Genomic DNA, 72,089 nt, shown 5'->3' on the forward strand with positions numbered 1-72,089 from the left:
GGTGAAACAGATCACCAGCCCAGGTGGGATGCACGAGACAAGTGCTCCGGCCTGGTGCACTGGGAAGACCCAGAGGAATCGGGTGGAGAGGGAGGTGGGAGGGGGGATCAGGATGGGGAATACATGTAAATCCATGGCTGATTCATATCAATGTATGACAAAACCCACTGGAAAAAAATAATAATAATAATAAAAAAAAATACATAAAAAGATATACTGGTATATACATTAACAGTTGTCTCACTAAGTCAATTTAAACTAGATTAAATGAGTTGTTTAAAAAATAACTTGGAAGTACTTTCTCAACTTGAATTATGATGAAGTGATGAAAGCCTTCTAAGTATGAATGGAAAATGAAGTGTTGCTTACTACTTCTTTGCCTATTTATTTGTTACATACTGCTTTTGCTTTATGTTTTGGTTTTTGGCTGTGAGGCATGTGGATCTTAGTTCCATGGCCAGGGATTGAACTGTCACCTCCAGCACTGGTAAGTGAAGTCTTAACCACTGTACTGCCAGAGAGGTTCTCCTATTTCTTAATAGACTTTGAATTCTGAGATTATGTGAGAATACTTGCCTGAGTTTTAATGACTTATCTTTTTTATTAACACTCTCTTATAATTCTACACAAGTGAACGGTGCACAGCATAAGACAAACAAGTGGCCAAGTGACAAGCAGCAAGCCAAGATAGACAATGTAGGAAGTAAAAAGGAAAACACACACACTATAAATAAACTACTACAAAATTGTAGAAAGGGACTCTCCCCCTAAACCTTAGGAAAAAACCAGGGTTTAATTCAAAAAAGGCTACCTTAATAGAAGATCAGGGAAAATCTATGCCCTATGAGAGAGGAACTTTCTGCTATGCTAAAATGAGAAAGAAAATCAGAAAGAAAAATAAAATGGAAAAATTAAAATAAAAAAGAAAGACTAAACAAGTGAATCAGTACCACATAAACCGCACAATCTTTTAGAAAAGTAATTTGGTAATATCTAGAAACACAATAGGTACATACCTTTTACCCAAGGCAGTTGGCTACTAGAAGCTTATCCCATAGCTACATTTGCATAAATATGAGAAAGTGTGTGCAAATGTATGTACACCATGGCATGTTTATAATAACAAAATTTATATACAATCTAACCCTGCATAAGAAAATGAATGGATAACACAGGCATTAAATGGAAAATACATACATTGTACAGAACACTACATAGCACATAGAGAAAAATCAGGAAATCTATATGTGCAGAGATTGAATCTATATATTTATGTGAAAAAGAAGTAAGTTGTTGAACAGAATGCTGTGCAAATAGATAAGGACATATATGTATGCATATGCCTAGATAATTTGTGGAAGACTAGATGGGCAAGTCTGATCTGTTTATTTCTGGGAAGAAAAATGGTGGCAGCAGATGTGGGCAGAAGCTTCAGATGGCTTTTTCTTACTTTATAACATTCTGTATGGATGAATCTTTTAATCAACGAGCATTTATTTTAAACATTGAAAACAGTATAAAAAATATCAGAGTAGGCTGGTGGGCTACAGTCCATAGGGTCACAAAGAGTCGGACACGACTGAAGTGACTTACCACATGAAAAATGCAGTCAAAGTTTTCTTCAAATGATGTTATATCTAAATGTACACTCATAAAAATTTTTCCTAGATTTCCTTTTCCTGTACTGTGCTTAGTCGCTTAGTGGTGTCCGACTCTGCAAGCCCATAGACTGTTGCCCACCAAGGTCCTCTATGCATGGGAATTCTCCAGGCAAGAATATTGGAGTGGGTTGCCAGGCTCTCCTCCAGGGGATCTTCCCAACCCAGGGATCAAACCCAGGGATCAAACCCAAGTCTCCCTCTTTGCAGGTGGATTCTGAACCATCTGAGCCACCAGGGAAGATCAGATTTCTTTCTAAGTCACAGTAAAAAAAAAATACAAAAATGTATGTAGAGTAGAATTACATAAAATACATATGTGCACAAATATATGCAAATACATATACAGAAAACTTTCCAGAACTCTACATTTCAAAATTTATGAAAGGAGTAAGATTGTGCTATAAGGTTGTATAGCATCGGTGGATCAAGGTAACGTAAATGTGACTCTTGTGTTTATTTTGCTATATCTCCTTATTTTGAAAATTTTATTTATACAGGACATGAATTCCCACATTATTTGTGAAATCTTGTAAAATAAATTTAAAGACAGCAGTAATGTGTAGGAATGATTTAAGCTTCTAAAGCAGAGAGCAAATAATGTAAAGAAATAAGAGATTCAACAATGTGAATATACCTAACACTACTGAACTGTATGCTTAAAAATGGTTAAGAGGATAAATATTATATTAAGTATATTTTACCACCATTAAAATTTTTAAAATGAAAGAAAGGAGAAATAAGGCAACAGAAGGGGTGCACAGAAAAACAAACCAACGTTAAGAATTACAGATTTTTATGAATGATGTACCAACACACTACTGAAAATTTCCAGAAAAGAAAAGGATCCAAAGATTCATGTTTAAGGTTTCCCCATTACCCAGATCAGTGGTCTCCCAAGGCGGACAAGTACATTCCTAGAGGTATTACTGATTGATCCCTTGCAGCATGGGAAAATATGTTAGAGGTTCTATTTTCATTCATTTCAGTATCATCTTTGTGAATATCCATTTATTAATTTCTACGCATTTATTATTGATATCATTTATAGATATATGAAAAGAGCAGAACATGGAAATAATTCATAAATCTATACACATCTACTCGGGACATATAATGTAAAGTATTTGAATATGATCTTTTTTAGACAATATTTCCGAGGGGCAACCATGAACTGACAGATTCTTGCCAGATACAGAGGAATCGGGTGGAGAGGGAGGTGGGAAGGGGAATCGGGATGGGGAATGCGTGTAACTCTATGGCTGATTCATATCAATGTATGACAAAACCCACTGAAATGTGAAGTAATTAGACTCCAACTAATAAAAAATAAAATAAAAATAAATAAATAAAAAACAAACAAAAACAAAAGCACATCTAGGCAGGAAAAAAACAAAACAAAACAAAACAAGTTATATGTAACAGAATAAAAATCCAAACTGTCCTCATTTTCATCTGCAACACTGAAAGTCAAATAATGTTGAGCAATGCCTGCAGAATTTTTCAGAGAGAAATGTTGTGATTCAATAACAGAATTTCCAGGCAAGAAATTACGGAAGAGGAATATATGTTCTGACTCACAGCATCTTAGAAAATATATTACCCATGTATTTTTCTTGAACAAAATGCTAGAAAGAGTAATCCAAACAACTGAGGGAGTTATCATAACTATGGATCAAGAAATGCCACATTATGAAAAACTGTTGGCAGCTAATGAAGCCAAGAAACAGTATGTATAAAACTAAAATCAAATGTAGTCTTTGGGAGAAAAAAATATATTAATACCAGGAATCTGGCTCTTGAGTGACAAATTTTGCTACCTAAAATTTTGAAATGAGGCATTGAAGAGAAAGGAAAATTATCTAAAAATGCAAAGGTACTGCCAGGAAGACAAGATAAAAATAAGAAAAACTCGAGATTTTGTGTTAAAGCCAAAAAAACCTTCATCAACACTAAGAACTCTATTTGCAATATGCAAGTGTATTAGACAACAAAACATCACAAAATTATGAAGCAAACTTATTTCAGTGCTTACATTTTCCAATACAGAACTAGGTTATCAACACCAAAACTGATATTTTTCCTATAGAACACAGTCATCACAATAAAATATTTGATGCTCCTAAATTTTACAAAAGAAAAACAATATGTCTTTAGTATGCCATTTCAAAACTCTCTTCTGTAAAGTAATTAGCCTCTAACTAATAAAAATAAATTTAAAAAAAGAAAAAAACTCTCCTCATTTTCCCCAAAGGAAGAGAGGGCTAAATGTTAGCATGTAGATTTGGACAGTTTATGTTTCTGAGGGCTAAAAACTATTGTATTGAGGGCTAAAATGTTAGCATGTAGATTTAGACAATTTATGCTTTCTTAAAATAAGAGTAACACCTTATATTAAAAATATAAGGCAAAAAAAATCAAGTTCACGCTTTGAATGAAACAAATGCCTAAAAGGATAGAAATGTTCCTAACATTTTCTCAGAAAAATTGAAATTATATCTGTCCAGATTAATGGTTCTCAGAAGGTGGTACTTTTACTTCCCAGGGGAAATTTGGCAATATATGGAGACATCTTTGGCTATCACTAAAGGGGAGGAAGATGCTGCTGGCATCTAGTTGGTGGATGCCAGGGAGTTTGATAATCATTCTACAGTGCACAGATTGCTCACCACAAAAAATAACAAGCTCAAAATATACATGGTGCTGAAGTTATATGACCATGATCTAAGATAGATGTATATAATTTCAGTATTTGTCTATATCACGATCACAAACATGTATATGTTTGAGCATACACAGGAATTAATGCAAGGTTAATATAATTTGGGAAGAGAAAACTCACTTTTAATTATTTTAGTTATAGCACCAAAATAAAATAATTATACTTATTAAATAAAATAAAAAACATTATTTAATCTCTATCACCACTATCTTTTAGGCTATTCTCAAATGTATGAAGGGAATAAAAGGTTTGATAACTTTGAGCAGATTTTAAATAGCCTCAAAAGATTTGTTAGAACTAAGGTTGGGCTCAAAGCGGAAGTCAAAACACTACCTTGTTAAACTATTTTTCCTAACTACACCCCTGGTGGCTCAGATGGTAAAGAATCTGCCTGCAGTGCAGGAGACCCAGGTTCAATCCCTGAGTTGGAAAGATTCCCCGGAGAAGGGAATGAAAACTCACTCTAGTATTATTGCCAGGAGAAACCCATGGACGGGGAAGCCAGGAGGGCTACCGTCCATGGGGTCCCAGAGAGTTGGACACAACTGAGCGATTAACACTACTACTACTACAAATTATCTATCTTAATTTCCAGATGTTCAAGCTGAATTTAGAAAAGGCAGAGGAACCAGAGATCAAAGTGCCAACATCCGCTGGATCATCAAAAAAGCAAGAGAGTTCCAGAAAACCATCTACTTCTGCTTTATTGACTACACCAAAGCCATTGACTGTGTGGATCACAACAAAATGTGGAAAATTCTTCAAGAAATGGGAATACTAGACCACCTCCTGAGAAAACTGTATGCAGGTCAAGAAGCACCAGTTAGTACTGGACATGGAACAACAGACTGGTTCCAAATCGGGAAAGGAGTACATCAAGGCTGTATATTGGAATCAAGATTGCTGGGAGAAATATCAATAGGCTCAAATATACACATGACACCACCCTTATGGCGAAAAGTGAAGAACTAAAGAGCCTCTTGATGAAAGTGAAAGAGGAGAGTAAAAAAGTTGGCTTAAAACTCAACATTCAGAAAACTAAGATCATGGCATCTGGTCCCATCATTCATGACAAATAGATGGGGAAACAATGGAAACAGTGACAGACTTTATTTTTGGGGGCTCCAAAATCACTGCAGATGGTGACTGCAGCCATGAAATTAAAAGACACTTGCTCCTCGGATGAAAAGCTACGACCAACCTACATAGCATATTAAAAAGCAGAGACATTACTTTGCCAACAAAGTCCATCTAGTCAAAGCTATGGTTTTTCCAGCAGTCATGTATGGATGTGAGAGTTGGACTATAAAGAAAGCTGAGCACCAAAGATTTGATGCTTTTGTACTGTGGTGTTGGAGAAGACTCTTGAGAGCCCCTTGGACTGCAAGGAGATCCAACCAGTCTATCCTAAAAGAAATCAGTCCTGAATATTCATTGGAAGGACTGATAGTGAAGCTGAAACTCCAATACTTGGCCACTTGATGTGAAGAACTGGTTCACTGGAAAAGACCCTGATGCTGGGAAAGATTGAAGGCAGGAGGACAAGGGGACGACAGAGGATGAGATGGTTGGATGGCATCACTAACTTGATGGACACGAGTTTGAGTATGTTCCGGGAGTTGGTGATGGATAGGGAAGCCTGGCATGCTGCAGTCCATGGGGTCACAAAGAGTCTGACACGACTAAGTGACTGAACTGAATTCCAAATGATTCCATCTAATGTTTTTGAAGTCCTAGCTTATTAGATAAATGTCTAAGATGTGTGAAGTGCTCTAATAAAAATCCAAAATGAATGCAACACAAGTTGACTACTCTCCAAAACATCACAAAAGAAAGAAAAAAAATACACAATTCATCAAAAAAAAAAAAGAACAGCACAAACTTGGAACTTAGGGTTCAGTATCCAGATTTCATTGCTAAAATCTCTCTCATACATGAAGTGATCATTTTAATTACAGGGATCTTCCATGGCCCTCAAGGTAATTCATTCCTCTCACATGTTATATGGAAATTTTTGTCATTGGAAATCTGCACTTTATTATCTTCAATAATAAAAACAATAATGCTCACTCAGACCATTCAAAAACCCCAATCAATTTTTTCAAATGTTTCAAATAGAAATCTTTCTCATTTCCTTTCAAGATGTTTTCTTACCATCCTTGAGGAAAAGGTTATGAGACCTTATATGTTTAAGTAACACAAGCATGATGTACTGGCCTACTGGTGAATGGTGATTTATTTTTTAATATTCTAAAATTTCAAAACTTTGTTGGTAAATTGTTGAAAAAGTATTATAGCAGGTTGGTGATTCAGATTTGGTTTAAATATTTTTGCAAATGACTATAATTCAGAGACTAAGATTTCAGGTAGCAAAGAATATATTTTTTTAGCAAATTAAAACTTTGGGAATTCCCTAGCAGTTCAGTGGTTGGGACTCAATGCTTTCACTGACAAGGGCATGGGTTCAATCCTTGGTCAGGGAACTAAAATCCTATGAGCGTGCTGTGAAAGAAAAAAAAAAAAAACACAAAAAACCCCTTCTGTTCTAAAAAATTAAAATTTAATTATATTTTTAAAATCTATAATTTTTGAATTCTGTAAATGTGTGAATATGTAAAATCTATAAATATGTTCACAGAAACATAAAATTTTATATTCTTTTTGAGAAATAAATAATACTTGAGAAAATAAAGTGTGAGTAATTCGGTCATACACATTACCTCAAAATCTCAGATGTAGAAGAAATTTAGAAATTATATATATCTCTTTCCCTCTCTTTTATTCTGAACAGGTAAAATGATACTTAAAATTACAACAAAGATAAAGCTGAGTTAGAATTCAAACATCTGGTTTTCTGATGCTGTATCACTACTCACAAATCTAGTAGTGAGAAAGCGGAATGAAACTGTTGGCCTATCTAAATTTCTAAATGTTGACATTTTCAAACATTTTAAAATAAGTAACCCTGCTTGGATTGAAAGAATATTGTTAAAATGGCAATACTACCCAAAGGAATCTACAGATTTAACGTGATCCCTATAAAATTACCCATGACATTTTTCACAGAACTAAAAAAAAAAAAAATAGTCTTAAACTTTACATGGAACCATAAAACACCCAGAACTGCCAAAGCTATCCCAAGGAAAAAGAACAAAATAGGAGGCATAACCTTCCTAGACTTCAGACAATGCTACAAAGCTATAGTAATTAAAACAATGTGGTATATGTATAAAAACAGACATATGGATCAATGGAACAGAATAGAGAGCCCAGAAAACAAACAAACAAGCAAAGAAAATAACCCACACATCTACAGTCAATTATTCTTTGACAAAGAAGGCAAGAATATAAAATGGGTAAAAGAGAGTCTCTTCAGCAAGTGATTCTGGGAAAGTTGGACAGCTGCATGTATATCAACAAATTTAGAACACACACTCTCACCATATGTAAAAATAAATTAAAAATGGCTTAAAGACAAATATTGGTATGACACCATAAACCTCTAGAAGAGATTATAGGCAAAACATTCTTTGACATAAATTGTACTAATGTTTTCTTAGGTTTCCTTAGGGCTTAATTTCCAAATATATACAAAGAGCTCACACAATTCAGTAACATAAAACCAAACAACTCAATCAAAAAATGAACAGAAGACCTAAATAGACAATTCTCTAAAGAAGACATTCAAATGGCCAATAGGCACAAGAAAAGATGCTCAACATCTCTAATTATTTAAGAAATGCAAGTCAAAACTACAATGAGGTACCACCTCACACCAGTCAAAGGTATACAAATAACAAATGCTGGGGAGGGTGCAGAGAAAAAGGAACCCTCTTATACTGTTTGTGAGAAAGCAAATTGGTGCAGCCACTATGAAACACAATATGGAGGGTCCTCAAAAAACTAAAAATAGAGTTTCCATAGTATCCAGCAATCCCAGTCCTGTGTATACATCCAGATAAAACTATAATTTGAAAAGATACATGCACCCCATGTTCATAGAGGCAGTATTTACAATAGCTAAGACATGAAGCAACCTAACTGTCCATAGACAGAATAATGGATAAAGAAGATGTGGTGTGTGTGTGTATGTGTGTACACACGGCAATACTACTCAGCCATCAAAAAAGAATGAAATAATTTCACTTGCAGCAACATGGATGGACCTAGAGATTATCATACTAAGCAAAGTAGTCCAAAAGAGAAAGACAAATATCATATGATATCACTTATATGTGGCCTCTAAAATATATAAAAAAATATCCATGAAACAAAAACAAACTCTCAGATACAGAGATTAAGATTGCTAGGGGGTAGGTAGGGGAGGGAAGGAATGGGAATTTGTAATTATTAAAGGAAAACTATTATATATAGGATGGATAAACAATAAGGTCCTACAGTATAGCACAGGGAACTATATTCAATATCTTGGGACAATCATAATGGAAAATGATAAGAAAAAGAATTATTTATAAAAGAAAATTCTTTTAAATTTTATAATAAAAAAATTAACACTGAAATTCAACTTTTATACTGTATCAGCTGCATTTTTCTGGCGATGAATAATTGGTAGTTATCAATATTTGAAAATCTGAATATATACATATAATGGAAATATCCAGGTCAACAGTTATCTATACAAAAGGCACTATACTAAATTAACCAAGCTTTTAAAGTATTAGCTTCATCTATGAGCAAAACATCACTTGTCTTAATTTAATCTATACACAGTATCAATATAAATGAAGGCAAATAAAAGCATGCAGGGGCAACTCAGTATAGTATTTTATTTCTTGTAGCTACAGCACAGCCATTATGCACAGGTGTTCTTGATTTGGACTCCATGGCTTGAGTCTGCCTCCTGGCTCTAATATTTCATGATCCCGTGACCTTGACATATTTATATAACCTGTGCTTCAGTTTTATCATCTATATAATATAAACAGTAATAGTACCTACCTTGTGGAGTTGTTTTGAAGATTTAATCATATAACACATATAAAAGTACTGCTCAGCAAACAATAAAAATTAACTATCATTATACCATTTTCTACTTTCCTAGTCTTTGATTTTAAAATGTAATTACATTACATTTAGTCATTCCGAATTAGGACACAGTCTATGTTCACTGCCTGCTAGGCCTTACACCATCAAAAAACAAGTAGATTACACATACTTAAAAAACTGAAATAGCACAGATATTTCAGAATAAAAGACACACTGACTTAAAGATGGCATTTCCATTTTTTAACGTATAAACAAGGATGAACTTTTTTTACTTGCTGCAGTATCAAAACAAACGTGGCCTAATACTCTGATAGTAACTATCTCCATTTAATAATTTTAATAAATTGCTATTAATTATTTGGGGTAACAAATCTATTTGTCACCAGTATAATACTTCCTAAATTATGTATTCTTATGTACTTGGGCTACTTTTTATCCTGAATCATTCAAGTTTAAAATGGTAAGGGCAAATGGGAACAACATTATTCACTGATCATCCAGTAAAAATAGAGTAAGGTTACTGATGATAACAATATAAGAAATACAGGCATAGATTTGAAATTTTATGTGTAAGGGAAAGTCTCAAGTGAGATATATAAACACACTAAAAAACATTGTTCAAAATGTACATGGTGTATTATTTCTGAAAAGTTTGTAAAGAGTTAAACACCACAATATAAAAATGGCTGTGTTGCATGTGCAAGAATGTTATATGTAATCTTTCATTGTTATTGTTCAGTTGCTGAGTCAAGTCCAGCTCTTTGTGACCTCATGGACTGCAGCACGCCAGGCTTCACTGTCCTTCACCTAAGCTTGCTCAAACTCATGTCCATTGAGTTGGTGATGCCATGCAAACATCTTGTCCTCTGTTGTCCCCTTCTCCTACTGTCTTCAATCTTTCCCAGCATTAGGGTCTTTTCTAACGAGTTGGCTCTTCGCATCCGGTGGCCAAAGTACTGGATCTTCAGCTTCAGCATCAGTCCTTGCAATGAATACTCAGGGTTGATTTCCTTTAGGATTTGCTGCTTTGATGTCCTTGCAGTCCAAGGGACTTCCAAGAGTCTTCTCCAACACCACAGTTCAGAAGCATTAATTCTTCTGGGCTCAGCCTCTTTTATGGTCCAACTCTCACATCGATCAGTTCAGTTCAGTTCAGTCGCTCAGTCATGTCTCTTTGCAATCCCATGGACTGCAGCACACCAGGCTTCCCTCTCCATCACCAACTCCCAGACCTTACTCAAACTCATGTCCATCGAGTTGGTGATGCCATCCAACCATCTCATCCTCTGTCAGCCCCTTCTCCTCCTGCCTTCAATCTTTCCCAGCATCAGGGTCTTTTCCAGTGAGTCAGTTCGCATCATGTGGCCAAAATATTGGAGTTTCAGCTTTAGCAACAGTCTTTCCAATGAATATTCAGGACTGATTTCCTTTAGGATTGACTGGTTTGATCTCCTTGTAGTCCAAGGGAGTCTCAAGTGTCTTCTCCAACACCACAGTTCAAAAGCATCAATTCTTTGGCACTGAGCTTTCTTTATAGTTCAAGTCTCACATCCGTATGTGACTACTGGAAAAACCATAGCTTTGACTAGATGGACCTTTGTTGGTGAAGTAATGTCTCTGCTTTTTAATATGCTCTCTAGGTTGGTCATAATTTTTCTTCCAAGGAGTAAGCGTCTTTTAATTTCATGGCTACAGTCACCATCTGCAGTGATTTTGGAGCCCCCCAAAATAAAGTCTGTCACCGTTTCCATTGTTTTCCCATCTATTTGCCATGAAGTGATGGGACCAGATGCCATGATCTTAATTTTCTGAATGTTGAGTTTTAAGCCAACTTTTTCACTCTCCTCTTTCACTTTCATCATTTCTACCATACATGACTAATCTTTCATAGTTTCCTCAAAATTCTAGAAATAACTGAAACTATGAGAGGATAAATAAATTGCCCACAATCAGACAATATATAAATAGTGTAACTGGGATCCAGTCTCAAAAATTTCCCTGACGCCAATTTTATCCTTCTTAACACTTACAACATATACTGCCTCCTAGCCACTGATATAATGTCATTATCAGCCAGCACCAGATAAAGCTTTATTTTACTGTAGCAGTTGGTGTATTTTCTATTCCCTCATAACAAGAAAAAAATTCACTGCATTTCTTCTTTATGATCTAAACCTGCCAGATCTCAGAGCTTTAGTGAACTATATTGTCTGCCTCTGTTGCACTTTGATATTTTTCAGTTGCCCTAGAAACTGAGGCACGGTAACTTAACTGAGACTATGGGGCAAGTGATAAAAATAGAATCCCAATTTTTGAAACTTACCACAATATTCCCTTTAATGAGACTAAGTAGGTACCAACTCAGTTCCTCAAAAATGCAAATGCATTCTATTTGAACAACTTTTCCTTAGACACTGCAATAATATTAACATTCACAATTCTCAACAGTTGTCATAGAATATTGATATTTTGTAAGACAATAAACTCCATATATTGATTCCCTATAACAGACTAACTCTAAAGTTTGTTAGTAGTTGGTAAACTTTTTTTTGCAAAGAGCCGGAGAGTAAGCACTTACAGCTTTGCAGGTCCTGTGGTCTCTGTCAACTCCACTGTAGCCTGAAGGCAGTCATAAACAGTAACCCATAAGCATGGCTATGTTCCAATAAAACTTTATTTAGAAAAATAAGCAGTTGCCACATTGGACAGCAGGCCCTGGTTTGCCAGTGTCCAGCATAATCCACTAATGCTCTGTTGACAGTCTAAATACTTTCAAGTAGACACTGCAAATGAAAACACAGAGGCTTATTCATGTTAAGCAAAGAAAAATATTTTTTCCAATTATTTTTTTCAGCAGTTCTCTCTGAAGAAGATTCATGCAGGATGGTTATACAAAATATGGCCCAAGTAGGCCTGATGGTTTTTTAAAGGCCATTTTGTAGACCATCTGTCAGTGTTGTTTAATTTTGTTCATTCCTAACCCAAAGCACTCTGGTACTCAATAAAGGTTCATTTAGCAAAGCCTATTAGACACTAATTATTTCATTCAAATACATATTAGTAGTAATGATAACAATAGCAACTTCCCTTTAGTTGTGTGTTGAGTATCACCAAATTATTGTCAAGGGTGCTTAATGTTATAGCTGCTTTACATGTACTACCACAAGTTCGGATAATAGTTCAGGTAGATTATTACTCCATCCTTTTACAAATAAGGAAATTGAACGTCAGTACCACAACCAAAGCCACTCAGCGAGTAAGCGCCAGAATTCAATTCCGTATCCCGATTACAACTTGCTGCTGTCTATCTGCATGACATCCAATCCTCTGTTTCCTGAGGATTGGGGTAGTGGACTCTGAGTCCAGTGAATTTTTCTCAGAGGCTAGGGGCAGACACAACAAACAGGCCAAAAGAGACATTTATATCAATATAAAGAAGTATATTCAAGATTGCATGGTAAAATGAAACATGGAATGACTTAATCATCTTAGTTCCGATTCACACAACTTTGTTGAAAACTGAGTGCTAATTAGCATTCATTATTTTTCCCTGTTTCTTAGTGTTCAAAACTGTTAAGTGGATAAGAGAATTGGCACTAACAAATACTCATTGAACTCTTAGGGAGGAAAAAGACATTGTGATAAATAGAAGCAAGAAAGCACTGTGCTTCTTATTAAGTGTTAACCACATCCCTGCTCTTTTCTAACATCAAATGCTGTAGCTCATCAAAATATATGGGCAATGCCTTCAAAAAGTACACTAAATTGTAAGAAATTGACAGTAGAAACCCTGTTTTACTCCTTTTTATGTCCCTAATCTAGCACAGTGCTTTAAATATAATGAGGACTCAATAAACATTGCTTGGGTTGAAATGGGAAAATCAAATATCCAGTGCTCCAAAATTAGCATATTCTGAAAGATAAGTGTACTCCTTTTCAAAATAATGGCTAACCCAAATGCTTCCAAGGTACCAGGAAGTCTGCAAAGTGGTTTATATAAATTAAGACAATATTTTCTCCTATTTTAATTTTTACCATAACAAATGAAAAAAATGATGCAGAAAAATGAAAAAAAAATGAGAAGATAAATAATTTTCAATAACTGCATAGAAATGGTTGGGTCAGGATGTCAAATAAGGCACGGTTTCAGAAATCATGCTTTAAATCACTGCACAGTTTTGCCCTACTCTAAAAGTTTTCACAAAAACAAATTTAATTATGCTTAAATAAGTTATACTATGGAACAGTGTACACATAGGGGAAGGACAGTTTCAAATGATTGTTACAGTTTCATTAGTCAAATCAATCTTTAGAAATTTGACTAATCTTTTTTACAACAGATATGAATTAATGATTTGATCTTAATTCTAATCTACTATTTTGTACTTCTACAAACTATTTTAGATTAACTTAACCATATGTTTTACCAAATCTTAATCAGTATGCTGTCTGTATCCCACTGCATCAGCTATTCATAAGTACTCAACATTTAGAAGTATTTTAGACAATATAATTTTTCTAAATTCAATATACTTACTAGACCAATAAATGCATTAAAATATCTGGAAACTGTTTTTATGTGTGTGTGTGTATATATATATATACACACTTTTCCAAATGTAGCAGTTGTAGAGCTTGCATTCAAGTGCTGTGATTAACAATCTATTTTGAGTGAATGGTGAACCAAACTCAGGAAACACATAAAGTAAATAATCATAAAAGCCAATGAGTTCCAAGGGAACTGGGAAGAGGCATCAATCTTTCAGCAGTTCTATGGAATTCAAACTAAGGTAGTAGACCCATTTCACTGGTCCCTTGGAATAGATTCTTTCTAGGCTGGTACATTGATATAGCCAGTGAATTCATTCTTGTTTTCCATTATAACGTAATAAAAATAATTGCTGTGCCTACTAATATGCTTGACGATTCTACAGAATCAAGAAGTTTTAACTTAATAGGACATCCTATATATATATATATATATATATATATATATACCATTATATAATACTTAAAAATGTACATCTATGTGTATACACACACATACCTTCCAATATGCTGTAATTAGTTATCCAATATTTCCAGAAACTTATCTATAACTTTGGTGGGAATACAGCTTATATAAACAACTAACTAACTATATTCAGTCAAAAGCCACTGCTAATCAAGGGAGCCTTATACCCACAAATGTGTGCCTTTGTGTGTTAATGTCAATGCGAGGTACAGACCTGCCGAAAATGCCAAATACAGATTTTGAATATGATTGGATAATTAATAATAATGAAATGACCTGTTGTGCATTTATTGATTAAACAAGATTAAAAAATGTAGTCAGATAAAAAAACTATCTGCTTTGTCTCATCTTAAAATACTAAATCCTAAATCCTTCTATCCCAACATTAAAAGATTTTTTTTCCATTTGAAGATTTTAAATAAAAATCCCATGCAGTTTGTTTTTACTTTATCTATATTCTTCAAGTAAAATTCCATACATGCTAAATGCTCGATACAGACATTTTTCATGTTGGAAAATCGACTTTTTAAAATTTTTGACACAACTGGAAACAAAACAAAATCCAAGAAATTCCAGAATGTTCAACTTTATCACTGACATCATAAAACATTTTAATTACATTCAAATGGATTTCTTTTTGTGATCTGAATACATAATGTACTGACTAAAAGCTAGAAAGCAAAGTATGTTGTTAAGTCATTTTAAAATGGTGTGGAGAGTGCAAGCAAAAGGAGATTTTCTTGGAAACTCTGAAATAGATTACAAAGATGAAACGTCAAAAGAGAACTTCCACAATCACTCCAATGTTCATTGCACCATTGTTTACTATAGCCAGGACGTGGAAGCAAACTGAATGTTCATGAACAGAGGAATGGATAAAAAAAGATGTAGTACATATATACAATGGGATTTCACCCAACCATCCAGAAAAGAACAAAACAATGCCATTTGCAGCAACATGGATGGACTTAGGGAATATCATACTATGTGAAGTACTCCAGAGAAATAAAGACAAATATCATATGATAACACTTATATGTGGAATCTTAAAAATGGGTACAAATGAACTTATTTACAAAACAGAAGTATAAACACAAATGTAGAAAAAAACTTATCATGAGGGGATTGGAATGGGGGAGGAATAAATCAGGAGATTGGGACTGACATGTACACACTCCTATACATAAAATATACAATTAAGAACCTGTTATGTAGCACAGGGAACGCTACTCAAAACTCTGTAATGACCTGTATGGGAAAAGAATCTTCAGAAAAAAAAAAAAGAGAGGATATATGATTATGTATAACTGATTCACTTTGCTGTGACCTAAAACTAACACTGGGCTTCCCTCATACCTCAGTTGGTAAATCATCTGCCTGCAATGCAGGAGACCCAGGTTTGATTCCTGGGTTGGGAAGATCCCCTGGAGAAGGAAATGGCAACTCACTCCAGTATTCTTGCCTGGAGAATCCCATGGACAGAGGAGCCTGGTGGGCACAGTCTGTGGGATCACAATAGTCGGACACGACGAAGCGACTAAACCACCACCACCATCACCAGAACTAACACAGCACTGTAAATCAACTTATACTCCAATAAAAATCTTTTTAAAACAGAATTTTCAAATCATTACCCTAATGTCCCATTACTTGTTACACCAAATACAAGGTTTAAGAAAGTATCATAAATCACAGAGAACTTACCAAAACTTACCTGAAGAATCTTTGTTTTGTTTTTTGTTTTGTTTTGCTTTATCCTTGATTATTTTTAAATATTATGCTCTTCTGCTCACAATAACTAAAGTTAAATGAATTTATCCATGATAATTAAAAATAATAAAATTCTGAGCTTCAGCCATTGCATTTAAAAATAAAAACTAAACTGACTTGTATTTACAAAATACATTCACATAAGTTAGCTTTGTTTTATCTTCACAACAACTAAGGAGGATTCAAGCTGACTTTTCCAAATGTAGCAGTTGTAGAACTTGCATTCAAGTGCTGTGATTAACAATCTATTTTGAGTGAATGGTGAACCAAACTCAGGAAACACATAAAGTAAATAATCATAAAAGCCAATGAGTTCCAAGGGAACTGGGAAGAGGCATCAATCTTTCAGCAGTTCTATGGAATTCAAACTAAGGTAGTAGACCCATTTCACTGGTCCCTTGGAATAGATTCTTTCTAGGCTGGTACATTGATATAGCCAGTGAATTCATTCTTGTTTTCCATTATAACATAATAAAAATAATTGCTGTGCCTACTAATATGCTCGACGATTCTACAGAATCAAGTATATATATTAATGAGAAGTTTTAACTTAATAGGACATCCTATTGAGGGGCTGGGCAAGTTTTAATAAAAGACTAAACTCTCTCTTATCCTCCAGGTTCCCAACCTTCCTCCTCCGTTTAGTGTAGTAAATTATGACATTAAGTCAGTTCTTCCTCCATGATGTCTCTAGTTAGGGCAATATCACTGGGATCTTAGAGCTGAAAATTACTTCCATGATTATCTCTGTCCTCTTAATGGATCCTGTACATTACTGATATATTAAATCTTACTTTTTAATTTTAGGTCCTGCTCAATAGCTCACAATATTGCTCACTACCAAATTCGAATTCTTCAGATTGACAGTCATTCTATTCTTTAACTGGCTTAACCTTAATATTATTAAAACCTTTGTCTCCCTATACCCCTTCCAAGGCCTCACTTCCAATCAAATGAACTTTTAACACAGATTCAATTTGCTGTAATTAATTTTTTAAAAAAATGGTCTATCAATCCTTTCACTATCAATTATATATCAGGTAGTGTATCAAAGAAATACAGATTCAAATGTTATGAATAAAAGGCAATTCCTCCTTTATCAAAACCTAAATCAATGCTATAAAATAGACAGTTAAATCTTCTGTATGTGGATCCATCACAAACTTCAGTGATCTGCAGAAGCAATGTTTAAGAAGTTTGCATATTTAAAGTGGAAAATTTAAATTTTAAATTAGCTTCTTTAAGTGTTTAACTCATTCTTGTGCCCTCTAAAGTGGCATACACTGCTCATTTAACATTATATTGAGGACACTGAACATCACAGGAACTTAAGAGGTCATTTTTGCTAATATCTCATCAAATCCTTGGATATGTACTAAAATGTCTTAGTTACCTATTTTTTTTTTAATCTATGCTTGAAAAAACTGGTAAGGTGAAACTACAGGAGGAAAAACTATCCATTTTCGGGAGACCTAAATGCTAATTCTTCCCTATATATGACATAAACGTGTACTTCTTTCAGGTTTTATCCCATTACTGCTAATTCTTAACCCACATAGAACATTTTTTTTCTCTGATCTGATGCCTCCAAGCTAAAGGCAAAGGAGAAAAGCAAAGATATTCCTTTTTACATGCAGAGTATCAAAGAACAGCACTGAGAGATAAGTAAGCCATCCTCAATGATCAATGCAAAGAAATAGAGGAACACAATAGAATGGGAAAAACTAGAGATCTCTTCAAGAAAATTAGAGACAACAAGGGAACATTTCATGTAAAGATGGACACAATAAAGGACAGAAATGGTATGGACCTAACAGAAGCAGAAGATATTAAGAAGAGGTGGCAAGAATACACAGAAGAACTATACAAAAAAAAAAAAACCTTTATGACCAAGATAACCATGATGGTGTGATCACTCACCTAGAGCCAGACATTCTGGAATGTGAAGTCAAGCAGGCCTTACAAAACATCATTACGAACAAAGCTAGTGGAGGTGATGGGATTCCGGTTGATCTATTTCAATCCTAAAAGATAATGTTGTGAGCGCTGCACTCAATAAGCCAACACATTTGGAAAACTCAACAGTGGCCACAGGACTGGAAAAGGTCAGTTTTCATTCCAATACCAAAGAAAGGCAATTACAAAGAATATTCAAACTACTGCACAATTGTACTCATCTCACACACTAGCAAAGTAATGCTTAAAATTCTCCAAGCCAGGCTTCAACAGTACGTGAATCGTGAAGTTCCAGATGTTCAAGCTGGATATAGAAAAGGCAGAGGAACCAGAGATCAAATTGCCAACATCCATTGGATCATAAAAAAAGCAAGAGAGTTCCAGAAAAAACATCTACTTCTGCTTTATTGACTATGCCAAAGACTTTGTGTGGATCACAACAAACTCTGGAAAATTCTGAAAGAGATGGGAATACCAGGCCACCTGACCTGTCTCCTGAGAAACGTGTATGCAGGTCAGGAAGCAACAGTTAGAACCTGACATGGAACAACAGACTGGTTCCAAATAGGAAAGGAGAATATCAAGGCTGTATATTGTCACCCTGCTTATTTAACTTCTATGCAGAGTACATTATGCAAAATGCCAGGTTGGATAAAGCACAAGCTGGAATCAAGTTTGCTCAGAGAAATATCAAGAACCTCAGATATGCAGATAATACCACCCTGATGGCAGAAAGCGAAGAGGAACTAAAGAGACTCTTGATGAAAGTGAAAGAAGAGAGTGAAAAAGCTGGCTTAAAACTCAACATTCAGAAAACTAAGATCATGGAATCCAGTCCCATCACTTCATGGCAAATAGATTGGGAACAATGGAAACAGTGACAGACTTTATTTTGGGGGGCTCCAAAATAACTGGAGATGGTGACTGCAGCCATGAAATTAAAAGATGCTTGACCCTTGGAAGAAAAGCTATGACCAATCTAGACAGCATATTGAAAAGCAGAGACATTACTTTGCCAACAAATGTCCATCTAGTCAAAGCTATGGTTTTTCCAGTGGTCATGTACGGATGTGAGACCTGAACTATAAAGAAAGCTGAGTGCCAAAGAACTGACGGATTTGAACTGTGGTGTTGGCAAAGACTCTTGAGAGTCCCTTGGACTGAAAGGAGATCCAACCAGTCAATCCTAAAAGAAATCTACCCTGAATATTCATTGGAAGGACTGATGCTAAAGCTGAAGCTCCCATACTTTGGCCACTTGATGTGAAGAACTTACCCATTGGAAAAGACCCTGATGCTGGGAAAGGTTGAAGGCAGGCAGAGAAGGGGATGACAGAGGATGAGATGGTTGGATGGCATCACCAACTCGATGGACATGAGTTTGAGTGAGCTCTGAGAGTTGTTGGTGGACAGGGAGGCCTGGCGTGCTGCAGTTCATGGGTTGCAAAGAGTCGGACATGAGTGAGCGATTGAACTGAAATGACCAAACTGGTAAGGGGAAACTACAGGAGGCAAAATTATCCATTTTCAGGAAACTTAAATGTTAATTCTTCCCTATATTCGACATAGACCTGAACTTTCAGCTTTGATCCCATTATTCCTAATTCTTAACCCACATAGAACAATTTTCTCTCTCATCTGATGCTTCCAAGTCATAAAATCTTATTATGCTATTTTCTTTTGTTTCTTTTTTTTATGTTGTTGTTTTGGTTTTTTGTGTTTTTTTTTTTTTTTTGGCTGTTGTGTTTGCGGGATCTTAAACCCATGTCCCCACACTGAAAGTGCAGAGTCTTAACTGCTGAACTGCAAGGGAATTCCCTGATTCTCCTTAATTATTCTCTAAATCAGCAATATGTTTGCTATCAAATGTCCCATATTGCTATTGTATGGCCCAGTTCCCAGTATCCTTTATTATGGTTAACATTTTTAGCTTATTCAGACAGACAACCACACAGAATTATATATTGACTTATTTCACATATAGCGATTAAGGGCTGCTTCTGAGGACTTAAAAATGGGCTGCAGTGACACTTTGTGTATTGTCAAGATCTTCTTGGTTCAAACCTGTTAAAATGGTTTGAACAAAATGACCTGGAATAGACTGCTAGATATATTTCACATATGTGTGTTTATGCTTTTTTAAATTCACATATGTGTAACATCTTTATAAATGTACAATATAAATTATATTATACTTCACTTCTTTATAATTAAGCATCACGGGTAAAGCAAACAAAACAGCAAGTATACCAGGCTTAAATTAGATGATTTAAGTTCTCTCTTAAAACAGCAGTAGGAAATAACACTGAAATACTTTTCCAGACCCTGATTGAATACTGCTAATGTATAGCAGGATGATACTTCCAAAGGCAATTCATTATGCTAGATTTCATCTCAGTGTAAGAAATCTTCATCTGTCATCCTATCCCCTTCCCCATTCTTTATTCCTATTTCATTCTTTAAATACATTTTTAAGTTTTTAAAACATTTGTGTTTCCTTTTTAAACAATAGTCCTTCAAATTTTTCAGTCTCAAATATCTGGACCAACCAGGAACAGAAGTCAGTATATTTTTATTTTATTAGATTTGATAAAGACCTATTGCATGAAAGTTGATACAGCAGTTACTCTGTACAAATTAAAGGTTTATAAAGCATGATATTTCCCTTAAGGAATTTATAATCTAGTAGAGATTAAAGGACTTCTATGCAAATAATTTAATCACACTCTCAAGTATGAGGAGAAAGCACGTGATATATAACTCAAAGGTTGAGGGGAGTCAAATTAAATGTGGTTACAACTACAGAAATAAATTTTAATAAGCTTTCATCTTTAAATGGGAAAACTTTAAAATTCTCAATGTGTGTTAAGTGTTTTACTCATTTACACCCTTCTTACATAGTGCTGATATTTAGGTCAGATATATTTGCTCAAAACAGAGCAAGGGAATCTTCCATGGTCAGTGGAACCCACTTGAGTGAGACAGAGCTAAATTACCTAGAAATGCCAAAAAACTGTTACTAAAAGTGATGTCTGAACATTTCAAATTGTCTCATATCTCATAAATTTGCTTAAATCAACCAGGTTAATACAAATCTAAGTAATAATCTTACACAGAGTTTGCAACAAAGGAAATAAGTCAAAACTGCTGACTTGTATAAGTAAGTGCCCTGTATAAAAACAGCTGCCTTGTTGTGTAAATAAGATTATCAGTTCTCACTGATGCTTTGATCAATTATCCATTCATGAATTAAGGTATTTATCAAAAATCTCTATCAAAATACTGTTTGACCATGCCATGATAATTTTCATCACCAGCATATATATCCAAAAAGCAAAGGGTAGGGTTGATCGGACCAAGTCCTAATATCGACCCACTCCTCCAAATGGCAGAGCAAGGGTTAGCACGCCACACAATCAGATCAGACTAGCAGAGATAGCATTATCTTGGCTCTGATTGGCATCCCTGATAGCTCAATTGGTAAAGAATCTGCCTGCAATGCAGGATACCCTGGTTTGATTCCTGGTTTGGGAAGATCCGCTGGAGAAGGGTTAGGCTACCCACCCCAGTATTCGTGGGCATCCCTGGTGCCTCAACTGGTAAAGAATCTGCCTGAAATGCAGGATACCTGGGCTCTATCCCTGGGTTGGGAAGATCCCCTGGAGAAAGGAACGGCTACCCACCCCAGTATTCTGGCCTGGAGAATTCCATGGACAGAGGAGCCTGGTGGGCTACATACAACCCACAGAGTCACAAAGAGTTGGACACGACTGAGCGACTCTCACTTTCACTTTCTGGCTGTGATTTTCCACTTCTTTAACCAGGTTATAATATAATCAGTGGGTTATTTCTGTCCTTGGACATTTCTAAAACCTATAAGCCAACCACATTTTATTTGTCAAGGATGATACCTAATGGCATCTTCTAAAACTTGTGAGAAAAAAAAACAGAACAGTACATTTCTGACACTGCAAAGTGCCAACAGATTTAAGTGATGACTGCATTCCAAACTGTTCATAAGAAAGGAAAACTTCTTAAGAGAACAGTAAAAACAGGGGGAAAAACACTTAGAATAGGCTTTGATCAATAAATCACTTTTATTTACACTGGTTAAAAGAAATCAATTCAAATGAGTTTTGAGATCTTTGGGCTAAATGTTACTCAATATTTTTGCTCTCATAAATATATGTCTTCTTTGCTCTTATTACTAAACTTCACAATAACTTACTGTTTCTCATTTTATCCTTATGAGAACAGTACCTGGAGAGCCACATAAAATGAACATTCCAACCAGTTTCATATTTTTTGCAGAACTCTGGAGAAGGTAATAAGAGGTATTTATACGAATGTAATTTTCTTTGCATTTGGTGAGCATATTTATCTTTTTTTGTTACCTCTGCATCCACAGATTAAATATAAAGGAGTCTCTGTTAATGTGACTTTCCCATGCATCTTGAATACATGTGGTACAGCTTTACTTGCTTTACAGAAGAGGACCAAAGTAAAAGTGCACATAAACATGTAGTCAAACCTCACTTACAATGGATTGATTAAACAGTAGAATCTGAGTACTGAGTGGGCCTGTGACATAGTATAGAACTTAGTACTGAATACTGAGTATGCCTGTGACATAGTACAGAATTTGAGCTCTGTCATTCCCGGTCAAAATTTGCCTTTAAACACAACAAATTTATCTGAATTCAAGACATACTGATGGTTAAATATGGAAAACTCAGCAGTGGCCACAGGACCGGAAAAGCTCAGTTTTCATTCCAATCCCAAAGAAAGGCAATGCCAAAGAATGCTCAAACTACCGCACAATTGCACTCATCTCACACGCCCCAAGCCAGTCTTCAGCAATACATGAACCGTGAACTTCCAGATGTTCAAGCTGGTTTTAGAAAAGGCAGAGGAACCAGAGATCAAATTGCCAATATCCGCTGGATCACTGAAAATGCAAGAGAGTTCCAGAAAAACATCTACTTCTGCTTTATTGACTATGCCAAAGCCTTTGACTGTGTGGATCACAATAAAATATGGAAAATTCTGAAAGAGATGGGAATACCAGACCACCTGACCTGCCTCTTGAGAAACCTGTATGCAGGTCAGGAAGCAACAGTTAGAACTGGACATGGAACAACAGACTGGTTCCAAATAGGAAAAGGAGTAGGTCAAGGCTGTATATTGTCACCCTGCTTATTTAACTTATATGCAGAGTGCATCATGAGAAATGCTGGGCTGGATGAAGGACAAGCTGGAATCAAGATTGCCGGGAGAAATATCAATAACCTCAGATGTGCAGATGACATCACCTTTATGGCTGAAAGTGAAGAAGAACTAAAGAGTCTCTTGATGAAAGTGAAAGAGGAGAGTGAAAAAGTTGGCTTAAGGCTCAACATTCAGAAAACTAAGATCATGGCATCCGGTCCCATCACTTCATGGCAAATAGATGGGGAAACAGTGGAAACAGCATCAGACTTTATTTTTCTGGGCTCCAAAATCACTGCAGGTGGTGATTGTAGCCATGAAATTAAAAGACGCTTGCTCCTTGGAAGGAAAGTTATGACCAACCTAGACAGCATATTGAAAAGCAGAGACATTACTTTGCCAACAAAGGTCTGTCTAGTCAAGGCTATAGTTTTTCCAGTGGTCATGTATGGATGTGAGTGTTGGACTATAAAGAAAGCTGAGTGCAGAAGAATTGATGCTTTTGAACTGTGGTGTTGGAGAAGACTCTTGAGAGTCCCTTGGACTGCAAGGAGATCCAACCAGTCCATCCTAAAGGAGATCAGTCCTGGGTATTCATTGGAAGGACTGATGTTGAAGCTGAAATTCCAATACTTTGGCCACATGATGCAAAGGGCTGACTCATTTGAAAAGACCCTGATGCTGGGAAAGATTTAGGGCAGGAGGAGAAGGGGATGACACAGGATGAGATGGTTGGATGGCATCACTGACTCGATGGACATGGGTTTGGGTGGACTCCGGGAGTTGGTGATGGACAGGGAGGCCTGGTGTGCTGCGGTTCATGTGGTTGCAAACAGTCGGATACGACTGAGCAACTGAACTGAAGAGTCAATGTTCTTTCATGTTCAACTAAGCAGGAAAAGCACTGCTAATTTATTGTAAGATGGTAAGATATTTCCCAATTTCAAAGATGTTAAAATGTGAAGGCAAAAAGTATACCTTTGAATCTATGAAATATGTTACATGTCCTCTTTAACCTGAGAAACTTGTATGATGGTAGTAATAATGATTTTATTCCAGACTGCAGGACAGCATGTAGACAATTACAAAGACTAGGAATGAAGAGATGCTTTCCTTTGACTTCCTGCATCTGTCACTAATTTTTAAAGTCTTTGGCATAGTGACTACCAGTACTGTTCAAAGTGGCAGTTACACACCACTCATCGTGTTCTTCAATGAGTTCATTTTCTACCTTTCTGGTTTTTCCTTATTCACGTAGGGGTGAAAGTAAATTCCAGTCAGTTTCACTGCCTAAGAACCCAAGTGAAATACTGGATTTTACCTTATGTCTAGATATGGCATATCTGTACATCATGACAAATAACATCTGTAGATACTTGGCATACAGTACAAGTTTCTGTGTTCTCTGGGGTGAGAGAGGGACTCGGAGTAATTACTCAATATAAACAGCAACACAAAAGGCCAAATGTTCTTTACTTCCCAGATAGTTAAATTTTATGCATGTATATATAAATATATTTCCAAAAATATGATAATAAATGAATAGAAAAGCACTAGAAATCCTCAATATATTTCATATTGTCTGATTTTTTTCCATTCTACTTACAAAGGATGCTGCAAAAATGACAATGTGAGACAATGAGGCTAGGATTAATAGTGTTAGAATCCAAAGAAAAGTGGGGAAAAAATTCTAAAAGAACACTATGCAGAAGCAGAACTTCGAAAAAGAAATGTCTTAAAAATTTAACTAGGTGAATTCACTGCATGTCTGCATGCTAAGTCGCTTCAGCCATGTCCAACTCTTTGCAACCCTATGCACTGTAGTCCGCCAGGCTCCTCTGTCCATGGTATTCTCCAAACAAGAATACTGGAGTGGATCACCAAGCCCTCCTCCAGGATGAATTCACTGCAAATACCTATTAAAGTCACCATTTTTTTTTCTTTTTTGGCCTAAATAATCAAAGCAGCATGTGTTGATGTGAGGACTATGTCATCAATCACATTCTGGCAACTGAAAGAAACAGAATATATAACGTTTTATTAAGAAGAGGAGGAAACTGAAGTTCAAAGGAATAAAATGTGTATTATCCATTTTCACATATAAAGTAGCACAGCCAAAATTAAAGCCACTAAATTTTAGTTAAGTTTTCCTTATCTTTCAAAAGCATTACCCTAATATGATATATTTGCATATGCTCACATACATATAGTTATCATATTCTTACACTGTAATCAATGACACAAAAAACAGTTGTTATCCATATTCATGGTAACTGTTTTGACAATCAAAGAGTGGCTTATAATTTGGTCTGTGGACCTGAGAAAGTTCTCTAAACTATTTTTTCCATAGAGGAAATAATCTCAAATGCCTCATGCTTTCAGGAATGTAAGACAGTATCAAACTACAGTGTGAACAATTTAATGGAAGTCACAGAATGCTTGATTAGGTACAAACCATCAAGAATACCAATTGTTACTTTCTCATTTTTCCAGTTGAAGAGGCTGTGTCTCAATGGTTAAGGGATTTGCTCAAGGCAACTCAATTAGTTCAAAGTAAATCTTTGCAGGTGACCTACATTTCACTAATTATAAGCATTCTGTGCAAATATGTGAGAGATGCACCTCCTCCCAGACAAATGCCAACCTCTCTTACATCCTTGCTTCTACATATAGGACCAAGCCCAGTCTGCATCTTGTTGTTGTTGTTTAGTTGCTAAGTTGTGTCCAACTCTTTGCAAAGCCATGGACTGCAGTGCTCCAGCCTTGCCTATCATTCACTATCTTCTGGAGTTTGCTCCTGTTTATGTCCATTGAGTAGGTGATGCCAGCTAATCATTTCATCCTCTGCTGCCCCCTTTTCCTTTTGCCTTCAATCCTTCCCAGCATCAGAGTCTTTTCCAATGAGTCATTTCCTTGCATCACATGGCCAAAGTATTGGAGATTCAGTTTCAGCATCAGTTCTTCCAATCAATATTCAGGGTTAATTTCTTTTAGGATTGATTGGTTTGATCTCTTTGCAGTCCAAGGGACTCTCAAGAGTCTTCTCCAGTACCACAATTCAAAATGTCCAATTCTTCAGCTCTCAGTCTTCTTTATGGTCCAGCTCTCACATCTGAACATGACTACTGGAAAAACCACAGCTTTGACTATATGGAACTTTGTTGGCAAAGTGATTTCTCTGCTTTTGAATATGCTGTCTGGGTTTGTAATAGCTTTCATTCCAAAGAGCAAGTATCTTTTAATTTCATGGCTGCAGTCACCATCTGCAGTGCTTTTGGAGCCAATGAAAATAAAATCTCACTGCTTCCACTTTTCCCCCTTTTATTTACCATGAAGTGATGGGACTGGATGCCATGATCTTAGTTTTCTGAATGTTGAGTTTTAAGCCAGCTTTTTTATTCTCCTCTTTCACCCTCCTCAAGATGCTCTTTAGTTCCTCTTTACTTTGTTTCATTAGAGTGGTATCATCTGCATATCTGAGGTGGTAGATATTTCTCCCAGCATCCTTGATTCCACCTTGTGAGTCATCCAGCTCAGCATCTTGCATGATGTACTCTGCACGGAAGTTAAACAAGCAGGGTGACAATATACAAGCTTGATGTATTCCTTTCTCAATTTTGAACCAAACCATTATTTCCTGTTGTTTCTTGACCTGCACACAGCTTTCTCAGAAGACAAGTAAGGCGGTCTGGTATTCCCATCTCTTGAAGAATTTTCCACAGTTTGTTGTGATCTACACAAAGGCTTTCATGAAGTCAATGAAGCACACACATGTTTTCTGGAATTTTCTTTCTTTCTCTATGATCCAGTGGATGTTGGCAATTTGATCTCTGGTTCCTCTGCCTTATCTAAACCAAGCTTGTACATTGGGAAGTCCTCAGTTCATGTACTGCTGAAGCCCAAGTTGAAAGATTTTGAGTATAACTTTACTAGCATGTGAAATGAGTACAAATGTCTGGTAGTTTGAACATTCTTTGGCATTCCCTTTCTTTTGGATTAGAAAGAAAACTGACCTTTTCTGGTCCTGTGGCTACTGCTGAATTTTCCAAATTTGCTGATATACTGACTATAACACTTTAACAGCATCATTTTTTAGGATTTGAAATATCTCAGCTGGAATTCAATCACCTCAACTAGCTTTGTTCCTAGTAATGTTTCCTAAGGACCACTTGACTTCACACTCCAGGATGTCTCAATCTAGGTGAATGACCACATCATTACAGTTATCTGGGTCATTAAGACCTTTTTGTATAGTTCTTCTGTGTTTTCTTGCAACCTCTTCTTAATCTCTTCTCCTTCTGTTAGGCCCTTGCCATTTCTGTCCTTTATTAAGCCCATCCTTGCATGAAATATCCCCTTGATATCTCCAGTTTTCTTTCAGAGATCTCTAGTCTTTACCATTCTATTATTTTCCTTTATTTCTTGCACTGTTCATTGAAGTAGGCTTATCTTATCTCTCCTTGCTGTTCTTTGAGACATTGCATTCAGTTGGTTATATCTTTCCCTTTCTCCCCTGCCTTTTGCGTCTCTTCTTTCCTCAGCTATTTGTAAAGCCTCCTCAGACAACCAATTTGTCTTGTTGCCTTTCCTTTCCTTGGGGATGATTTTGGTCATTGCCTCCTGTACAATGTTACAAACCTCCATCTGTCATTCTCCAGGCACTCCATCTACAGATCTAATTCCTTGAATCTATTCAACACCTCCACTGTATAATCATAAGGGATTTGATTTAGGTCATACCTGAATGGACTAGTGGTTTTCTCTACTTTCTTCAATTTAAGCCTGAATTTTGCAATAAGGAACTCATGGTCTGAGACACAGTCAACTACAGGTCTTGTTTCTCCAGACTGTATAGAGCGTCTCCATCTTCAGTTGCAAAGAATCTAATCAATCTGATTTCGGTGTTGACCATCTGGTGATGTCCATGTGTAGAATTGTCTCTTGTGTTGTGGGAAGCGGGTGCTTGCTATGATCAGTATGTTCTCTTTACAAATCTCTGTTAGCCTTGATATGTTTCATTTGATACTCCAAGGCCAAACTTTCCTGTTACTCCAGGTATCTCTTGACTGCCTACTTTTGCACTCCAGTGAAAAGGACATTATTTTTGGTATTAGTTCTAGAAGGTCTTGTAGGTCTTCATAGAACAAGTCAATTTCAGCTTCTTCAGCATTAGTGCTTGGGGTACGGACTTGGATTACTGTGATGCTGAATGGTTTGCTTTGGAAACAATTTAAGATCATTCTGTCATTTTTGAGATTGTACCCAAGTAATGCATTACAGACTCTTTTGATGACTATGAAGACTACTCTATTTCTTCTAATGGATTGTAACCCACAGTAGTAGATACAATGGTCATCTGAGTTAAATTCGCCCATTCCCACCCATTTTAGTTCACTGATGCGTAAGATGTCCGTGTTCACTCTTGTCATCTCCTACTTGACCACGTCCAGTGTACCTTGACTCATGGTCCTACCATACCAGGTTCCTATGCAACATTGTTCTTTACAGCATCAGAATTTACTTTCACCACCACACATGGCCACAACTGAGTGTCGTTTCTGCTTAGGCCCAGCCACTCCATTCTTTCTGGAGCTGTAAGTAGTTGTCCTCCGCTCTTTCCCAGTAGCATATTGGACACCTTCTGACCTGGGAGGCTCATCTTCCAGTGTCATATCTTTTTGCATTTTCACACTGTTCATGGGGTTCCTGGGGCAAGAATACTGAAGTGATTTGCCATTCCCTTCTCAAGTGGACCTGGTTTTATCAGAGCCCTCCACCATGACCTGTGCATCGTGGATGGTCCTGCAAGGCATGGCTCATAGCTTCATCGAGTTAAGCAAGCCCCTTTGCCACAAAAAGGCTGTGATTCATGAAGCGGATCTTAGCCTGATTCTTAGGCTCTACCAAATATTCAGTCACAGAAGACCACCACCGCCCACACTTGTTATCAGATCCATTCAGAGGATTATAAGACAAGAGAAAGCAGGTCGGCAAGGCAGCATTAGCCATTCGTTTTGAAAAGGAGTCTGTACAGCATTCCATATAGGGCTTCCCTTGTGGCTTAGCTGGTAAAGAATCTGCCTGCAATGCAGGAGACCTGGGTTCAATCTCTGGGTCAGGAAGATCCCCTGGAGAAGGGAATGGCTAATCACTCTAGTATTCTGGCCTGGAGAATTCCATGGATTGTATAGTCCATGGGGTCACAAAAGTTGGACACGACTGAGCACCTTTCACTTTCACAGCATTCCATATAGCCATTCATGAAGTATTCTCACTGACTCTTCAGAAGAAACCCAATGTCCATACTGGCCAGGTGTAGGAGTCTTCTTATTTTAAGAGCCTCATGCAATATAACAGTCAATATCTTAACAGTTCCGTAGCAAAGTTTCTAGTTCTGAAACTCACAGCACTCAGAGAACTGTAAAGTTTCTGCCTTTCCATAAGTCATTTAAAGTTTTCTCAGGCCTAAAACAATTTATCAATCATTCATTAATTTTATTATAATCAATTTTGCCTTCTAGTATAATTAGAATATTATCTTCATCAGGTTTTCAGAGTAATCCGTTTTTCCAGGTCAAATTGTCATGCAGAAGAGGAATTTTATTTTGAACTTACCCATGAATCTTCAAGGTCATTAAAGAAATAAGAGAGTTTTGAGACTTTTTGTTCAAGCTCAAGATTGTATATTATTCTAAGACACTTATGTTTGTAGGTTAAGATACTGGATCACTTATTTGATCATCTTCTATTAAAAATTGCTCAGTAACTAAAATGTATCTGGCAATATTCTAGGTGTAGTACAAAACACACAGGAATATCTCTGTCTTCAAAGAGTTTATAGTCTAAAAAAGGAGGATGTGCTGTGTTTACTTGCTCAGTCGTGCCCAGTTTTTTACAACTCCATGGACTATAGCCCACCAGGCTCCTCTGTGCATAAGGATTCTCCAGGCAAGAATACTGGAGTGGCTTGCCATGCCTTTCTCCAGGGATTGAGCTCAGGTCTCCCGCATTTCAGAAGGATTCTTTACCATCTGAGACACCAGGGAAGCCCACGAATACTGGAGTGGATAGCCTATCCCTTCTCCAGGGGATCTTCCTGACCCAGGAATTGAACCAGGGTCTACTGCATTTCAGGTGAATTTACCCACTGAGATACCAGAGAAGCCAAAAAAGGAGGATAGATTCAATAAATAAATTACATAATATGCTAGAAGTTGCTAACTACTGAGAAAAATAAACCATGAACATGATATAATGAGTCCTTGAAGATTAGTAGTATTCACTTTAGAACTTGAAGTAACCTTAGCATTTTTGAAAATAACACTGTTTGTATGGAATATTTTAAACGTTAAAGCAAACAATCCAAATATACATGCTATTATTTGGGGGCTGAATTTCCCCTTCTTACTTTTTCCCACTGTTTTTCTTAATGATTGTTTTTTCTACTTCACTTGTTAACATTATAAGTAGGCTGAATTTCAAAAAAAAAATTGTAGTTAGACACTCAGTGGTAAAAATTAGAAACATTAAAAAGTCTAAACAGAAAAAAAAAAGTCTAAACAGCTCTTTCTCAAGGGACCTATAAAGACATTTTCTCTTCACTGCATTGCCTTATATTTTGGTTAATCGTTCTTTATTACTAATGTTTAAGAGGAAACAAAGCAAAAGCAAAATGTCACTTCCTCAAAACACTAGCACTTGAATTTGAAGATATATTTATTCATATTATTAAAAACACAAAAGCAAACATTTCCTTTCAGTAGAATAGCAAGCAATAATCTTAAATGATAAAATTTTGTATATTAAATTTAGAGGAAATTGTTTTAAAGATAAGAGATTCTTATTGAGATGCAAAAGAGCCTTTGAAGGCAGATATTTGCAAATAAGGCCAAAATACAATGATTTTAAAATGAGTGTTTCAATAATAGCAAATGAAACAAGTGACAAAGGATTAATTTCCAAAATATACAAGGAGCTCATACAACTCAATGCCAGATAAATAAACAACCCAATCAAAATTTGGGAAAAAGACCTAAACAGACATTTCTCCAAAGAAGACATACAAATGACTAACAAACACATGAAAAGATGCTCAACATCACTCATTTTTAGAGAAATACAAATCAAAACTACAATGAGACATCACCTCACATGGGTCAGAATGGTCATCATCAAAAAGTCTACAAAGAATAAATGCTGGAAAGGGTGTGGAGAAAAGGGAATGCTCTTGCGTTGGTGGGAATATAAACTGATACAGCCACTATGGAAGACGGTATGGAGATTCCTTAAAAAACTAGGAATAAAACCACCATATGACCAAGGAATCCCACTCCTAGTCATACACCCTGGGGACACCAAAATTGAAAAAGACACATGTATCCCATTGTTCACTGCAGCACTATTTATAATAGCTAGAACATGGAAGCAACCTAGATTTCCATCAACAGATGAATGGATAAAGAAGTGGTGGTACATATACACAATGGAATATTACTCAGCCATAAGAAGGAATGCATTTGAGTCAGTTCTAAAGAGGTGGACGAACCTAGAAACTATTATTCAGAGTGAAGTGAGTCAGAAAGAGAAAGATAAATATTGTATTCTAACATATATATATATATATATATATATATATGGAATCTAGAAAAATGGTACTGAAGAATTTATTTACAGGGCAGCAATGGAGAAACAGACATAGAGAATAGACTTATGGACATGGGGAGAGGGGAGGAGAGAGTGAGATGTATGGAAAGAGTGACATGGAAACTTATATTAGCATATGTAAAATAGATAGCCAATGGGAATTTTCTGTATGACTTAGGAAACGCAAACAGGGGCTCTGTATCAATCTAGATGGGTGGAATGGGGAGGGAGATGGGAGGGAAGTTCAAAAGGGAGGGGATATATGTATACCTAAGGCTGATTCATGTTGAGGCTTGACAGAAAACTACAAAATTCTGTAAAGCAATTATCCTTCAATAAAATAATTAAAAGATTTTTTAAAAAATGAGTGTTTCAAATAAGTATGAAAATCATATATTTCATCAGCTCCTTCCTCAATTTATATGCCTGCTGCATGTAAATGGGACTTAAGCTCTACCTATGTGAAAATTATATTGTAAAAATTACTATTTAAGGAAAGTGAAAGTTGTTCAGTCATGTCCTAGTCTTTGTGAGTCCATAGACTATACAGTCCATGGAATTCTCCAGGCCAGAATACTGGAGTGGGTAGCCTTTCCCTTCTCCAGGGCATCTTCCTAACCCAGGGATCGAACCCAGGTCTCCCGCATTACAGGAGGATTCTTTACCAGCTTAGCCACAAGTGAAGCCCAAGAACAGTGGAGAGGGTAGCGTATCCCCTCTCCAGTGGATCTTCCTGACCCAGGAATCAAACTAGTGACTAGTCAGAGCTATGGTTTTTCCAGTAGTCATGTATGGATGTGAGAGTTGGACTCTAAAGAAAGCTGTGCACCGAAGAATTGATGCTTTTGAACTGTGGTGTTGGAGAAGACTCTTGAGAGTCCCTTGGACTGCAAGGAGATCAAACCAGTCCATCCTGAAGGAAATCTATTCTGTATTCATTGGAAGGACTGATGCTGAAGCTGAAACTCCAATATTTTGGCCACCTGATGCAAAAAACTGATTCATTGGAAAAGACCCTCATGCGGGGAAAGATTGAACGCAGGAGGAAAAGAGGACGACAGAGGATGAGATGGTTGGATGGTATCACGGACTCGATGGACATGAGTCTGAGCAAGCTCTAAGAGTTGGTGATGGACAGGGAAGCCTGGCATGCTGCAGTCCATGGGGTCACAAAGAGTTGGACACAATTGAGCATCTGAACTGAACTGATTAATGGAAACGTGTTAAACATTTTCAGATTATTTAACATGAGTACATATGCACATATAGAAATCTAACTTTATATTAAATATAAAAATATTTTTTAAATTGTGTGGCCATTATTTATATTGATAAGCAATATAATATTACATACTAAGAATTCAATTATATTTCAATCATCTTCAAATAACTATATGATGCATCAATAACATTTCCAAGTTCAATTTAATAATTTATTCTTCATCAGCTAATTATAACTAATTTGAAACAGTGTGGTTAAATACTTATTAATGACAGCTAATGAAATATTGTTGAAAAGTTTTATGTTTATTAATAATGAGATTTAGAGAAAATATTTTAATAATTTAAAAGTGAATAATTTCACATACTAGGAGTTGTATTCATAATAAACCAAAAATGAATGCTTTACTCTGTATATAGAAGCCCTTAAATTCTAAACATTTTCAAGCATAGCCTTACTGCCTAGTTCAACTTAAAAAATCTTTCCACTGCTTTAGTCTTTAAAGTTGAAAGAGTTCAATTTTCAAACTTTCTAATAAAATAAGGTTCAATCTCTAGGACAAGAGAAAGTGCCCAATGTTCTGAGATTTGCTTAGAATTAACTGTAAAGGAAACACTATGTATCATCGATACTATGCATAAAATATTGAATAGATAACTAATCAGAACCCACTGTATAGCCAGGGAACTCTATTCAGTGCTGTGTGGGGACGTATATGGAAAGGAAATCCAAAAATAAGGGGATATATATACACACACACACATATATATTTGTATAGCTGATTCACTTTGGGATATGGCAGGAACAAATACAACATTGTAAAGCAACTATGGTCCAATTAAAAAAAAAAGAAATAATGGAAAGATGCAAGGCATTTCCTTAATTCATTTTATACCAACCACGTTTAAACAATTAATCAAAGTAGATACAAAAACTATTCAGTAGTTCTCTTTTATTTACACATATATTTTCAAAAAACCTATGTCACCAAAATATCACAGCTATATATATAGCTATATATATACACAGCTATATATATAGCACAGCTTATAGCTCTTATTTCTCTGGAAACCCAACTAGTGTTAGTTGCAATTACCTTCCTCAATTTATATTTGCAGAAATAATTCATAGTCAAGTTTCTAACTTAAATTCAAGATTTTCCAATGTTTTCTTAAACTTAGAAATTAATTTCTTAGACATGGGTTAAAGCTAATATATACCTTATACATGGCATTCAGGAGAAGGGGAAAGACTACAGTACTGATGTAATGCTTAAGTCAAAATGCCACCAGATACTGAATCTATAAAGTATATGGAAAATAAGTGGCAAGATGCACAAAACGCCTGGTATGGACTTACAGCATTCACAGAATACTGACCCTCATCTTTGTTATCTAAGCTTTTGGTGAAGCAGTGATATGACATGATGAATCAACACTCCTCCTTGAAAAAGCACAACCAGAATATTTCTTACTTCCATTTTGTTGCACTGAAACACACAGGGAAAAAAACCTCATGAAGTTAAGGTGTGAGCAGTCCTCTTCCAACAATAGAGCAATATTAGAAGAATGGGATCATTTTACATATGCTTCATATTACCCAAAAAAAATGATATAGTATGCATTTGGAAATAGATAAAAAATCACTATGTAAACCGGAAGAGCTTTAAAAGCAAACATCTGTATATCTGCAAAGTCAAAAATCATCCCCAGAGCTGAAATCCTGAAAGGGTTCTGTATGTTTTTTGGTGACAGGGAGCAAAGGCATTATTCACTGAAGTTCAGTGAAGAAAGACAACCACTAAATTATCATCAGGTTGTCTGGCTGCCTTTCAACACATATTTCTCAGGGAAGTCAAGCGGGATGTGTCCTAAGTCTGATTCCACCAATTCGCAACTGCCATGGTGACTGCAGTAAAAGATGAAGAGAAGAGGGAGGTGAGACAGTGGGAATAGCCACATTTGAGTCCTAATATAAAATTTTCTCATCACCAATGTTTGTTCCAGTGAAATGTCAACCAGAATGAGGATCTTTCATGGCCTAACAATCTCAAATAGTTAGATGCCGCATGGCTTTTGAAAACGAACAGTGCAGCTGACTTCATCCTTCGAACATCATTCACTAAAAGAGTTCTAATTCTAGGATAGACAAACTCTAGATGCTGGAAATATAATGGTAGTTATTTTTACAGATGAAGATAAAGAAAAAAATCAGCAAAAAGTAATATAAGAAAGATTTTACAGAGTGTAAATCCCTCCATCAACAATAATAGTAGGTTCAAGTGATTGAAAGTAATTGGTAGCTACTTCGGTCTGCAAAGTCATGTCTGAGAAAGTGTCATTTCAGCTAACACCTGAGAAACAAAGGAAAGCCCACATACTGCATATTGAGAAGGGACATTTCATGCAGGGAAACACCTAATGCAGAAAGACTAAAGCAAGAGACAGCGTGACCTGAGGCTAGAGAATAGGAGAAAAGCAAACAATGAGACATAAAGAGTCAGGCAAGGGCTGGATCATGAAGAAAATTGGAAGATGGGTTAAAGAATTCAGATCTCTGTCTGCGGGCAATGGGAAGTCATTAGAGTAATAATACTTGTTCTACTAAATGACTATTTCATCTGTAGAAGGGAGATTTACTTATAGAGTGGCAAAAGCAAAAAGCTTAAAAAATATCTGTGATAGTCTAGGTAAGAAACAATGGGAGATATACACTTCTGGGCATACACACTGAGGAAACCAGATCTGAAAGAGACACGTGCACCCCAATGTTCATCGCAGCACTGTTTCTAATAGCCAGGACATGGAAGCAACCTAGATGCCCATCAGCAGATGAATGGATAAGGAAGCTATGGTACATATACACCATGGAATATTACTCAGCCGTTAAAAAGAATTCATTTGAACCAGTCCTAATGAGATGGATGAAACTGGAGCCCCTTATACAGAGTGAAGTAAGCCAGAAAGATAAAGAACATTACAGCATACTAACACATATATATGGAATTTAGAAAGATGGTAATGATAACCCTATATGCAAAACAGAAAAAGAGACACAGATGTACAGAACAGACTTTTGAACTCTGTGGGAGAAGGTGAGGGTGGGATGTTTTGAAAGAACAGCATGTATACTATCTATGGTGAAACAGATCACCAGCCCAGGTGGGATGCATGAGACAAGTGCTCGGGCCTGGTGCACTGGGAAGACCCAGAGGAATCGGGTGGAGAGGGAGGTGGGAGGGGGGATCGGGATGGGGAATACGTGTAAATCCATGGCTGATTCATATCAATGTATGACAAAACCCACTGAAATGTTGTGAAGTAATTAGCCTCCAACTAATAAAAAAAAAAAGAAACAATGGGAGATATAAAACAAGGATGACGAAGAAAACAGAGAAGTGGAGCTATTTCAGATATGCATAGAGGTGACAAGAGTCACAGATTATATATGACATTTATAAGAGCAATTAGAATTTGACATTAGGCACTAGGTCATAATGGGGCCACACTGAGTAGGGTAATTTGGAAAAGGAACAGGTTGGGCAGGTTTATTTGCTTGGTATTTATTTGGGGAGATCTGCTTGAGAAAATCAAGAGGTCTATTTGGATTATGTTAAACTTGAGATTCATCTCTGCTATACACCCAAATGGGTAGGTCAAGTAGGCTGTTGGAAAAACACATTTCATGTTCAAGGGAGACATATAAACAATACTGAGGGCTATGTGCATACAATTAATTGGCTTTTAAAGCCATTAGATTGGATAAGTTATCCTAGAAAAACTATGAAGACAGGACCTACATGTCAAAATTTGGAGGTGGAGAAATGATGAGAAAAGGAGATTGAGAAGGGGATACCTAGGAAAAGCTTATATAGTTCATGACAAAAGAAAAGAGTTTTTCTAGAAGGATCAATTGGTCAACTGTGACAAATTCCACTTAGGGATCAAGCACAGGAAGAAAAGAGACATGGCCATTGATTTGGCAACGTAACGGTCATGTGGCCTTAAGAGAGAAAATAAAAGCAAGGAGAAAACCAGCCTTTGTGAGGAAGGTAGGCCTAATGAACTGAATTGAAGAGAAAATATGAATTAAATAATTACAACATAAACTATAAATAACTCCTTCAAGATTTTGAATTCGTGTGTCTCTGTGTCGAGAGTTGAGCAAAGCTATAGTGAATGAAGTCGCTCAGTCGTGTCTGACTCTTTGCAACCCCATGGACTGTAGCCAACCAGGCTCCTCCATCCATGGGATTCTCCAGGCAAGAGTACTGGAGTGGGCTGCCATTTCTAAGCTACTTCATGGTATTGCTGCCCCAGCATTCATTTCGTTTGATCAAGCAGTGTGGTTTACCTTCAACTGACAGCAGCCCCGCATGCAAGAGCATACCCTAGAAAGCAGACTGCAGAGGCACAAGCAAATTAAGTTCCTGATTTCAAGTACCCAATAGCTCTTGTGGTCAACAGTCTCCCCTGTCCCCCGGCATCCGTATGCCTTATGTGCCCTTTGGTAAGCCTCCTGGGGCTTCCTCCACTCTTCTAGTTTACATCGACCAACTGGGTCCCAGCCTGGGAACCGCAAATCACTCTACCCATAGACTCTAATAAAGGTATGCGCCCTACGTCTTGTCTGCTGATCTCTGTCTGTACTCTGCTTTGTCCTCCCAATGTGGCCCCTTGAGGGGTGCCATGTACTTCCTGCAGGACCTATGAGTAATGAACTGCACTATTTCAATTTCCCTTTGCTCTGATACTGAAACATAGCTCACTATCCAGTATCCTGTACTCCATTTCACAAATGTTCATTTTAACACAGTTATAAGGTAGGGGTGTGTGTGTGTGTGTGTGTGTGTGTGTGTGTGTGTGTTAAGGACAATAGAAAAATAAGGCAAATCTGAAAAGGGGGATAAAATAGCTTATTTTTGTTTTGATTTTTAAAAGTTAGAGGACACCAGAACCTATTTGTAGATACACAGAAATTAATACTGAAGGAGAAGAAGGATAATTTCAGGAGAAAATGCATGAATCAGTTGATAATAAATGACATCCAAGCAGGCGTACTGTCAACCACAGTAACACAGGATAGCAGGTCAAGAATGTACGTTTAGTACAGATGAGTTAGTAGATTCGTAGGTGGATGAATGTAGGAACTTGAGTACGTTGACTATTTTCTCAAAGAGTAAGAAATAAAGTCAGTCATGTGAGAAGCAGGAACTATTGTGGTAGGAAGGTTTGAAGAGAGAGAAGGTACAAAATCATTCTGGAGAATGGGAAAGGGAAATAGAACTGGATGCCTGGGGATATTGAGTGCTCATTTGAGAATTGTAACTATGACTTGAAAATGAAATCAATCAATGCTATTTAACTGTTTGCTTGCAGGCTTTGAGATGAGCTGTTATAATCAAGGCTGTAAACCAAAATTTACAGAGTAATTTTAGGGTAAAAAAAAAAAAGTGATTCAATTAGACTAAACAGCGGTTTTCTCCTTGTACTGACCACATCATTTTAATGACAAAGAATGTGCAGTATCTGCACCAGTAATTCTTATTCATGAGCACTTGTTTTTAAATATTAATTGAATATATTTAGAAAAAAACAATATCTAAAATATAACACTGATTATTCCCACAGATAACTTAGACCCCAGAAAGCTTCAATAAACTCTCAAAAGCATGTACTGTTTTTCGAAATTTATCTCAACAAAATGGAGCAAATCCTGGGAGAATAACTTTATTTTCTTTAACTTAAGAACAGTGGTGTTCAACAGAACTTTCTGTAATTACAGAAGCAAATTTTTGTGTTGTTCAATATACTAGCCACTAAGCACATGGGGCTACTAAGCACTTGAATGTGGCATATGTGACAGATGAAACACATTTTCTATTTTATTTATAATTAAATTTAAATAGCTCCAGGTAGCTAATGGCTACCTACTGAACAGCTAAGCTACAGAATCATGGGTCCATCTGTCATCCACCACTAGGTATTTGCTAGTTATTTGAAAAGCAAAGAGTTTGAATATCCAAAGATCTGCAATACAGACATTCTTTGGTTCTTTAGTTTAGCTTGGTGGTTTTAAAATTTTAGTAGGCTTCATAATTGCTGTATGGAGTTGCATATCCAAAAAAAAGTAAATTCTGAAGCAGGAGATTCACAACATTTTCTATGGTAATTTTAACTACCAGAAATTTTCACATTATAAATTCTCACTAAAAAATGATTCCCCATTCTCTCACCATCCCAATTCTATAAAGTAATACATACTGATAATAGACTGCAAGAACTAATATAGAAATATTTGACAAAAAGAGATGAATTAGGTAGATAGTACTGTCACATACCATGAATGATTTAGCCTAACAAATTATAAATATATACTAAATTTATATAATTATCTTCTCATTAGGGAATTTAAAATATTCATTCAAACATATTAATCTGCTTTATCTTTGGTATTAAAATTAATATTTAAATATTAATATGTCCTCCCAGCTATTAAGTCATATGGAAATTTTAAAACCTTGTAATAACCCTTAGAAATGCAGCCAAAATTTATGTATTTGATAGACCTGCAAACTATCTTTCTTGTTCATATTGAACGTGTAAATTTTTCCATAATATACTATATGCAATGAAAAAACAAATCTGCCAACAGGTTGTCTACTCAATGTCAAAACAGTCAAAGTAATCTGTAGCAACATTTGGTGTGATAAACAAAAGTCTACCTAATATCATTACAAAGGAAATTTAAAAATGAAATGACCTGGAAGAAACTTCACATACCTTTGCTTCTTCGAAATTGTAAGTAATCTATTTCTCTCACTTAGATACTCCAATAGTATAAATTAAATTTACTTTTCCACTTGTATCTCCAGGTTTTTCTTGTTCAAACTGTTGCATTCCCAACATTTATATCATCTCCTGCCAGAAGGTATTTCGCGAGAGAGCCATATGAACCTTTATAAATTTAGAGTATCTCTTTCATTTTCCAGGATGCATATTTGGTCATGAATTTTTTGTAAATTGTTTAGAAAAAGTTCCTATATAGGCAAAGCACCAAAATTTTCTTTGTCACTCTGGTAGCCTGGGGCCTCTGGGTACCTCTGGGAAAACTTCATGAGTCCCACAATTCCATACATCACTCAGTATTCATAGATAGAATAAAAATATGGTTTACATGTTCTTGTGTTCAAATATATTCTATATTATATGTGTTAAACAGGAGAGTAATTAGTGATGTTCAAATGAGTTGTAAGAGGTGCTGAATTGTTTTCTTTATGGATTCTCTACCTTGATGGCTATTAACATTTCAGCTATTAATAGATGTAATCTTTTTTTTTAATTATTATTAAAATGGAGTGCTAACATTTAAAAAATTTGTTAAACCAAATGATGTTCAACAGATTTCTTTTCAACTGTTGGCATAGCAAATAGGATCAATTCCAATATGCAGTCTGCCCTGGAGGAGGACATGCCAACCCACTCCAGTATTCTTGCCTGGAGAGTTCCATGGAGAGAGGAGCCTGGCGGGCTACAGTTCAAGGGGTCACAGAGAGTCAGACATGACTGAGCGACTAAGCACAACAATATGCAGTCTAACTACATTTACCAGAATTTTAAAGAAAACAGTAATGTTTTGTTGTTGCTATTGTTCTTTTTGTTGTTATTTGTAGTGATGGAACTATGAATTGAAGTCTTGCATATATAAGTTGTCACAAGAAGACACCATGTTCAACTAGAGACTGCACCCCCAAAGACCAATGACAGGAACCATGGTGTCAAGTGTTGATTCTACTTGTTGGACTATTATGAAAGCTCTTTAAACTACCCTGCCTAATGTTCTACTTAGCTGTGAAGTAACCATATTACTTAGATGTTTAAGTCAACTATTGATACTATGTTCAAATGATAAAGGTAAATCTAGATTTTACTAACAAGACCTTTCCACTGATTAATCATCTCCTGAATTCAAAGGGAGATTTCCTTATGAATTTAAAGGTAAAACTGGTTCTTTTCAGCATTCTAATAAAAAATATGATCAAATGTACCCAGGATGTCTAAAGCATTAAGGAAACAGTTTAGTATCAAGCAGAAGGCAATGGCTCCATTAATAGCAGAACTAAAGAACAAAGCATCTTTAAATTTTAACATAATGGACAGTATCTTAAACTTAAATTTTGAACAACAAAAGTTCTACTTTTCCTACTCAATTAAAAACATGATTTTTATATGCTTTCCAGGCCATTTTTTTTTAAACTGCAATATCCTTTGTGAATGTAAGGAACTTGGATGAAGCATACTTATTTTAATAGTCTTTACAGAATTTTACTGAAGCATGCTACAAGCTTTTTCCTCAAATTATACTATGGACATTTTTGAACATATGGAAAAGTCAGAATAATTGTATAGTAGACACCCATATAGCAACCATCTACACTGTACAAGCAACATTTTATTATTCTTGCTTTATCACATATATAGTAGTTCCCCTTATTCAAGGGAGACATGCTCTAAGACTCTCAGTGAATACCTGAAATCACAGGTAGTACCAAATGCTATATATATTATGGTTTTAACTATATGTACATACCTATGATTGGAGAAAGGAATGGCTACCCACTCTAGTATTGTTGCCTGGGATATCCCATGGACAGAGGAGCCTGGTGGGCTACAGTCCCTGGATCACTAAAGAGTCATATACGAAATTAGCACCTAAATGACAACAACATACTTATGATAAAGTTTAATTTATAGATCAGGCACAGAAAGAGATTAACAATAATAACTAAATGGAATAAAACAATTATAAGAATATACTGTAATAAAAACTATGTAGAAGTGGTCTCTCTCATAATATTTTATTGTATACATTTAATGCTTTTTTCTTCTTAAGTGATTATCACACACTGTGGCCATAACTTTTGCAGGATGAAGACCAACAGCAAAACTGGCATCAATTTCTTTTTCTTCCTTCACAACTTCATGGATAGATTTCTTCTCCCTATAGATTTTAGTAACCTCTGTGTACACTTTTTTTCCTTCCATAAGTAGAGGAATTTCAACTTTTCACTTAAAGGATGCCCTTCACAGCTTCCCTTTGGCATATCCAAATTGCAGCATCACTACTCTGGTGCTGTGGGGCCACTATTAAGGAAAATAATGGTGACTTGAACACAAGCACTATTATACCAAGACGGTTGGTTCTATAACCAATTCAGCTACTAATTGACAAAGGAGTGGGGTATGCTTAACAAAGGGCTGGTTTGCATACCAGGTTAGAACAGAGAAGGCCAACATGAGATTTCATCAGGCTACTCAGAATGGCATGCAGTATAAAACTTATGAATTCTTTCTGGCAGTTTCCATTTAATATTCTTTTTTTTTTTTCTTCTCCATTTAATATTCTTATACTACAGTTAACCTTGGATAACTGAAACCCAGGAGAGTAAAACCATGGATAAAGATGTGGTGGGGTGAACTACAGTACATATATATTCATCTATTCATCTCTTTACCCATCCCATCACTACACTTCATTTTCAGTGAAGTTGCAGGCATTGGTACTCTTCACCCTTAAACACGTCAGCATGCATATCACTAACGATTTCGACATTCATGCTTCTTTAATGGCAACTTCACATAAAATCAAACGCACAAATCTTAAGTGCATCATTTGTGTGGCTGAACAGCACTGACTCCATTTTGTCAGCTCCATCTCGTACTCGCAGTCCTGATCTGCCCCCCTTTCTGTACGACTGAGCGTTGGCCCGTACCCTAGGAATGCGTCCAAGTCACTCAAGTTCCCTACCAACTTTTACCTGTGCCTTCATCTGATGTGAAAACAGGAAGAATGCCTTTTGCTGATGCAGATGGTTAGGGTCATGAGCCCTCTTGGGGGAGGAAAAACCCCCAGTTCCCAGTGGGGCCAACCTGCTTCTCACTTGATATTATTCTATTTTCATCTTTGGCCCCTTTAAGTCCCTCTGTACTCCTTTCCAAGTTGCAAAGTGCAGCTTAGACTGCCTCTGGATCATCTGCCCAATCCCGCCTATATGTAATTTACCCACAACAAACTTCCTAATTCATTTCATGGAGGTACCCGCTTCATTCTTCTGTCTTAAAGTTCCTTCTCAGTTTGCAGGATATTATTCAATATCTCTGCCTCAAACATCATTCCATGAATTCTGACAATCTAATATGATTTTTATCCAGTGGCATTTGGATGGCATATAAATCAAAGTGAAAGTTGAAAATAAATAATATTATGTTATCAATCTGTTATTTTTACTCCTGGGGTAATCCAAATGTTTCTGTGGAAAGTAAAAGCAAATTTACTCTCAACCATTTAATTTAATAGGTGTATAGGTCATATTTACCATGGAACACTTAAGAAATATATAATAACCACAAGTAGCACTCTCAATGTTTAATTATAATTTACATTTTTCAAATGTCATGAATTTAAATTCTAGAACAATGTATGTAGAATAAACTAAGTGCAGATTTCAGGGTTAATAAAGAATATAGTCTTTTTGTATAAGTGGTAGATAGTACCAATTTAGTCATTCAGGAAAGGACTTTAATTCTTTGATAGCTGTCTTCTCTGGGTTTCCAACTGGTAGGGAACACAGGGCCACAGTGGTTTAAAAGGACCAATTTCTGGCCAAACAATTTATTTTTTTAAATACTTCAAGGAATATAAAAACGATGAACCATTTCTGAATTGAATCAAGTGAGACATACCTGGCAAAGGAAGACGTGTTTTGTAGTTGAAAATAGTGGCAAATATTTTACGTTTTGGCAAAAAAAAAAACCAAAAAACAAAGCTCTTTTGTGAGTTCTTTACTTTCTGCATTGCCAAGTGTATCTGCTATGCTGAGGATGGAAGATTCTTACTTTGCTTCTTTTTAAGAAGGGATGTACACATGCATTTCCTGTTGAATGACTGCATTGTCCAAAGGATAAGTTCTCAGTTTATCCCGACTGGAGGCTTATGCCCATTTGCTCTGGAAATTTGGCACTAGCTTTATGTAATGTGTAATTACATTATTGACTTCGATCCTCTGCATTCTACCAGGGTAGAAAGAAATCTGACAACCTGGTTTCAAACTACTTGTTGTTCAAGAAACTGAGGCTACAAGGGCATATAAGTTACTCAACAGATTACCTCTGCAGATAACAACACAATCACTTCCAATCTCACCTGACTTCTGAGAAGGCTTTCCTTCTGTTCCAAAGCTAGAATGCTGGTTGGGTCCCTTATCTTGCAAACAGCAAAGGCGCAGACACCATGCCATATGTAAGGTTTTACAGTTTTGCTTATAAATTTTAAATGTACAGACTATTTGTCACTTACACAGTATTGTGCGAAGCAGAAAACAGGATATAAAATTTTAGTGGCCACAATTTTAGGTAGGGTCAAATGCATGCATATAAGAATGCAAGGAAATACATATAAATGTAAAAATTGAAGTATAAAGGAATGAAGGTTAAATGCCTTCACTGATGATTTAGGGATTTCAGACTCTATTAGTACTACTTAAATTTGAACACAATTTATAGCCAGTGAAACGTTAAGATGGAAATAGACCATATTTGCAAGTCTAGGCACATTTAAAATAATGAATCTTTAATCATGATTACAGTAATTTTTTAAAGCTACTTTCAAACATAGTAGATCAAGACTGGTTTCCTTTTTTGAAACTACACATATCCTGGGCTATACCACTCTCTTAACAAAAGTGCTGCTACACTTAACATTACCTTCTTGACCAACATGAACCACGGAAACAGAGAAAAAGTGAATATGGAGGGAAAAAAACCAAATCCTCCTTTCTTCATAGTCACTGACCATTACATTACAATCTAAAGCAAGTTTTCTTCACAGAAAATCAATTAAAAGGATTACAAAATAAAATCTCACAAGTATAATGACTTGTTCACTTCAAATCAAGTTTTTTACCTTAGGAAAACTGTTAACACATTAGTTGAGCTCAATTTGATACACGAGTTAGAGGTTGAAATAACCACAGGTTCCATGCAAATCAGTTATCTCTCTTCAACAGTGCCAACAGCACTTCTTATTTTTGACTTTATAGAATCAACCAAAGGATTACACGAAAAGAATTAAACCCACAATGTGAAGCCAAATATGCTGTTGGCAGAACACTCTGCCAAGAGTAGGCAGGATAATGCTCTTACTTAACTTGAAAGCCCCCCCTTCCTTTTTACTCCAAGCTGCTGCTCTGCAGTTTGAATTTAATATTAGCTTGTTCCTAGGGCAGGTGGTTTCTTTGAACTAGCTGACCACAGGGAGGTGGTTTTTAGGGGAAAAAAAGGGGGGAAAGGGTGGGGTGGGACAGGGAGAAAGAAAAAGGAAAGAGGGAAGGTGGTTCCCACCAGACAGGGCACATACTTTACAGTTACTTTAGAAATATTTCAGTTTAAACTTGAAAGGACTTATTGTAAGAATCACCTTTTTTTTTTTCATTTTAACAGTTAGAAAATCTTGAAATTCATATCTACCATCTAATATTATGGTTATTTCTCTCAAATGCCATGACAAATGATGGTACAATCAAATTAAACAACTACAGGTATTCACATTTAATTTTACCATCTGTCTTCATTTCATGGACTTCAGAAACTAGAGTTCTGCTGCTCAAGTTCTTACGCCTGTTCCTAGATGAATCCGAATAACCCTTAGTTGTGTAGCAAGGAAACTTCCTGCTCCTTTCCTGACATTCTAGTCACAGTTCCACCCTCTAACAAGGCACGTTGGTCCACCTCCAATTCCATCTTCTTAGCTGCCTCTCTCAAGAAGGCAGCATCCCTATCCTTATTGATCAGAATTTGACACATGAGGAGCTGGAATTTAGTTCTGGATTGGTCAGTTTCTCTCAAAGTAAAAACTAGGCCAGGGGATTCCTATACCTCCAACACATAGAAGGTTTTCTGTTTCGTTTTGTTTTTTTCCCAAAAATGAAACTGCTAAGGATAAGAGTTGCATATGTTTGTGCTTTATCATCAGCCACTACTGCTCCATTTGCCATCAATTAATGGGCAGACAGCAGAAGGCCTTATTTCAGGCCCAGGCAGAGGAGTTGACACCCCATCCAGCTATTGTTAACAGAGACTTTTGTATTCTGGTAGGTATTGGATGACTGCCAGAAATTAATAAATCAAGTGATTTGGTCACCATTTAGCTATCAGATCTTTGTAAGTTGTGAAGGAAGAACGCCTAAATCTTAGCCTGAAAACCACAACATCCGAAAATATAAAAGCTGCAAGTCTAGTAGGACTGTTATTTTTCCCCATGCTACATTGCAAAAAAAAAAAAAAAAAGGTTTTATAGACATTTATAGTGCTGGCTGAGAAAAACAGTATTTAGCTTGAATGATGTCTGAAAGACAATACTCTTACTTCTGTATTAGAAGCAATTCCACTGCAAACATCCACATTATTTAAACTGTTATCCATTGGGCAACCTAAGAAGATTTGAAGGAAGAATATAGGTCAAGTGACACAATGAAGCAACCTTCAATTGTGTTCAAAAGAGAGACAGAGAGTGACAGCAGGCCCAAAATAGAGTCACTTGTGCTAAGCCCACATCACCAAAGCAAGACTTAATATCTAACCTAACTGCAGCTTCAACCTCCACCAGGAATATAACCTTTAACCACTCAACCTGGAATTACTTGGTCAGCACTAGTGAGATAATCTACCCTACAGACTCCCTCCATTCCATTTAGGAGGGTGACCTTGATTGAACCAATGAATTCTTTGTTCATAATTTCTTTTTTTCGCCTCCTTTCCATCTTTAAAAATCTTTCCTTTTCTACAGCTCAACAAAGCTAATTTCTATCTGCTAGATGAGATGCTGCCTGATTCATGAATCATTTAATAAAGCCCATTTTCATCTTTAAATTTATTAGCTGAATTTTTGTTATTTAAAAACTGTGTAGAAAAAACAGCTGGTTTTAGAGCTTAACAGAGAACCATATTTTAACCCCATGTAACAGTGATTTGCATTTTAAAATATAGGTGCCGATGGTGCTGTTGAGATTTATCAGAAAAATAGTTCTATGAAAAGACTGATTCGAAAAGAAATGACAGACCTATTAGGTGCACAAAAGAAAAGAAGGCTGGAGAATTCTTTGGTATTATGCGCTGCTTTTCCAAAAAGATCAGGCATTAGAATTAATTTTTTTTTTCTTTTCACATTTTAAGTCTGGATAACACAATTTATTGCTTGGCATGTCAGTAATATAATAAGACAAATTTAAATAATTATACATGCAAATACATCAAGTTAATCAAGCAAAGAGAACTATATTTAAACCTAACACATTTTCTTGAGTCTGAAAATCTAATAGGCATCCTTGCCCCTAATATATTCATATGGTCATTGAGATATAGTTTAAAATTGAAAGTGAAGTTGCTCAGTTATGTCCGACTCCTAGCAACCCCATAGACTGCAGCCCACCAGGATCCTCCGTCCATGGAATTTTCCAGGCAAGAGTACTGGAGTGGGGTGCCATTGCCTTCTCCAAAACCTCTTGTATAGGTGGCTTTATATAAGTAACAGCTTTACAAGGCACATGTTATTATCCCTATTTCCAGATGAGGAAACTGAAATTCAGAAAGAATAAAAAACTTACTCAAGTTCAAATGCTGGTAAGTGGCAGAGCCAGCATTGAAACAGAAGTGTGATTCCAAAGTCAACACTTTAATAAGAATATAATGTTAATTTTACTGAAGAGACAAGTTCAGAGATATGATAAATGTTTTTAATAGTGCATTTATAAATGATGACTACAGAGAGCAGTTGGGTGTCCCACACACATACAAAGAGCAAAGCAGCACTGAGGGAAGGGATCACAGTCAGATATATAATGCCTTGTGAAATAAGTTAATAAGGGTTGAAACACTGTATGCTTGATGAAATAAATTTCCTAAGGGCAACAGACATTAACAGCTGTTCAAGTCTTGTTCATGTCCCCATAGGCAAGTGTATCACTCCCTCAGTTACTGAGCTCGTGTGCCATGTGGTGCTCCTGGAGCTACTTTCATCTCATGTACATCAAGAGACAAAATAAGTATTCTTGGACATCAGTAAGAATGGCCTCTCTTCATCCCTGTAAACACTCTCACCTCACAGTCACCATTTAGTAGCAAAATTATTTTCCTAAAAACAAACATTTTAAATGTTAAGTTTCTGTCTAAAATATTACAGGGTCTTCCCATGGCACTTACACAAACCAGAAAGTTTAAAGTTTCATGTGATCTACAGTCTACACACAGACCAATTTCTCCTTCCTGAGCTAGACTTCAGCCCTAGTAACTTCCCTTCTGATGCCTTCCTTGACTCAGGGCCTTTGATTAGGCTTTCCATTTACCAGGAATGCTTCATCCTTAGCAAACTTCTATTCAGCATCATCTGCACTACCAGAAAACCCAGTCCCATTATTTCATGGCAAATAGTGGGAAAAGATGGAAGTGGTGACAGACTTCCTCTTCTTGGACTCTAAAATCACTGTGGATGGTGACTGCAGCCATGAAATCAGAAGACATTTGTTTCTTGGCAGGAAAGCGATGACAAACCTAGACAGCGTGTTTAATAGCAGAGACATTACTCTGCTGACAAAGGTCCAAATAGTCAAGCCTATGGTCTTCCTAGTGGTCACACATGGTTGTCAGAGCCGGACCTTAATGAAGGCAGAGCGCCAAAGAATTGATGCCTTTGAACTGTGATGCTTGAGAAGACTCCTGACAGTCCCTTGCAGAGCAAGGAGATCAAACCAGTCGATCTTAAGGGAGATCAACCCTGAATATTCACTCGAAGCACTGATGCTGAAGCTGAAGCTCCAATATTTTCGTCATCTGATGTAAACAGCCGACTCATTGGAAAAGTCCCCAATGCTGGGAAAAATTGAAGGCAGAAGGAGAAGAGGGCATCAGAGGATGAGATGCCTGGATGGCATCACTGATGTGATGGACATGAACTTGGGCAAATTTGGGGAGATGGTGAGGGACAGAGAGGTCTGGTGTGCTGTAGTTCATGGGATCACAAAAAGTTGGACACGACAGGGCAACTGAACAACATTCAGTATCAGGTCTCTGTTCTAAAGTTCAGAGACGGTTCCTTGATCCTTGATAATCAATTCCCTGGTGCTCAGTCACTGCAGTTGTGTCTGACTCTCTGTGACCCCATGGACTATGGCCTGCCAGGCTCCTCTGACCATGTGATTCTCCAGGCAAGAATACTGGAGTAGGTTACCATTTCCTTCTCCAGTGATAAAGTATGAAGTGAGAGAAGTGAGTGAAGTGAAGTCGCTCAGTTGTGTCCAACTCTTTGTGACCCCATGGACTGTAGCCTACCAGGCTCCTCTGTCCATGGGATTTTCCAGGCAAGAGTACTGGAGTGGGTTGCCATTTCCCTGGAAACCTTGCAAAAAGGTTAAACACCCCCATTTTTACTTTCATAGCATCCTGTCCTTGTCTTTCCAGGGCCTATATCAACTGCAGTGGGAGAAGAGGATGTGACCAGACCTACAACTCATTGAAAGAGTTGTTCCAATAAAGTAACAAATGCTTTAATCCCTTTACTCTATAAAAACTTAAAAAGCTTAACTTGCATGAGGGGTACAGAGTCTGTTTTGCAAATTCCCACAATTTTACTGGTAGCCTCCATTTTAGATGAAAATTTACTCATTTTGTTTAAATTTAAATTTATTTAATTGGCATGGCCACTGCCATTATCAAGAAAAAAGAATGTGTTCCTTTCTGAGTAAATGTTCCTATAATTTCTGATTCACTATGATTTTTTTTGCTAAGAATTATTAAAGCATTTTACATTACCAGTGTTAAAAAGAGATATTCAATATAATAAGATATAGTGACTAATACTGTTTGTTGAAAGAAGGAAATTACTCATTGGAAAAAGTGCCATTTGCCATTAAGTGACAGCTTGTCAAGTTGACTGTCAATATGTTTAAAGAAAATACTCCTATAAAAGGGAAGTCACAAGGAACAACAGCAGCAAAACAGGAATCATATTTTTGAAAGTCAAATTTCTTCAGTGCCCTCAGACAGATGGAATTCAACTCTTACATTTAAAAAGAAATCTCATAAATTTAAAATATGTATACGTTTAATTAAACATGAGCAAGAAACTCTAGAAAAGAAAAATCGAACTGAAAAAATATATCTTAAAAAATAGTTAAGTTCCAGAGATGGAGGATGTTGACGCTTTCACATTATGAATGCACTATAGGTCATAGAACTGTACACTTTAAATGAGCAAAAATGGCAAATTTTAAGTTATGTACATCATATCACAATGTTTAGGAAACTATTACCTAAAGTAACTATCATCACATAACCATCTGGAAACACATAGGCAGAAATTTCCAGCTCAGACACAGTGTATGTGAAATGTAGGCTGCTGAGGGGTTGGATGACAAGTATTGTCTTAACCTTTGAAAATATCTCCAGAGATAACTTTAGTTATGTCTCCTTTTCACCCCTACTGAGAATCGCTGTACTTAAACCATCATTATGGCCCACAATTATTGAAATCAGAGTTACTTGGTCTCAGTAAATTTCATGTAGGCACCAGGTCTGCACTGAATTAAAAATTTAAAACCTAAAATACTGTTGACTTCAAGTTATTACAAATCACATGTCACATCACAAATGAAGAATTTAATTTGATTTCAAGATAAACCAAAAGAAAATTTTCAAAATTATGATTTACATTAATTTTTTTTTTTAAAGATGGTAGATGAGTTAACAATTTTCCTTGCCACATTGTCATTAAAGAAAGCTGGTTCATACATGTAGATCCATGGCTGATTCATGTCAATATATGGCAAAAACCACTACAATATTGTAAAGTAATTAGTCTCCAACTAATAAAAATAGATGGGAAAAAAAAGAATTTCCAAGGAATTAGAAAAAAAAAAAAAAAAGAAGAAAGCTGGTTCACATGAAGCTGAGTTTATTTTAAAGATCCAGTAGAAACACACCTTTTATATCATCTTTTCTGTATCAAGAAACAGAGCACATGTCACTAATAATGCATCTTCCCTCAGGCAGTGAAGACAGTCTTGTTCAAGTTAAAGTACATTCTGATGGGGTTATGACCTTGGCCTCATACTTCAACACTGAAGTACTATCATTCAATAATAATGGCGTTTATCAGAAAAGACTCAAGAAAAGGAGTTTTTCAGTAGGAAAAATAAGCAAACAAATCCTAAACTCTAGTGACTCTGCTCTATGCTTCAAACAATGATAATGAATGTGGTCGGTGGACCTGAGGAACCATGTAAAGAAAAATTATTCCAAATCTGAATCACAATTAATAAAAGATACCTGAAATATTAATGACAGCTGAAAACACAGAACAGCACATATTAAAAATATGATTTGGCTCTGAGTATCGGACAACATCTATCCTTAAAATCCCTTGCGGATCTAAAAAAATTCAACTAGATGATCTGGGCTTCAAAACCTTGCTATCCCAAACATCGTCTGCTGCTCAGCTACATGGGAAATCTCTCATAATTTGGTTGAAATTCTGACGGTTCAATCTCCACCACAAGCCAACTGAAACACAATCACCATAGTGAACCCCCCAGATCTTTCCACACAAATTCCATTTCGAGACCTGTGGCACTAGCACAGCTCTATTACACATGCAGATCATCCATTTACAGACTGTGAGAACTTGAGAAAGAAGGGCTATCCTAGGCTGGTGGTGGTCTTGATCTCCAGAGTGGGTTCCTGATTATGTCAAACACAAACAGATACGTGGCTCTGGATAATACAGAGCTTGTTACCATTCGCTTTAAATGCACATTTGTACATCGCTAGTTTAAACCTTCTTGAATGGTGACCTAAGCCCTGATCATAAAAAGCCAGTGAGAACAGCATCAAAACATGTATATTATCTATAGTGAAACAGATCACCAGCCCAGGTTGGATGCATGAGACAAGTGCTCGGACCTGGTGCACTGGGAAGACTCAGAGGGATTGGGTAGAGAGGGAGGTGGGAGTGGGGATCGGGATGGGGAATACATGTAAATCCATGGCTGATTCATGTCAACGTATGACAAAACCCACTACAATATTAGTGGGTAAAGTAATTAGCCTCCAACTAATAAAAATAAATGGAAAAAAAAAAAGCCAGTAGCCCAGCAGGAAGTGAGCTCTCCAAGAAAGGTGAGACAGGATTTCTTGGAGATATTTGCCCTCAAGGGTCAAGGTGCATACTCCATCTTCAGCTGCTCTCTGTGGCTATTCAAGACTTTATATTCTTGGCTGACAAGAATTGGAAACATCATCTAATTTAACAGGGAGTGTTAGTAGGGAAGAAGTGTAGTCTCCACACTGACGATCAGTCCATCAGAAATCCTCTAAAGTTGTACTTAATGTTTTCAATTCTACTGATAAGTAACTGATTTCACTTAGCTTTTTTATTAACTACTTGAAATGAAAAACTATCCATATTATCTTTTTCTTTTGCACTGTTCAGAATTTAGGCTAGTTTTAATATCACTGCTTAAGTTAAAAAATGAATATCCTGACCAAAAGATGTATGGAATATATCACTCTAATCATACTGATGAGTGCTTACAGGGTGCTGTTGAATTACTCTTTATTTACTGATCACCCACTGTCTAGTTTAATCCCCACAGACTTAGAGTCAAAAGCTTTTATAGATGAGGAAGAAAAACTGAGAGGCAGAGCATAGTGGCAAAGAGCACAGGCCCTGGGTAACATTCCTGGGGTCAAAATTTGTCTCCACCGTTCATTAGCTGAGTTACCTCATCAATCAAATAAAGATGACAGTGGAAATTTACTTCTAGTGTTGCTAGGAGAACATGATAACTTAGATATGTAAATATTTACAACACTGCTTGGTATATTATAGACAGTTAAAAAATACTAGTTTTAATTTACTCATCTCAGGTTAACCTCATTAGTCCCAGGGCCAGGCTGCAAAGGGAAGTCTCTTGGGTTGTGGAGCATTAGGACTTAAAGTTTCACTGTATCACCTACATTTTCCCTAACTCACCATAAAACAAAATCAGTCTCTTTGTTATTAATTTCAATTAATGGAAAGGATATGATCTGAATATTTTCACAAAATATATGGAAAATATCTCTTGCTGAACTAAAGCATGTTTTGCTAGCAGTGGCAACATTGAAAACATTATCATATTAACCTTGTTTAGTTAGCTGGAGTTAATCATACCCAGTCTTTGCATAGTGTTTTATAGTTTCAAACTGCTTGAATAACAACACTGGTATAGGTGATCGTGATATTTTTATCCCTATTAAATAGATGAAGACATGAAGTCTCAAATGTTGAAGTTAAAAGTTTGAAGTTAACATAGTGAGATGCTGAAGGAATTCATTTCAAATTTCACTTACCAAATGTTCCCTTTGACATAGAAGTAATAAGATCTAAAGTTGGTGGAATTATTAAAAGCTGTTTGGGAAATAAAAGGACTTCGCGATGAGACTTGAGATTATCTAAAAGTATTCAATGGTATGTGGCTATATAATGAAGATTTGACTTTTCAAATTATATATGACTCTCTATATTTCCTGGTATTCGTGCAATATTTTCTGTTTGCCTATGTCCATTCTCTAAGTTCTGTAAGCCTAGGGACCATGTTTACCTCACTCATTTTTGTGTACCCAGCACAGTGCCTAGGTATTTGTTGTCATCCCACTGAGATTCCAAGATATTTGTTCAGCATATCAAAAAATGTAAAAACACTACAAATTTTTTTTAACAGTCTGATCACTGAGAATTATCTCATTCAAATTACCCTCCTATTTATTTTTCTACTCTGCAGTTTTCTGGATATAGAAATGCAAAGTAGTATTATCTAATTCTGTTTGGTATATATCATGCTATAGTATTAGGACAAATTATAATAGTAATAATCTTCCAATTACTCACAAAAGTATCTAAAACTCATGTTCTCCTAACACACAACTGGCAAATTGCTTAATTATCACTATTTTATAAGTAAAGAAACTGAAGTCATATGGCTTAACCAGAGCTTCACCTAGATTATGCTATTTCATCAGATTTTCCCTGAGTTGTTTGATAGGGACAAATATCCCCATCCTTCTATGTGACTAGAGTAGCTGTCCTTAACAAACTGCCTAAGAATTATTTTTGTTTTGTTCTGTATTCTGCTTATCATCAGGCACTGTACAGATATAAATATTTGTAGAAAATGGTTTCAAGTCCTACAGGAGAAGCTTGTTGTCCATTTGAAGACATAAGCTGTGCTCACTGAAACAGAAATATCTTTCAAAGGTAACACACTATTTAGCATGAGACAATGAGGTACAACATAAAATTATATGTGTAATTCAAAAATGGAACTATTCAGCGTAGACTGGTCAGAGCCCACAGTCTAGAGCTGCTGTTCAAGATTTTACAAAGATAGACAAAATCATTGCCCAAGTTCCCTTCTGGAACATTCATTTTCTCCATTCTAATGTAAAATAATCACCTCCAAAATATTCAATGATTTATGATTTTAATATACTTCTACAGAACTAACCGTACAGTCAATTTTCAACTATTAAGTTTCTTTTCTCATCTTCCTGGATCATTACATCGCTCATTAAGACCTCCCATTAAAAGAGAAAGAAACCCACACTATCAGAATTGGCATCTTACAAGCAGCTATTTTTAAAGGTTTTAAGTTATCTGTCACAACAAAAAGAATCTGATGAGATGCATAAAACAGAAATAATATGAAAAGCTTACTTTTAATATAAAGCGAATAATCATAAGAACTTTTTAATGGAAACATTCTGAGTAATAATATAACCGTAATCTTTTACTAGAGATTCTTATTCTTTCCAAACATACTTACAAATAAAAATTCAGGTTAGGGTTGTAATTCCTTTCACATATTTTCTTATGGCTATTATAAATCTAATAAAATTAAATTTTAGCAAGGTAAGTTTTTTTATACACATTCAGGCTTATTTTATACATAAGAACTTGATATGGGAATCAATTTCCTATTTCAAACTTCAAAATGACTTGACAACCTTCTTTCAAAATTCCAACCACCTGTTAAATATCCATATATAAATTTGATTTAACTTATCATATGCAACATATACCTACACATATGAACATACATATAATTTATACATACACATATTGGTGTATGACTATATTAAGTGTATATAAATGGCATCTATCATGTATCTATCTTAGCATCTTATTCTCTCTAATATAGCAAAATGGAGTCAGCATAAAATCTAGAATCCAAATCCTGATATATACTTTCTAACTGTGAGACTTCGGGTGGGTTTCTGAACCTCTAAGAGCCTTATCTTCCTTAATGGTTAAAAAGAGAGCAATATTGAATTACTGCACAGATTAGAAAGAACATATGCAGTGTCTACTACAGTCTAATATAGAAAGCAAAATCTCATTAAAGGAAAACTCATTATCTTTATTGCTGTTGTTAGTCCTCTCCAAACATGCTCTTCCTCTTGACTTCACTTTTCTTGAGTAATGTTATTACCATTCACCCTATCCCAGGGCTTAAAATTATCTTGAATAATTCACTTCCACATTAAATCAAAGGGAAATGTATTCAAAGCACTGCTCTTGACCGAAGGGATACAACTGTGAAAAATATACTCAAGGTCCGAACCTATGGAGAGCTTTCTTTCTACTGATAATTAACAGTCTTAAACAATTAATCTTTAATTCTATATGTGATAAGTACGAGGTAGAAGTAAATATAGTTTAGGCCCTGACATTATCTGAGAGTCTGGGAATGCTTCCCTGTGGAAGTGGTATTTGAACTAAAATTTAAAGATGAGTAAAATAGAGGGGGACTTGGGGGGAAGAAGAATTCTAACAGAAAAGGGCACAGCATGTGGGACCTACAAACTCTATGCTTCAACTCAAGTTAAGTATTGATATATGCAAAATTCATGTTTTTCTGCTCCCAAAATCTGTGCCTATCTTCTTTTCACCTGGACTATTAACCATACTGAAGATACTGCTATGTGACTCAATTATTTCCAGGAAAAAGTAACTTATTTACAAAGTAAAATATTTTCCTGAAAAATGACTTTTAACCACACGAACAAAAGATGATTTGGTAGTATGTGCAGAGTCAGACACTTAGCAGATGAACAACAACAACTAAACTAAAATATGAACTTGTTCTATAGTGGAAATATTAATGATTCATCAGATTCTTCTGCTAAGGTACTTCCACTTCATTTCAAATATCCATCATCTAGTTATAGTTTTAACATTCATTCAATTCAGAATCCATTTGCATTTCCTTTGCCAAAAAAATAATCACCCATTAGCATTCTGTATCACCTTTAGGAAACTGTTGGTGTATGACTGTGTCATGAGACTGAGCATCAGTAAGTAACTTTGATATCATCAGACATTGCTTTGAGGAAGACATTTTCAATACCATCTGATACACTTTCTCAATAAATTCTGCAAGCTTTATCAAAATTAAACTATATTTTCCATTGCCAACACAACAAAAACAAGACAGATACTGATTTAAATAAAAAAGAGTACAAGTGTTGTTGTTTTTTATTGTAGCCACACTAAATCTATTAACCATTGGATGGTGATGAATCAGGATTACACATAAGCACGCTTAAGCAGCAACCACTGTCTGCATCACTCATCTAAGAGTATCCAGGAACAGCCTGTTTCACAAAGGCAAGTGTAGTACAGAAATACTCATTCCAAACAGTTTTAAATCATTTTCACTTTTAAGGGAAAATCGTTTCTTCCTTTTTTTTTAAATGAAAAAATAGCACTGAATTGAGCAGTGATGATAATTTCTGCCTTTTTAAAATCCTTTTCTCTCCTGTCACTGTGACACTGTATTTAAAGCCTTAGTATGTATGTATATGTGTGTGTGTGTGTGTGTGTGTGTATTATGTATATATATATATACATACATATATATATATATATCTCACTGCTCCTTTTTCTACATATGCAGGCAGAATTTAATAAATATTTATTGGCCTATAAAATTAGAGGAGTGAAACAGATCTTAAGATTCCATATATTACTAACATCAAATGAGGTGTTTTTTTTTGGTTGAAATCATAACAACCCTAAGGGATATATGTTCAGACTGGGCTGGGAAATGCAAAAGGTGTCAGTGACTCTCACATCAAAAGAAGAAAATCCCTTGAAGGAGGTGATTTGGAGTTTTGAAAAGCAAGGCTTCTTTTCAGGTCAGAGAGCCAAGAGAATTGTGTGCTCAAATAGCAGCATTCCAAATTGTCTTTCTTAATGATTATCATCTGATCTACACATCCTCAGACTTCACAGAGTGAAAAGATGATCAGGGGTATTTATTTATTTGTTTTAAATAGCACATTTCTTTTTGGTTGATGTAGAGTTGGTAGAACTGATGATATTAGCCTAGTTAAAATACAATACTCCAACTTTTCCTGGTAGTCACAAGAGTAAAGAAGAATTTAAAAACACAGGTATACAAAATAAATCTAGATTGAGTTGATACAGGTTTCCCTTCACAAGTTATACTTTTATTTTGAGAATTCGACAGCAAAGTTTGGACACATCTTTATGGAAAAAGAGATTGACGGACTTTGTTGAGTATGCAAATTTGTGAATTGGTTTTGAAATGAACCAGTTTTTATTATAACCAGAGAAAACTTCCATGAAAACAAAAATCTGTTACTGATATACATCAAAACATTTTATGGAAATCCTTTAAACTCTAAACATAAAAGATTGTATTTTACAAATTGCAAGTGTGAGTGGTCAGTAAAAAGAATATCATTAATCATTTCAAATAAATATTGTTTGGTGACAATGTTTTAGAGAAATTCACCATCTTCCTTAAAGGTTTGGTTAAACTTCAGAATGAAGCTCAAAATCAAGTTAAATCCAGTGTTTAATATACTAAAAATGTTCATTAAGGGGAAAAGAAGGGAGGTTAAATTAAATCCTCTTAAGTTTAAAGATTCCAGAAATGATACAGATTGGCTAAAACTGTAAGGAAGTAATGCCATTTAAGGATTTTCATGTTTTTGCATGTTCAGGGCTTTCTGAGAAAAGAAAATTAGAAGCTCAAAGAAACCCCTAGAGAAAACTGTGTACATCTTCCCTGGAGCCATTAATGTATATTCCAAGGAGTAATATACCTAGGGGCTTTCATCTTGACTTCCCAAAGCAAAAATGCAATAAATGGAAAATAATTACAACATGATAGATATCAACCCAACTATATCATAACTACTTGAATGTGAATTATCTAGGTGCACCAATTAGAAGACAGAAACTATCTAAGTAGATTAAAAAAATATGTAATCTACAATAAACCCACTTTAAATATAAAGACAAAAGATAAATTTGAAGCAAAATAAACTTCAGAACAGAAAATTATCAGGTGTGAAGAAGGACACCACATAATTATAAAAGAATAAATTCCCCAAGAAGTCATAGCAATCCTAAATGTGTATGCAACAAACAAGAGTGTCAAAATATTAATATAGAACATAAAACTAATAGAACTTGGAGGAGAAAGAGACAAATCCACTATTAAAGTTGAAGGTTGCATTTCAATAATTAATAGATCAAGCAGGCAGAAAATTAGTAAGATATGGACTGAGTCACTCAGTTGTGTCCGACTCTTCGTGACCCCGTGGACTGTAGCCCGCCAGATTCCTCTGTCCGTGGGGATTCTCCAGGCAAGAACACGGGAGTGGTCTGCCATGTCCTCCTCCAGGGGATCTTCCTGACCCAGGGATCAAACCCAGGTTTCCTGCCTGTATTGCAGGCAGATTCTTTACCAAGTAAGATATACTTGAGTTAAAAAGCACCATCAATTAACTTGACCTATATGACATTATGGATCAATGACATTATCATCACACAAGCAGAAAACACATTCTTCTCGATTTCCATGGCACATTCACCAATACAGACCACAATTGAAGCCACAAAATACATCTTAACAAATATGAAAAAATGGAAATCATACAAAGTATGTTTTCAGATTGCACTGAAATTAAACCAGATAGAATACATGTAAACCCATGGCTGATTCATGTCAATGTATGATAAAAGCCACTACAATATTGTAAAGTAATTAGCCTCCAACTAATAAAAATAAATGAACAAAAAAGAAACGTAAGTTTGAAAATATCCAAATATTTGGAAATTGAACAACATACTTTTAAACAAACCATAAGTCCAAGAGTAATTTTTTAATATTTTGAATTAAATGAGAAAACAGAATTTATCAAAATTTATGGCATATAGCAAAATCAGTGCTTAGAGGAAAATTGATAGCACTCATTACATGTATTAGAAAAGATGATCTAAAAAATGAAAAATAGAGGGGGGGAAAGGAGTAATTGAAACTGAAAGTAGAATAAAGGAAATAGTAAAATTTAGAGCAGAAATCAATGAAACTGGAAGAAGGAAAACAGAAAAAAAAATCAACACCAGGAGATACTTCTTTGAAAACATCAATGAAATTGATAAACTACACGCCAAGTTAGCCAAGAAAAAACAAGAGAAGACAAATTACCAGTGTCAAAAATGGAACAGGGTTCATAATTACTAATCCCACAGATATGAAATAGTAATAAAAGAATATGATAAACAACTAGATGCCCTGAGATCTGATAAATTTTATGAAATGGATCAATTCCTTGAAAGACACATACCATCAAAGCTCACACGAGGATAGATAGATAATCTGAATTAGTCTATACCTTAAAAATTGAGTAAGTATTAATGACTTTCCAATACAAAAGTACAAGGTTGTCATGTTTCACCAGTGAATTCTAGCAAACATTTAAGGAAAAAAAAAATGGTATCAATTCTCCAATCTGTATCATTAACAAAGGGAACACTTCCTAACTCATTTTGTGAGGCCAATGGTAACTTAATATCAAAACCAGATAGTTGTTCAGCTGCTAAGTCCTGTTCAACTCCTCTGTCCTCCACCAAACCAGATAGACATTACAACAAACAAAAATTATACATCAATATCTCTCATAATATATATGTCCAAAGCTTCAATGAACTACTAGGAAATCAAACCCAGCAAAGAATAAAGAGAACAGTATACCATGAAGAAGTGGGATTTATTTCAGGTATGCAATACTGATTCAGTATTTGAAAACCAATGTAGTCCACCACATAAAAAGGCTAAATATCACATGATCATAATGAGTTGATACAAAGAGAGCATTTGACAAATTCAACTATCTTTCATGTTTAAAAACTCTCAGCAAATTTGGAATAGACAGACACTTCCTCAACATGATAAAGAATATCTACAAAAAATCTGCAGCTAATATTATACTTAATGAGGAGAAACAGGATGACACTTTCCTCAAAGTATTATCAAGTCTGTTTTTAGAATGAAGGATGACGTTCGTAACAAGGGAAAAATAACATTCATTTCTCTCTGTGAACTTTTCCATTTTAGGTTCTCTTTCCAAATTTTACTTTCAACAACTCTAACACTGATTATCAAACAAAATAAAAATTAATGTAATTTTTCAGTGGATCTATTAGATGTGCACTGGATACTAATTAGACTGTAAGCTTGAAAGTATAGTGTGACTTTTTTGTCTTTGTCTTTTGCTTTATAGCAGACAGATATTCATGAAATGAATAAAAAATATAGAGCAAAAGATTCTAAGCCATCATTTTTTATTAATCGGTTTAAATCAAATTCTTCATCTAAATAGATTGGATATATAAATATTTTAAACATAATATATTAATTTTCCTAAAAGTATTCTGCTAGCTGGGGAAATTACTAGTATTTTATCTATTTCCAATTGTTTTTACCTATAGCATGCAATGAGTGCTATATCAGTATATGAATTGTAGATATTATTAATATAATTATACATTTTGGTAGTTATTACAGAAGTACAAATTTATTCAAAATATTCTATATTAGAAGTATATAAGATACAAAAATAATCCATTCTGAATCTATCATTCCACTCCCATCAAAACTGTAGGAAAATAATTTTTAAACATTTGGTAGTTTTTCTTCCATATGATTTATATATATAGAAAAAAACTGTGATATTTTAAATTTTATTTTTATCATAATTTTATTGAGATATGTACACAGAGCACTGTAAAAGTTTAAGGTATACAGCATAATGATTTGATTTATATACAAAATAAAGTTTAGTAAACACCCATCATCTCAAAAAGGTACAAATTATAGTAATTGAAAATTTTTTTTTTCTTCTGAATCATACCACAATTTATTTTATTCTATTCTCTGATACATCTTCTGGCATAAAAAAATTGTTTAAAATTCACATACTTTATGTTTTTTATAAGTAATATATTTGGAAGCTCACTGAGATAAAGATCCCCAGCAAACATTAATAATTCTATGAGACTTTCTAAATATTCACTTAACTAGAAGCCTTTTTTTCTCATCCTTGTCTAGATAATATGATCCACAAACTTGAAGAAATACAAGTATATCCAGTACTTTCAAATCACAGATTAATGAGGATAATTATAATGTACAGAAAACAGTATTTTGTAATGAATTTTTAAAGATCTAGTGAAACATTACACTTCAGTAAAAATCAAATGTGATTGTCTCAGACTATGGAAGAAAACTGTAATGGGAGAGACATGCTCTAAAACTCAATAGAAGAAAAAAAACTTCAAAGAAGTAACAGATACTTCAAAGCAATTCAAAAAAGAATCATAAGACAACATGCTATAAAAGTCCCTATTTGTTTAATTATTGCATTTCTTAGAAATAACTTTAATACCCTACAATACATGATTTTAATTAACAGCCTAATATTAAGTATGATCGGAAAGTACACATATATGTTGAAATATTATGGAAAATATTAGGTATCTCTCTATCACATATAATATACATATACTTATGTAAACATGATATATTAATATTTATGTAATATATACTATTATATATTAATATTTATTCTCCTCTTTCTATATGGGCTTCCCTTGTATGGTCAGACGGTAAAGAATCTGCCTGCAATGCAGGACACCTGGGTTTGATCCCTGGGTTAGGAAGATCCCCAGGTCAGGAAGATCCCCTCAGAAGGAATTGGCAACCCACTCCAGTACTCGTGCCTGGAGAATTCCATGGACAGAGGAGCCTGGCAGGCTACAGTATTTGGATCTCCAAGAGTCAGACATGACTTAGTAAGTAACTTTTTTATAGGTCTTCTGGATTTAATGCAAAAGAATAACACACTGAGTTTAGTGATAAAATGTGAAGAGCAGTCACCCATTTGTAGAAATTGTAGAACTACACATATTCTCATATATTTATTAATAACAAATATTCTCATTTCACAAACAAGGAAACTGCAGTGAAGGGGTGTAACTTACCAAAGACTACAGAAATCCAAAAAGTAACCTATTTATATAGATATTTAAATTTTCACTCATTTGTAACATCAAGATTATGGTAATGATGATTGTATTGCGCCAGTTAAAAATACATACACTGCTCCAAGGAAGAATTCTGGAAGCTTTTATCTGGAAATTCAGACCAATTTTCAAACTATTTTCATTGCCTCACCCACTTAAAAGCCAGTGTGGCTTTCAGACTGTGTGTGTGTCCTAAGCAGCTTCAGTCGTGTCTGACTCTGTGACCCCATGGACTGTAGCCCGCCAGGCTCCTCTGTCCACGGGATTCTCCAAGCAGAACACTGGAGTGGGTTGCCATGCCCTCCTCCAGGGGATCTTCCCGACCCAGGGATCGAACCTGTGTCTCCTGCATCTCCTGCACTGCAGGCAGATTCTTTACCCACTGAGCCACATGGGAACTCGACTTTGAGCTTACCTGTGTTCAACTCACTTCATATTTTTTATGATTATTAAATGAGTTAATTTTTATAAATCACTTAGTGTTTGGTATAAAATAATACCATAGTAAAGACTAGCTATTATTATAAATGTTATGATGTTTATGATGGTGCTTGTCATGATAGCAAGCTAGTAAAGCATGATACGGCCCCTCTTCAATGGGACTTTGTATAGAAAAAACATAACTATAGATTTGTTTTGTTACAAAGAAAAAGGAAACCTGGGTATATATGTACACATATAAATATATACATATAAACATACAATATATACATTTACACATACATTTAAGATTTTTTTATTCATTAATTTGTATTTTAACTTTCTTCATAATGATTTAAATATAAACAAACACAGAGATGCAACTTTTTTAGACTGATGGGTTTTGTTGTAGCAGAGTATGAAAAGATCAGTGATATGATTTTAGATTCAACATTACAATTAACATTTAATAAGTTGCCAATGGGATCAGCTGTATTGTGAAAGATAGTAACTAATTCTTTTTGATAAGACTGCCCAAGTATATACAGAAGTAAAAATATAATATATGCATAAGACTTACATAATGTTAAAAACATCAATGTAACTTCTAAAATACATATATTTATGCCTTATAGGAACATGTTACTCATATAATATATGCATTTAAGTAGCTCATAAGAAATTGCAGTATTAAGAGATTTGATTATCCACTTTCAATGCCATAATCTATTATACAATATGCAAACAAATTATTTTATTTGATTAAGCCACTTCTATATATATTTAGGAGCAGGAAAAATGCACACACTTAGGAAAGGAATTTTCTCTAGACCTTCTTAACCACCTCATGCAAAAGGAATAAAAGTTTTGAGGACGGGTGGTAAGAGTCAATGACAATCTATATTGTAAGTTTGTGACTGAAGCTGACCTCACTATGTGGTTATTTCTCCTAAATGATGTATAACTGAGATATTTTTTTCATTCATGAAATAAATATAGTGGTGAATTGCTAGAGGTTTAGCTAAGAGTAATAAAAGTTCTCCCTGTCCTCAATTTTTTCAGTCTTGAAAGGTAGATGAAACGTGAACTATTACCAATTTATAAAATGCTTGTTGAAAATGCCATAGAGAAGACAGTGGTAGAAATATTTACCAGAAAGTCTCCACATGGATATCTCACAACAAAAATCAGGCAGAGTGAGGAAAGAACTACTATTATCTGGAGGTTTCTTGAACTTCTCTCTGTGGGAAACCCGTGGGTTGAGGACAAGGCATGGAATTTGAGTTCTCTAGGAAGTGGGAAGCAGCAGAAACCCCAATGACCACTTCTAGCAAGAATAAAGAACATCATGATGTGATAAAACAAAGGATAAAGGTTAGCTGTTATCATCTAGTCAAAGAGAAAAAGACGTGGATGAGGGGAAGCCAGAGAGAGTATTTTTGCAGCTGACATGAATGTTGAACTTTGGGCAGATCTTAGGATTTCTGGTGAGGTTTCTAGATGTCATTATGAAATCTAGCATATCTATCTATCTATCTATCTATCTATATATATATATATTTATACACACATACTTTAAAATCAGTGGATGCAGGTTTTTTTTTTAATGTTATTCTGTACACAGTTGGGGTTATGCGGAGTCATAGATGATAACTGGGTTTTATATATAAGCTAATCCAAAGTACTTTAGGAATTAGATGAAGGAAATTCTTCAAAGCTGAAATCATCTTGGAAAGTCTCACAAAACAGCATTAAAGGCTGAGAAGTATTTATTTCAGTGGGTGGAGATGGAAATTGTCATGCTATTTACAGGGAATTCTGTCAATAAAAACAAAGTGAAATTTTATAGGGGGAATTTGTGTAAGTGGATTATATTTCAAACATTCATTAATTTAGTAATATAAAATGTGGATATGAAAGGTTATCTGTTGCCATTTCCTTGAGAGCCCTAAACTGCAACCATCAGAGTTTCAGATGCTGGACAAGGGAGCCTCACAAAAAGGCTGTTCTTTAAAAAAGATGGTGGCTCAGTTGGTAAAGAATCCACCTGTAATGTGGGAGACCTGGCTTTGATCCCTGGGTTGGGATGATCCCCCAGAGAAGAGAAAGGCTACCTACTCCAGTATCCTTGCCTGGAGAATCCCCATGGATAGAGGAGCCTTGTGGGCTACAGTCCCTGGGGTTGCAAAGAGTCAGGATACAACAGTGACTTTGACTTTGATAATGGTAATATTTAGGAAGGCTTGAAAAAAAGCAGAAATTAAGACCAAAAAAAAAAGTTTTTGGAACACAGGCAAAAAGAATTAAATGTCTAAATAGGGTGATAAAATCCATTGAAAAGCAAAATGGAAAAAAAAATTAATACACATTTACTCAAAAATAACTACTAAACATTTAAATTATTTTATATTAATCCTATTTGCATCAGGACTTTGCATGATAACTCACAAAGATACTAACAATAAAACATGGCAAAGTTAAATTTAATTTTATTAGTTATTAATGTATTGTTTATTTTCTCCTAAAAATTTTGCTTTTGTGGTATAAAACTAGTTGATACTTGTTAAACAGTGCCTAAAAGAGGGCTCTATGTTCTGACTGGCGTATAAACCCACATTTTTTTTAACTTTGTTTGCAAGAAACCATGATTCCACTGTTGTTACTCACTATAAGTAATTAACTTCTACTGAAACTGACAATTTTCAATGGTACCACTCAAAGTTAGCAACAGTTAAAGAAATTAAAGTCCAGTCCAGAAGTCAAGTCATGTTAACAGGATATCCAAGGTTGAACACACTCATGTAGGTTAGGGTTGGTGCTAAGTGCAGGAGACTTAAGCACACATACACCAAATTTTTCTACTGTTTAGACAGCAGAAAAATTAAGGGAAATAACAATGCAATTTAAGTTTTCTCATTTAAGTCTCTTTTCATGCACTTAGAAACCAATTCCAATCTCATATGCCATCTAATGTTAGTATCTTAGAATACTAACATTTTTCTCTTTTTTTCCCCCACAAATTCCAATTTCTCTTCCCCCCCCCCCAAATTCCAATTTTTTTCCCACAAATTCCAAATTCTGCAAATTCCAAGGCAACAGATTCTCACAGAAGACTTAACTGGCAATGATGTGAAACAGGGATCCTTTCTCTTTTCCCTTCAAGCTTCTGTAGGGAATGGGCAAATTCCTTTCTGAAAAGATTGTTCAGATTTAAAGGTGTTGCCAAATAGAGAAATCAACTCAAATGGTTTCTGAATAAATCATGTACCAAACTCCAGGCTTAAACCCCAAGTTGACCTTAACTAGAAAGGAAAACTGCAAGTATTTTTAAATAAATTAATCATAGTAAACGAAATAAAATATTTACTTTCTGACTTAATTTCTAGGGAAAATATCAATTAAGGAAATTATGCCAAATAACTGAAATTTTTCTATTGATGTTAGGTGAAGCCAAATTATATTAACATTGAGATCTAATACTTTTTTTTTACAAAGTTCATAGTTCTGATGCTTTCACCTCTGCAAATCAGAGAAATATCCTATTTTAAAAACAACATTTAAAATAAAAGGGGAAAATGTTTCTCCCCCCACCCTCCTTTGCCCACACTTCAGAAATAAGCACTTCCTCTAAAAATCAATTATTATCTCAATGGTTGAGACTTATTTTCTTGGTTTGAAAATATAAACAGTATCCTTAAGTTCAGTTCAGTCACTCAGCCATGTCCGGCTCTTTGCGACCCCATGGACTGCAGCACGCCAGGCCTCCCTGTCCATCACCAACTCCCGGAGTTTACCCAAACTCATATCCACTGAGTGGGTGATGCCATCCAACCATCACATCCTCTGTCATCCCCTTCTCCTCCCGCCTTGTATCTTTAAATTGTATTAATGGTGAAAATTTATTGTACTCCCAGAACCTACAACTTCTTTTTTCTCTCTAATTAATTATTTTTTGGGGAGTGGGGAGTGGTTCACCAGGCATCATATGGGATCTTTGTTCCCTGACCAGGGATTGAACGTGGACCCCCCTGCAACAGAAGCCCGGAGTCTTATCCTCTGGATCGTCAGGAAATTTCCTACTCAATTATTTATTTTACTCATATATATTTTTTTAATTTTACCAAGATATCTGACATTTTCATTCTACTTTGTAACTTAGGGTCTTCCATATATTGCAGGTGGATCAGTTTTAAGTTTTTTAAACCCTATAATAAGGGCATTTACAGTCTTATTACTATGTTCCAATGATTTTTATATAGCAGCAAGTTGTATAAGTAAACCCATAAAGCCAGAAATGGAAGAGAAATGTTCTCAAAATCAGGGACCAATAGAACTTGTAACTTTCTCACATCCCTTTACCTCTAGTTTCTGAACAACTGAAATTATTTATTGGAACCTCAGCTCACCTTCATCGCTCATTTCCTTGAGTAAAATTGACAAAATAAAAAAAATTAATAAGATCGGTTAATAGAGTGGACAAAGACAAGCGGGTGATGCGATCGACAAATTTGAGAAAAGTTTCTACAACTTTAAGCAAAAAAAGACAACAGATATAAAAAGTAAAAAGCAAGTAAAGAGACACGGGAAATAAATAAAGGAGGTCTATCCCTTACCCTATAGTTACGTTGTGGGAAACAGATAATAAAGGCAACACAGGAGAGAACATAATTAGAAAAATAACATTAAAACTCCCCAATAAAGAAAAGTAACAACTTGCAAACAAATGATTGGCTTGATGGAGAATAAAAGAAAACACTAAGGAGGAACTCAAAATTGCAAGACAAGCTTTTTATAGCTAAAAAATATCAAGAATACTGAGCAACTTTTGAAAAGAGCCAAGTGAGGAAAATGAAGTCTGTGATGGAACAAGAGTCAGATATCTTATCATTAATATTGATTCTTAGAAGACTGGGAAAGCACTGCAGAACATCACAAGTATCAGTGACTTTGGACCCATAGTTCAAGATCTACCCAAAGTATCAATCATTCATGAAACCAAAATAATATTTGAACATGACAGGACTTACAAAGCTGAATACCCACAGACTCCTGACATCAATTTTTATCAGAAAATAATAACTAGAGTGTTAAATATATATTAAATGCATTAGCATAAATATTTTATCTAGCATTTGTAGAATGCACCCTGAAATGTCAGTATTGTACATTCTTATAGCAATAAATTATAATTTTGCTAAAGCACAGTTGTAAGTTGACTGACTATTGATTAAGTAACAAAAAACTAGTTTACTCAGAGATTACCAGCACAATCTCCAAAGCCATACACTGCCAGACTATTGAGCTGTGTGACTTTAGATAAGTTTCTCATTGTCTCAGTTTCATAGCTATAAAGTGGGCCTCACATGTGCTACATGGTATATCAGGATTAGTTGCCAGTGTGATTATCACTATTTTTTTTTTTTTTGCTTATTATGGGTGTGAGGCATTTTATAATAAAGTTGCTGAAATGGGGAGAAAGAAAACAAATTAAATGAGGAAGAAATGAAATTTTTATCATTTTAAGTTTACATTTTTGTGTCAGTAAAAAGATTCAAGCAAAATATCCATTATTATGAACTTGTATCATTTCAGGAGCATATTTGGTAATAAGGTTCATATGAGTTTCCTCCCACAAAGCTGATTTTCACATGATACCATGTGAGCCAAGCCTCACTACTGCATCTCCATCATTAAAATACTCAATAGCTGCTGAGTGAATAAATCCTAGCAGCTGTTGATTAGCAAATTTATTTGTAAGCTTATTGACACTCTACAACTTATTCCTTGTACTGTGAAAGGTACTTGAAACATTTACTATGTAGGGTATAAAAGTCAATATTCTTGCAAAGAGTTTGTAGCTGTTCACTCTTTTCACTAAAAGACTACTGATTTCCTCTGAAGAAGGAAATGGCAACCCACTCCAGTATTCTTGCCTGGAGAATCACATGGACAGAGGAGGCTGGCGGGCTACAGTCCACGGGGTTGCAGAGTCAGACAAGACTGACCACACATGCACAAACATACATACATACTGGTTTCCATTCATAAGAAAGAAAGAGCAGAAGAACAGACAGAGAATAGAGAGATGAGGTAAAATAAGTTATGCGCCATGCCCTCCTCCAGGGGATCTTCTCAATAACACAAGTCTCCTATGTCTCCTGCATTGGCAGGTGGAATCTTCATCACTACCGCCACCTTGGAAGCCTCTAAAATAGGTTAAGTGGTTCTAAATTACAAATTCCTGTCTTGTCTTAAGTGATCAGATATATACTCTGAAGAGACGGCAAGTAGAGATAACAAATTTAAAAGTCAAAACAGTGGCCAGAGGTAAATATCCATTTCTCTAAAATATGTTAATTCTTATATTATGTAAAACTACAAACAAGCTGTATACTTAGATTCTATTAAATAAGCTACTAACAAGAATGCCTTATACAACCAGAAATGAGTAGGAAGCTCACAGATTTTATCAGGTTTAGTATCATAAGTAGTCTTTATTATATGCAGAACAGTGAATCCCCCCAATAAAAAAGATGGGCCCAGGTCTAACCCCTGAAACCTGTGAATATCTTAGTTTACATAACAAATGTAAAAGACAGAAACAGTATGGAGCTAGTAGAAGCAGAAGATATTAAGAAGAGGTGGCAAGAATACACAGAAGAACTATACAAAAAAGAGCTTCAGGACCCGGATAACCATTGTAGTGTGATAAGTCACCTAGAGCCAGCCATCCTGGACTGCGATGTCTAGTTTGCCTTAGGAAGCATTACTATGAACAAAGCTAGTGGAGGTGAAGGAATTCCAGCTGAGTTGTTTCAAATCCTAAAAGATGATGCTGTGAAAGTGCTGCGCTCAATATGTTGGCAAATTTGGAACTCAGCAGTGGCCACAGGACGGGAAAAGGTCAGTTTTCATTCCAATCCCAAGGAAGAGGAATGCCAAAGAATATTCAAACTACCTCACAGTTGCACTCACCTCACATGCCAGCAAAGTAATGCCCAAAATTCTCCAAGCCAGGCTTCAACAGTACGTGAACTGTGAACCTTTCAGGTGTTCAAACTGGATTTAGAAAAGGCAGAGGGACCAGAGATCAAATTGCCAATATCCATTGGATCATAGAAAATCAAGAGAACTCCAGAAAAATATCTACTTCTGTTTTATTGACTATGCTAAAGCCTTTGACTGTGTGGATCACAACAAATTGTGGAAAATTCTTCAAAAGATGGGAATACCAGACTACCTTACCTGCCTCCTGAGAAATATGTATGCAGGTCAAGAAGCAACAGTTAGAACTGGACATGGAACAACGGACTGGTTGAAAAATGAGAAATGAGTACATCAAGGTTGTATATTCTCACCCTGCTTATTTAACTTATATGCAGAGTACATCATGCGAAATGCCAGGCTGGATGAAGCACAAGCTAGAATCAAGATTGCCAGGAGAAATATCAACAACCTCTGATATGCAGATGATACCAATGTAATGGCAGAAAGTGAGAAGGAACTAAAGAGCCTCTTGATGAACATGAAAGAGAAGAGTGAAAAAGTTGGCTTAAAACTCAACATTCAGAAAACTAAGATCATGGCATCCGGTCCCATCACTTCATGGCATATAGATGGGGAAAAAATGGAAACAATGATAGACTTTATTTTCTTGGGCTTCATAATCACTGCAGATCGTGACTGCACCCATGAAATTAAAAGACGCTTACTCCTTGGAAGAAAAGTTATGACCAACCTAGATAGCATATTCAAAAGCAGAGACATTACTTTGCCAACAAAGGTCTGTCTAGTCAAGGCTATGGTTTTTCCAGTAGTCATGTATGGATGTGAGAGTTGGATTATAAAGACAGCTGAATGCCAAAGAATTGATGCTTTTGAACTGTGGTGTTGGAGAAGACTCTTGAGAGTCCCTTGGACTGCAAGGAGATCAAACCAGTCCAGCTTAAAGGAGATCAGTCCTGGGTGTTCACTGGAAGGACTGATGTTGAAGCTAAAACTCCAATACTTTGGCCACCTGATGCTAAGAGCTGACTCACTGGAAAAGACCCTGATGCTGGGAAAGATTGAAGGCAGGAGGAGAGGGGACAACAGAAGATGAGATGGTTGGATGGCATCACCAACTCAATGGACATGAGTTTGAGCAAGCTCTGGGAGATGGTGAAGGACAGGGAAGCCTGGTGCACTGCAGTCCATGGGGTCAACAAAGAAGTGGACATGACTGAGCAAATGAGCTCACTTGAAGTGAACATGACAAATGGGAATTGTTTGAAGATGGAATTAAGACTACCAAACAGTTGCATTTAACATAGGGAGATTACCTTGGATTATGAAGGAGGGTCCAATGTAATAGCAGTGCAAACATGCTGAGTTGCTTCTGTCATGTACAAATCTTTTGTGACACCGTGGACTGTATAGCCCACCAGGCTCCTCTGTCCATGGGATTTTCCAGGCAAGAATACTGGAGTGGGCAGCCATTATCTTCTCCAGGGAATCTGCCCAACCCAGGAATCGAACCCACATCTCCTGCACTGCAGGCAGATATTTTTCTTTAACCACTAGCACGACCAGGATGCCCCAATGTAATAGCAAGGGCCCAAAATAAAAAAAAAAAGGAAAAGGGAACAGTAAAGATCCAATAAAGATGGCAGAATGTGGAGCTCAAGGCTGATATTTCAGCCTCTGAAAATGGAATAAGGAAACTGCAAACCAAGGAATGCAGTCAGACTTTCAAAACCATAAAAGACAAGGAAACAGATTTCCCCCCACCTCACAGCCTGCAGAAATAACTTAGCCTTTTGATAACTTGATTGTATTCAGTGAGACCCATTTTTGAATTTAGGATTTCAAGACCTATAAGATGATAAACGCATGTTGTTTGGGGCCACAAAGTTTGTGGCATTCAGTTATATCAGCAACAGGAAACAAATACAAGGTTTACTAGATTTTGGTAACTGGGAGTGGAATGCTGATTTAACAAAT

This window comes from Dama dama, chromosome X (genome assembly GCF_033118175.1).
Source record: "Dama dama isolate Ldn47 chromosome X, ASM3311817v1, whole genome shotgun sequence".
NCBI classification, from domain to species: domain Eukaryota; kingdom Metazoa; phylum Chordata; class Mammalia; order Artiodactyla; family Cervidae; genus Dama; species Dama dama.